The sequence below is a fragment of the Thalassophryne amazonica genome, chromosome 3 (assembly GCF_902500255.1).
Source record: "Thalassophryne amazonica chromosome 3, fThaAma1.1, whole genome shotgun sequence".
NCBI lineage: Eukaryota > Metazoa > Chordata > Actinopteri > Batrachoidiformes > Batrachoididae > Thalassophryne > Thalassophryne amazonica.
Window position 1 is genome coordinate 16872447 of NC_047105.1, and position 72089 is coordinate 16944535.

At 41.5% G+C, this 72089-nt stretch overlaps 1 protein-coding gene across 2 annotated transcripts; it reads right to left on the reverse strand.

Moving 5' to 3' along the window:
- Positions 1-2942: 2942 nt before the first annotated feature.
- draxin (dorsal inhibitory axon guidance protein) lies at positions 2943-56584 on the reverse strand. Of its 2 annotated transcripts, none has more exons than XM_034165884.1 (7): positions 56505-56584; positions 13969-14465; positions 13127-13344; positions 10887-10992; positions 8593-8679; positions 8085-8174; positions 2943-3419 (listed from the first exon to the last, which is right to left on the reverse strand). In XM_034165884.1, exons 2-7 carry the CDS (start codon positions 14438-14440, stop codon positions 3307-3309), a joined length of 1086 nt encoding a protein of 361 aa, XP_034021775.1. In that variant the 5' UTR covers positions 14441-14465; positions 56505-56584; the 3' UTR covers positions 2943-3306. The 2 variants fall into 2 exon arrangements, with proteins under 2 accessions (XP_034021775.1, XP_034021776.1); XM_034165885.1 differs by having other exon boundaries at positions 13969-14462; positions 56505-56578.
- Between the last annotated feature and the right edge of the window lie 15505 nt (positions 56585-72089).

Below are 72089 nucleotides of genomic sequence, written 5' to 3' on the forward strand. Positions count from 1 at the left end.
AACTGGTTTATTATGTCACAGCAGGTTTATTATTCAAAGCAGGATCTTTAAAAGCAGAAAAGTTCTGATTTGTATTTTTAACAGCATCGCAAAAGAAAATAAAGAAGAAAAAAAAAATAGTCTTGCATTATATCTTTCCAGAAATCCAGATCATATTATGACTGAATATTTTTACTGCAATTTTGTGTTCAGTCACTCTACTTTGTGTACATCTGATCTTGTCAGATCTTCGACACTAAGCAGAGTTTGTCCTGGTTAGTACTTGGATGGAAGGCGAGAAGCTGTGTGTGTGTGTGGTTAAAATTGGATTTGTGTCAGGATGAGCATACAGAGTAAAACCTCAGATGAATCTGTGCTGGATCAGCTGTGGCAACCCTAAACAAAATGAGAACAGCTGAAAGGGGAGGGGGGGGGGGGAGAGAAAAATAAATAAATTGCTGCAATTTTATTATAACAGTGCAGATCAGCTTGTGTCTTATGGCATTTAATTAAAGGAGTGGTTAATTTGGCCTTTCACCCAAAGTCTTTTTATTTTACCCTCATCAAAATAATAGCAACAATGATTCTCAGTAATTAATAGTCTCCAAAACTATTTTCTAAGACTCCTTGTATTTTATTTTTCCACAACTATGATGTGTGGATGCTGTTAAAAGTACACAACTAAGCTTCACATTGTGTGTGTATCTGTACACACGCAATATATATATATATATATATATATATATATATATATATATATATATATATATATATATATATATATATATATATATATATATATATATATATATATATATATATATATATATATATATATATATATATATATATATATATAGTGTGTGTGAGTGAGACTCCGCTTTTCATCTGATGCTTAGCAACAGCAACCATAGCACCAACACCCACCCACCCCCTCCCCACACACAGCTATCTATCTAGATAGATTTTTTTTTTTGTACATCTATTTAAGCCTCAGCTGTTGTGTATGGCTGTTTGAAACCCTCAGCTTATCAGATGTTTATCAGTACAAAGGGAATGTTACAGAACATCAGTGGGAGCTTTGGCATTTTGTGACTTGTTGGGAATCATTATAACTGAGCAACTGCTTTAAGTCTGTGTCACACCATGACGGATGAAGGAACTGTATGAGGAGCTGATGTCAATTTTGCCTTTCTGTTTGTGTTTGTTTTTGTCCTACAGAAGTCATTTTCCCATCTACAAAATGAGTTCCTTGTCAGCTGATTCTGCTGAGTCTGTCAAAAAGTTTTGCACCTGCTCAAAATTTTGAGTGGACATCAGGTGGTGAACTTTGCCACTGCCTGTAGATATACAACCCCAATTCCAATGAAGTTGGGACTTTGTGTAAAATGTAAATAAAAACAAAATACAATTATTTGCAAATCCTTCAACCTATATTCAATTGAATACACCACAAAGACAAAATATTTAATGTTCTAACTGGTAAACTTGATTGTTTTTGTGCAAATATTTGCTCATTTTGAAATGGATGCTTGCAACATGTTTCAAAAAACCTGGGACAGTGGTATGTTTACCACTGTGTTACATCACCTTTCCTTCAAACAACACTCAATAAGTGTTTGGGAAGTGAGGACACTAATTGTGAGCATCATGACTGGTTATAAAAGGCGCATCCCCAAAAGGCTCAGCCATTCACAAACAAAGATGGGGTGAGGATCACCACTTTGGCAACAACGGCATGAAAAAAAAATAGTCCAACAGTTTAAGAACAATGTTTCTCAATGTTCAGTTGCAAGGAATTTAGGGATTCCATCATCTACAGTCAATAATATAATCAGAAGATTCAGAGAATCTCGAGAACTTTCTACGCAAGCGGCAAGAACGAAAACCAACAATGAATGCCTGTGACCTTCGTACCCTGTGCTGGCACTGCATTGAAAACCAACATCATTGTGTAAAGGATCTCCCCACGTGGGCTCAGGAACACTTCAGAAAACCATTGTCAGTCCACTGCCTTTTCTGGACCGGAGCTCATTTGAAATGGACAGACACAAATTGGAAGAGTGTGCTGTAGTCTGATGAGTCCACATTTCAAATGGTTTTTGGAAATCATGGACATCGTGTCCTCCAGACAAAAGAAGAAAATGACCATCCAGATTGTTACCAGCACAAAGTTCAAAAGCCAGCATCTGTGATGGTATGGGGATGTGTTAGTGCCCATGGCATGGGCAACTTACACATCTGTGATGGCACCATCAATGCTGAAAGGTACATCCAGGTTTTGGAGCAATATATGCTGCCATCCAAGCAACGTCTTTTTCAGGGACGTCCCTGCTTATTTCAGCAAGACAATGCCAATCCACATTCTGCATGTGTTACAACAGCGTGGCTTCATAGTAAAAGAGTGCAGGTACTAGACTGGTCTGCCTGCAGTCCAGACCTGTTGCCCATTGAAAATGTGTGGCGCATTATGAAGCGCAAAATTCGACAACGCAGACCCTGGACTGTTGAACAACTGAAGTCGTACATCAAGCAAGAATGGGAAAGAATTCCACCTACAAAGCTTCAACAATTAGTGTCCTCAGTTCCCAAATGCTTATTGTGTGTTGTTAGAAGGAAAGGTGATGTAACACAGTGGTTAACATACCACTGTCCCAACTTTTTTGAAATGTGTTGTCTTTGTGGTGTATTCAATTGAATATAGGTTGAAGAGGATTTTCAAATCATTGTATTTTGTTTTTATTTACATTTCACACAACGTTCCAACTTCATTGGAATTGGGGCTGTACCATTTTGTCCTCTACTCATTCTTTACTTTTACTATACTCAATAATTTATATCCTACGGATGTCTGATGCTTCAGAATGGGCTCCTGATTGGCCAAAGCTACAGCACAGGGTGTGAATTCTGCATGAATCCAGCCCTCAGAGTGCCCAGCAAATCTTCTTGGTGTCACCGAGTTGTTGATTATCCACATTTGCATTCAGACCTCTGAGAATCCCACTGAAATCCAGCTTTTCCCAGTGCGCATAACTGTCTTGAAACCAGGAAAATTGATCTGCTGAATGCAGCTCTGTGCTGCAAGTGGAAATGTGACATCATCTCTCCATCAGATCCCTAAATCTACAGGAGACAGATTACCTGATTTTGCCAGCGGGCAAAATATTTAAATATGTAAATCAGTTTGCTCTATCCGCCATGGTGTGACACGATCTTTACATTGTGAGATCATGAAAACTGAAACTAGCCATCGTCTTTAAGCACTCAGCCCATTACATGTGTATTTTGGCTTTCTCAGGGAGTTGCCTTTCCTCTTCCTCCTCCTCCTCAGATAGTGATGAACCCTCCGTGGTCACTGGTGACTGACTCGGGGACCACACACCGACCCCTCCTCCTGGTCACACGCCGCTTCCGGTGGAATTTGGCATAACAACGAAAGCCTGAAAGAACAATAACAGAGTCATGGGAGTAGATTCGACATGACTGAGATGTGCTGTGACAGACACAACAAGAGTAAACACACCAGCGCCAATAACTTCTTAATCATTAGCTGTGGCATTTTAAGAATAGGAATAACTTCATTAATCCTGAAGGAAATGGTTTTGTTTTTTATAACAAAATAAATAAATCAAAACAAGCATCTGTTGATGATGAAGGCATCTTCATTATTTGATGGTATTTCATGCAAGTTTGTGATTCTGTATGGTCTTGACATTTGATCAGTTTTGTTCTAAATGGAATCCTTTTATCCTCGACACCTCTAACATCAAGCTTTATCCTTTTTGGGTCAGACAAGCTTGAATTAAAGGGCTATGGCCTTGAGTTTAACCTTTATGGGTTACTCAAGGTCAAAAGCCTTGCAAACAAAAGAAGTTGGTTTATGACTTTACATTAATGTTTAATAGTAAGCATAGCCTTTGTTATATTATATGAATTCTTTGAAATAGCCACTCTAAATGCATTTAACCTTTCAAGGTTACTCAAGGGTCATGTGACAAACAGAGAAGTGAGGTGACTTGACTGACTTTAATGTCTAATAATAACCATAGGTGTAACTTTTATGGATTTTTTTTTAAATAGCCATTCAAAATGCCCTCGACCTTTCAAGGTTACTCAAGGTCAAGGGTCATGTGACCAATAGAAAGACAACATGGCATAAATGTCTAATAGTAACCACAGGTAAAATAGTGCAGCAGATAACTGAAACAATCATGCAAATGGTAATAAAAGCATCAAATTCAGCAGAAATATTCCTTAGACACGATTGGCCACTTGACTTTTCAATCGGTGGTCAGGTAGGGGTCAATTGAAGAATTACACAGAGGTCAAAATTAAAAGATGCTCCAATCATATTAAAAATATTCCACATTATTTGCCTGATCATAAAGATTTCAAAAAGGTATAATTTGGACTATCTGGGACTGAATTCTATGGAGTTATGGGATAAAAACAGAGAAAGGTGACAAAGGTCAGTTTCATTTTGTACAGGGGTCAAAAGTTAAAGTTGCTCCAATTTTGGTAGAAAGTGATGCAAATTATTGGTAGAGCTAATAGGATTAATAAATGGAATAGTTTTAGCCCAGCAGATTACCCTAAAAATCTTTCAGTAGGTGATGCAAGCATGAAATTTGGCATGAAACATCCTTAGGCACTATTTTATCAAAAAAGCATGTTAGCCACTCAAAATCTAGAAATGGCTGCCATTTTTTCAAGATGGCGGCCATACGGTATTCTTGAATTAGAAAAACTGATGGTGCAACTGAAAATCGCACATGAAACGTGTAAAAATGCATACAAATGGACACCAAAACAGGGTCAAAACAACAAAAAGGTAATATTAATTACAGTATGTACAATTATATCCTAATCACCTTTCAAAGCAATTCAATTATCACAATTACATGAGCATAGTGCGGTGCAGGGCAGTGTCAGCCGCAAGCATTTGCACCTGCCATGACACTCAGTTTTACATCCACATTTTGTCAATTGTTGGCAGCTTTCAGCAACTGGTGGCAATTTTGTCCAAATAATCATCCACATTTCACCATTTTTCTTCCAGCCCCAATCGCCAGGACTTTCTCTTTCCATATTGCAGATCGCGGCTTGACCCCAGATACATCCTGTTTGATAAATCGCACGCTTTGTATGCTCAATCAGTGCTCCGCGGGTTGGAGGAATAGACTCATAGGACCTCTGCTTCCAAGCAAACAAATCGAGTCCTGCATCATCAATACTTGCAGTCGGACTTGATCTATCATACATCATAATCACAAACTTTTCCAATACATTCTGATCGTGTTCGCTTATCACTGGTGGATACTTGCTAAGCTTTGAGAATACATCTGTAACATCGGGACAAACATCCCATGTCTGCCATGCAGTTTTCTTTCCCTTACCTTGAAAGGTGGAGACAACATCACATCCCGTGAAGGCATGGAAGAACAACAAACCGTTCGATTTATCACCGCCAATTTTCTCATGGATATCGTTGACTGGAATCCATCTTAAACTCTTTCCTTGACCAAACTCTATCCAAAGTGATTGTAGTCCTATGTTGATAAGATCAGGCAAGACATTCACGCCGATAACCAAAACATCTGTGTCATTAGCTTTAATCATGATGAATTTTCTTCCTTCTGCTGCAGCATGTCTGGCATGTACAAAAAGTCGCATATGTGCTTCCTCGTGATTACATTTTGAGAGACCTTCAAGATTTACTGGCCTGTTGCAAACACTGTCTTCTCTTGTAACATAAACAACATTTGTTGTGCAAAGTTCACTCACTTTCGTAGCTAGAAAGTTGAACAGTTCTGTTTTGTTCGTATTGTCTCATGAAATTCTGCCAATTTTTTGGAATGTTACCTTTTTCTGATACCCTTCGCCTTCCTCCAAACCCTCGTTTTGTCCTCGTCTCAGCCTTTAAACTGCTTGATTTGTAGACATCAAACACCAGCTCGATTCTAGAACATTTTGAGCAGTAGGATTGAACTTTTGGAACAAACCCCAGAGTAGCATACTTTTCAAAGGTCTTGGAAATCTTTGAATGGGTGGAATTGACTAAAGCTGACCCATCGATAATTATTACTTCAGCACCAGGTTGTTTCTCTGCAAGTGTGACTTTGTCCTCAAGAATCTGTGCCAGTTGAGATTTTTGACTTGGATGCAGTCTGCCATTGTCACTAAGAGATGCCAGTGAAGATTGATTTTCATGCTTGAAAAAAATTGTTTAAATCACACTCTCGTGACTGGCATGAAATAAACAATTTAGAAAACAAGTGACAGTCATCTTTAATATTCTGTTTCAGATCTTTTGAGGATGCTTCTGGCTTTTGACGAAAGAAACCAATATTGTTCCTCTTTATTGGATGATAAAACTTACAGTCTTGTCCCTCTTCAAGACCTTTTAGAAACTCGTCAAAACTTGCTTATCTAAATACATCGTCATAACATGCCGAAGTTCAGATTTTGGAGCCTCTTTTTCACACAAGAAACATACTGTCTTCAAGAGAGCTCCGTCTACTTTTTGTAGGTACACTATGGGCATCATCGGAAATATTTGTAGCAGCAGATCGTTTGCGTGCCCTTTCAAGCTTCCTATTGCTAAATGAAAGTCTACAGCTTTGGTGATATTTAGCATTGTTTTTCCTTAGTGTTCCTTCTATGCCACTACCTTGATCTAACCAATTGGGGTCTAGTTTGATTGGCATCTGATGAATCGCATTAAAAAGAGGAATATTTCTTGCAAGCATAACGTACCCATCATTAGCTCTGTCCGTTTGATAACGGGTTGGTGGAGATTTAAGATCTTCATCTTTATCAATCTGACAAAGGCAACATTTACTCCAGTCTGTCTCCAAGTTTGATGACAATGGTCTCACATTTGCCATTTTTAAAAACTAAAGGTCATAGATGTATCAATGTATATATATTGACTCTTTATAATCTTGAAACTGACAATATTTAAGGCCGAGGGTTTATCCTTTTACCACCTTAAAATTATCTTAAGCACATTGAAATATGGGATACAACTAGGTTCATGGTAAATTTACCCCTACACCTAGCCCGATCATTCATCCAACATTATTTAAGTCCTGTGCGATCTGTACACCATCCGGGTAACAACTGCTCTAAATATACTCTTATCTGCTGCACCAAAATGCAGTCAGTGAATGAATAGACATTATCAATCCATTCATAAAAATGTATACGATAGATTGATAAGAGTCCATCGCCTCAAGGTTATTAACATAACTCAAAAACAGCAGAAAATGTAACTATCTTGTAAACCACCAAATTAAGAGGGCATATAATGAGGAAAAAAACTCCTACACATCTTCTGAACTTTGATGCCCCAGATCAACTGAAAAAGCAAGCTAATCGAGCCTGTGTTATATCTCATTGATGTGTCTGCCACCTGCTGGATGATTCGTGGATGATGGATGGATGGACGCACAGAAAAGCATCAGGCACCAAATAAAGTCATTTCTGATTATTCAACAGCAGTTACAGTGTAAGACACAAATGCAACAGTCACAACTCCACACACCTCACAGAAAGAACTTTGTATGTTTTCTTTCTCTCTATGACTCACCACACGTGAATTAGAAGTTAGGGTTACCCACTTACACCCATGATCCTTGATTGGTGTGAGTGGGTCTAGAAAATGAATGAAACAGGCTTGTTTGTCAGCTTATCACACATTTCCAGTTTAATTTGAGGTCAAAGACTCTTTTCATAAGAAATGGCCAATAATGCCCTTCAAGGTTTTCCTTGGCATATATCCCAGCACTCGACAATGTTTTATGAAACTTTTCGTAAACACAGATTAGAAATCCCGATGTCACCACCTGAACCGATTCAGACCAAAACCAGCTGACATGAAGTAAAACATCCAACCAGGCAGAGGTGAAATTGAAAGATTTTTTTAAGTCTTAAAAAAAAAAAAAAAAAAAAAAAAAAAAAAAAAAAAAAAAAAGCACATCTGAGTTTTTGCAGATGATCCTTTGCTTTATCATTATGAACATCTGAACATCTATGACCACTGATTGTGACCACACTTGGGACATCTGTTAATCATTACATGACATGATTTTCTCCTCACTCACCTTCCTCACACATGCAGTCATCATAGCACTTGTTGTTGAGTCCTCGGTTGTGAACTTTACACTCGTGTTGTCTCAGGTCACAGCAAGAACCTTCAGCAGAGGAATTACGCACTGTTAAGCAGCAGAACGGTCCACTCGCACTCTTCAAAATCAAACCCAAACAAAATCAAATTTGTTCTGTCATGGTTTCGTAGTCAACTCCAGATTCAAGAGTCCCAAATCAAAAGCTCAGATTGATAAAACAAATACTTTTTCCTTCGACAAATAAAGAAACAAACACAGATGGGGAAGTAATGACCAAAAGACAAAGAAAGAAAGAAAGAAAGAAAGATGTAGCCAGAAATGGGGTGATATGAAACACAAACAGAAAGTGACATACAAAGGCAGACAAAAACATATCTTACACGCAGTACTACACAGCACACAAAACTGTTATACAGTACAGATGCTGATCAACAGATACCCTCATACTCTGACTGAAGCACTTGAGAAGCTGATCTTTACTAACCTGGAAGGCAGTCCAGGTGATGGTCACATGGCTCAATCGCATCTGCAGTTACATTTCCACTGCTGAGGTTTTTACTCCGCCTCTTGTCTGCAGGAAGACACATAATTAAACACAAGAGATTTAACCTCAGCTTTGTAAGGGTGGGTTAGTCCTGAAAACCCAGCATGTATTTGTACAGCTGTTGGGTTTGTAAATGAATGTTATCAAATCCTAAAGCGTAGATATAAAGATGAAGCAGTAACACAAACATTCAGTGACTTGGTGTGAATTAGAAGATCACTATTGTAGTTTCCTTCAGTAAATCAGAAGGCACTCGGAGGTTAGTTTTGAGGCATCCATCTGCAGAAACTTCCAAGGGGCATTAGTCTGAGATGAGGTACCACTCTCAGGGAATTTTAGACTCCTATCCACTGGCACTACCTTCTTGCAGACACACCAACCAGATTAAGAAAACGGAGATGCACCACTAGATTAGATTTTATTAATCCCTTGGGAAGACTCCCTCAAGGAAACTGAGGTCCTAGCAGCATTGTATAGCAGCACACAGTATCAAAAGTAGAAGTAAAAGACAATGTAAATGTAAAATGTAAATATAAATACTGCTAGCTACTACTGTTCCTCTCCTTCCTGTCCCCTGTCTTCCTGTTACTCCTCCTCCCTTCGGGTGAGGAGTTAAGTGTGATGCCCTGAGGGAAAAAGGAGTTTTTCAGTCTATTGGTCCTTCACTTGGGAAGGAGCAGTCTCTGGCTGAAGAGGTTCTTCTGGTTGCTGATGACGGTGTGCAGAGGGTGACTGGTATTGTCCATAATGTCCAACGATATGATAAAAACAATAAGATAAAATCAAAGAAATGACTGAAATCAGCATCTTAACAAGTGTCAAAGTCCAAAGTGAATGTCCAGCAGTTTGTCTAGTGTTCTCTTCTCTGCCACAGTCACCAGAAAGTCCAACTTCATGCCATTACAACAAAACCTGAAGTGGAAAATTATTGGGAAGTGACTATTAGGGGTATTGTTCTATGGGGTCGAGCACACAAAGTGACAATAAGGAAATGTGTCCTTGTTGACCCATCTTCCACAAGTATGGAGGTCGGGGACATGAAAAATGTAAGCAGGTGACAGATTGTGGCAGGGGCATTATGGTGTTGATCTTTGCCTTTAGACCTATGAGTGTAGAACATCACATCTCTGTTGAGTCAGAAGGTGGTGCAAGAGGTTGAGCAGGTAGAGGTGAAAGTGTCTGGCTTCATAATCAAATCCTTTGCCACTGATCCAAGGTCCTTCTTCAATTTTACTAAAGTAGATGTAGCAGAGTTCTACCTACAATTGTGGTTGAACAATTACATACACCTATTTTGGGCATGAATGTCATTGTAATTTTGGGCTTTGAATGATGTCTTTGAACCCAGGAACCACCATGGCTCAGGCTTACCATGAACTACAAACTGCTGGAAAGCCAGCATCACCTTCCATGGTGAAGCAAGTTTTACGTCGCTATGGACTGACAGGGTGCAGATGAGGAAAGAAGCCTCTGCTCCAAAATAGATACCTTCAAGTTAGTCTGAAATTTGCAGCTGCCCGCATGGACAAGGTTTTATGGTCAGACGAGGCAAAGACTGACCTATTTGGCCACAGTGACAAGAGGTACATTTGGAGGAGTAAAGGTGAGGCTTTCAAACCAAAGACCACTGAATCAACTGTCAAGCATGATGGTGGTGGCATCATGCTCTGGGGCTTTTCTGCTGCCAGTGGTATTGGTGCACTCCAGAAAGTAGATAGAATAATGAAGGAGGACTACCTCCAAATTCTTCAATGTCACCTCCCAAACACACATCAAAACAGGTTGGGGGCTGGATCAAGCAAGCCAACATTAAGCTTCTGGAATGGCCTTCCCAAAGGCCCTGTCTCCAACCCTATTGAAGATTTGTGGGCTATGCTGAAAATCCAAGTCTGTGCCGGGAAACCATCAATTTAAATGAACTCTACCAATTCTGCCAAGAAGAGTGGTCAAACATCCTACCAGAAGTTGTTGATAGCTACAAAAAGGGATATTTAACCAAATATTAGTGGGGCTGCACATATAATTTTGACACTGTGTGGATTAGAGAAGATCCAAAATGGATTCAAACTTGTGAACCCAAGTCTCGTTTTTTTGATGGTTATTAGTAATGTACTCTGTACACACATTCCACTGTGGCAAATGAACAGTTCAAAGACATCATTAAAAGCTCAAAATTACCATGACATTCATTCCCATGATGAGTATATGTTCCGACTGTAACTGTAAATACTAACTTTTCTTCCTAGAGGTTGGCCAGGAGTCCACTGGTTTCATGTCTTCATAATCTGTCCAATCAAAAAGTGCCATATCCAAAGTTGGCATCACCTCTCCTTGTCCTCTCTGAAAAAGAAAAAAAGACTTGACAGGAAACATTACACACTGACTGATATGCACGCACACATAGCACTGCTTACATCAGTAGGTACAGTGATAAAAATGGAACAAAGGGGAAAATAATTACATGTATGAGGTGCCAGTTAAACTTGGCATCTCTGCATTATAAAAGACTAAAATCCATTCTTTGGTTATCAAAGTAGGTGCCATTTTTTTCAGATTTGCAAATCAATTAATTGACTAATTTCCATAGAGGAAGACGGTGGATTCACAAAGTGTTCTGTCGCTTTGTGACAAAAAGTCTTCACAGAAACAATAACAGAGCCTGAAATTCAATCGACTGGTGACGGGGGGAATCACTAACTTTGACACAAATATATCACAGTTGTGTTGCAAATGTACTGATGTAAGCAAGTGTAAAGTTTATCACAGTTACAGATTGTTTAACAATGATTTTGACACCACGCACCATCTACTATGTCATTGTTCATGAGTCATTTTTATTTTTAAATGTTACTTTACTTTTTGCAGTAATCCTATACTAGGGGAGCTACGACCACTACCTTTGCACTCCCCCCCCAGGACTAAACCAAACCAACTGTTTTAGGTTCCTTCGATGACCCCAAAACACAATCAGGATGTTCCCAAAAATAAAAACTGGCCTCAAGCCAGTTATCCAAGATGGCCACCAAAATAGTTTTTTTTTTTTTCTTTCACTAAAACACCTTTACACAACATATAAACAATGTAAATGTCACAGAGATTCAATGGGAAGACCATTGCAGGTCACAGCAAACTCATTTGTGCCTAAACTAAATTCATTCATGGGTTTAAGATTCAAAATGGCATCCAAAATGGCCACCAATCGACCCGTATTATTAAAATACATAGTAGGAACAAACAATAGACTTAATAATGCCAGAAATCATTGGTATTTTAGTGAAAAAACCCTATTTTGGCAGCCATCTTGGATAACTGGCTTGAGCCCAGTTTTTATTTTTGGGAACATCCTGATTGTGTTTTGGGGTCATCTAAGGAACCCAAAAAAGTTGGTTTGGTTTAGTCCTGGGGGGGGAGGGGGGTGCAAAGGTAGTGGTCATAGCTCCCCTAGTACTACACCCACGACCCGATCCCAGATAAGCGGTTGAAGATGAGTGATGGAGTGAGTAATCATACACTGTTACTCTTTTTAAAGAGTTTGCCACCGTATTTGTTCATCCCACAATTATAAATGAATGTATCTATTTATTATCTATATTCAATTTTATCTAAATAACATTCCCACCAAGTCTGAAGGAAATTCTTCCAGGTGTTTTTGAGGTATCTTGTCCACAGGCAAACAGACAGACAGATACACACATCAGTGAAAACTATCCAACTATTGCCGCTTCACTGACATGCAGGGTAATAAAAATATAGCTTTTCTTGGAAATAGATCCGTATTTGTTTGTTTCACCCTTTGGAAGTAGGCCTATGAGGAAATATCAATTAGATTAATTGCAGTGAGCTACCAAATAGCGCTTGGCGAATCATTTTGCCATCAGCGGAAGATCGAAGATTAATTAAAAACCCTCGCAGAGCACCCAGCCCCTGCTCCAGAGGATCAAATAAGGCAAACACATTTTTCCTTCAATAATATTTGACTGCTGACAGAGTAAAGAGAGTCTTCTGGGATTACATCCTCTAAACTGAATACCAAGCAGACTGATGGTCCAAGTCCACAAACGTCAAGCAATTAGAGCAGAAGAAGAATCCCGCAGAGCCACTATCATTTACTCTAAAGTCGCTTCGAATCTAAATGTTACGTAAATATCACTCTTACTTGGAAAATTTATCTTCTTTTTAAAGTGAGGGAAGATTATTTTCTTTGGTTTATTGATGGAACACAATCCTTAGGTCATAGAAAAAGATATGGTTTAGGGGAGTCGGACACACCCACGGATATCCTCATAAACGGGGATGATTAAAAAAGAAGAAAAAAATCCATATACACTTAATATTAGCATCACTTTCAAGCAGATTTAAGATTTTCTGAGGCATGAAAGCACTAATGGGACACATTTTCACTCTGCTCACTGGAGCCACACTGAGGCACAACAGACACGGCCCTTGATAAGCGCCCGGGTTTTGTGAGGGTTACCTGGGGTTTAGTGGAAGCTGCCGGCAGTGTTGGGGGATGATCATTTATCACCGTGGTAACCACAGAAGAGCCGGAGCCAAAGACTGCAATGATGGGGGATGAGAGGTCACTGGGCGGGGTCACACTACGAGAGAGGGAGTCGGCGAAAGAGGAGGGAAGGTCTTCGAACGGATCCCTGTCCTTCAGTGTATAGCTGAGCTCTGGCTCTGGATGGAACCCTGAAAAGTGAAGACGGCGAAAGAGAATTCTGTCAATCTTACAAACTTGCTGAAATGATTGTCGTCTCCTTATAAGCCACAAAATGACAACAAAAACCTTAAAGGTGGGTATCCATGACACTAGATCCCCCTGAACCTGATACTAAAACATATTAGTACAAAGGGTGGGAAAAAGATATTTCAAAGTTTGTCATAAAATCTACTCATAACTAGCCTGGACATCATCTCTGTACATTGTCCACCTTGCTGTCCAGCAGGGTCAAGGGTACTGTCATAACAGTACCCTTGACCCATTGAAGCTTCTTCGTCTTTCGGCTGTTCCTGTTAGGGGTCGCCACAGGAGATCAATCGTTTCCATCTCACCCTGTACTCTGTATCTTCCTCTCTCACACATTTCGTGCTGCTGAATCACGACATGCCGTGAGACTGGGATGGAAAATGTCTGTATCAGCAGCACCTGGCTGTCCGGCTGCTACCCATGACAACACCCCCCCCCAACACCTATTTGGGATGATAGATAAAAACTGATCTTTAGTTTGAGATTTTTTAATTATTTATTTGTTTGTTTCAATTATTTTTGTTTTCTCAAAGCTCGGTGCACATCTGTACCCTCTGAAATCTCACCTTTTCCGTGCCGCCTCTTGTTACGCCTGCTCCCTTGACGCCGGTGCTCAAATTGATGCCCATTCCCATGTCCATGCCCTCTCCCTTTGCGTGTCCCAAGAAGGTGGTTATCCCGGACCTGGGATGGGTTCCTCAAATGAACTTTATCCCGGTCCTGGAAAGGACCCATTTCTAGTCTTACGGGGCTCAGGCCCTCCAGGCCTGTGCCATCATTCTCAGGCCAGGCCAGGGAATGCAAGGGTTGGTGGGAAGGCAGCCCAGCTCTGTCTTTGGCCACCCGAGACCCCTGCCTTTTGTGTACACCACGGTCCCGGTTGTAGTCGTGACCAGGAAAATCTTGATGGTACTGCAGGGCGTTGCTGCCACCTGCTGAGGTCTGTCTTCTCTTGCTGTGGGAGGTCCCGGTGTCAGACCTGTGTGACAGTGCCAGGGTGGCAAACAGGGACACCAGGAGCAGACTCCAGAGAGCCATTGTCTGGCGGGCACAGTGCAACCTGCTGGGAAGAGACAATTCATACTTTAACTATTTTATAGTGGTACATCTCCAAGAAATTCCCCAAGAGAGAAAAAACAAAAAAGAAACAGGTAGAGTGGCTGAAATAACATCCAGACACAAAAGCATCTGATGACACCGAAGAGTAAAGAAACATGGAAATGTTTTGCAAAGACATAAAATTGTTGCTCCATACTCAAGGAGAGCAAAATTACATCGTAAAATTCATTCTACAGTTTGATTTTAGAAGATCTTCAGATTTCAGGACCTGCAGGCAACATCTGACAGCTGCATCATCTGCAGGGTGTCCCAAAAATCATTTGTCTCTAATAGGGCAGCGCAGCCTTGTTTGAACCCCTGCGTGACATTGCAGGATTTGACCACATCTGGGGACAACCATCGCCAACATAGCAGAGAATCCCGGGTGGAGTGTGGGAGTTTCAGCACAAACAATTCGCCCTGGCTTGGTAAACTGAAAAGTATACTCACTGCCACCTAGCGGACCTGCCTGTTTAAGACGTGCTGGTTTAAGATGGTTTCTGCTGAAACCCTGATCCTCTGAATGGTTTGTGCTGACACTCCCACACTCCACCCGGGGATTAGTCTCTCCCTACAAACAGCATCAGTTCCAACGGGAAAATGGCGGACTGTTTCGTTTTCGGCTGCAATCACCAAAGCAGTCGCGAAAACTGCAGTTTTTTTTTTCAGTTCCCAGTGGAGAAGGGAAGATGAGGTAAATGGGAGATGTCGTGTAGGTAAGTGGTAGCCTACACAAATAATCAGGGTAGCTGTGCACAATCGCCTCGACACGTCATAAACAAACCGCAACACATGTCCACTTTCCCACTGCATCATCACTTTTTATTTGCACTTTCACATTGTTTGCGTGTAATTTGCCCAAAAACTCCGTGCCGCGTTTGTGTCCCTGGAAGTAGAGAAAAGATGTCATATGCGTCGTATTTGACCTCTTTAGCGCCCTCCCTCTAACGAGACCGTGCTGCCCAATACATGCAACAGCTAATCTGAATTCTGTTTTTCTTTATTTTTCCCCAGACATCAAGATATATGTGAGGAATTTCTTCTGATGTAGTTTGAGACGTTCCAATGAGGATGCTGCTTACAATCGAGCAAAAAGAGAAACTGGTAGAATTCTACTTTGAGACCAAATCGACCGTGCAAACCCAAAGACAATATCAATGTCATTTTGCAGTTAGAAAAGCTCCAGACAGAAAGAGGATACGGAGGACTGCAAAGAAGTTTCAAACTGACAGAACTGTTTACAATGTCAACAAAGGGAGATCTGACCGAACCAGAGGAGCCGCGGTGCACGTATTGAGCACATTCTGTGAGAGCCAAAACGCTTACAAACTGAGGTGAAATCAGAAATGAATTCCCTGAGATATGCTTTAAGATGACATATGACATATCAGTATCCAAAGATGTATAGATTTTCTATGGCTTTATTTTTGTGGCACTTTCTTGGCGGGACACCCTGTATATCTAAAAATGATTAAGTACCAACAGGCTGAAAATGATCCGAAGCCTATTCTGGAGCTATTTTGTATTCACATCACAGTTATAGTTCAATTGTGCTGAAATCAAGCTACCTAAAAGGGGCAGCAGAAAGGAAATAAAGTTGATCCATGGCCTCTAAGGTTGGAGAGCACATATTGTCAAATGTTTTATTCATTTTCCTTTAGAGAGTCCAAATCAATTAAGGACCAAATTTTTTAACAAAATAAATAAATGTAAATTATATATACAGTATACACACATACATAAATAATAATATTTTTCGGGGAGGTGATGGTCTAGTGGTTAAGCACTGGACTTGAGACCAGAGGATCCTTGGCTCAAATCCCAGCCGGACCAGAAGAATCACTAAGGGCCCTTGGGCAAGGTCCTTAATCCCTGAGTTGCTCCCGGTGTGTATGCATGGCAGCACCCTGATATGAGTGTGTTTGTGTGAATGGGTGAATGTGAGGCGTAATTGTAAAGCGCTTTGAGCGCCTGATGCAGATGGAAAAGTGCTATATAAATGCAGTACATTTATTTCCACATCACATACGTGCTACCACATGGTTATGTTTTATATACCATAATAAACACTTCATATAAACTTGAGGTTCTGTCAATCCATGGTAGACTGACAAACAGATGGTAAATGGACTGCATTTATATAGCGCTTTCCATCTGCATCAGACACTCAAAGTGCTTTAGAATAATGTCTCACATACACCTAGATGTCAGGCTGCTGACATGCAAGGCGCTGTTCTGTTCAGTGCTCATATAAATAAAGTACATCCTGGTGAACCAAGCAGTATTGCTACCACTTTGTCGAACTATTGGATGGATTTAAAGAGTGACCAAAGAGTCAGCTCAGGTCTGGGAGCAAACCTGGTGCCTTGCATTGTCACATCCACTGGATCCTGGATGGCAACCACCCAGGCAAGCAAGTGGTTCAACTCCACCTCACACAGGCGGAACTTGGTCATCCCCTTGGCCTTTTCCAGTTGCTAGGGTCCCTATCACTGAGGCACCTACGAACTGGATCATGCTTAGAGAAATACAACACATGGCCAAAATGTTGGAGCTTACTTTCCATCTGCCAACTCATCCAACTCACTCCAGAAATCTCTCTTCATCTCACAACCTACCTGTGGGGCATATGCACCTCTTCAATTTCCAACTTCACACTCATCACCCTGTCAGACCCTCACTTAAACGCTAACAAACAATATATTTTTCCTTCAGAATGACCCCAACAACATTTCTACCCTCAAGAACCCAAATACCAAAGCATCCAGGTCTCACAGCCACACAATAACCAAAGGGTCAGGGGATTAACTCCCTGTTATTTCTGCGTGTGGGTATGAGCTTGAATCTGCATATGGGTCTGTAGCTCTCAGCATGTAATGATCTACATAGAAGGAAACCACATGAGAGTGGAACCTGGTGTGGCGTAACGTGTCACATCATGAGACTACATTAACCATGCAGCAATGTGCAACTACGAGGTCTGTGAGAAAAGTATTGGACCTTTTTATTTTTTCAAAAACTATATGGATTTGAATCACGTGCGATTATATCAGACAAGCTTGAACCCTCGTGGGCATGCGTGAGTTTTTTCACGCCTGTCGGTTACGTCATTCGCCTGTGGGCAAACTTTGAGTGAGGAGTGGTCCACCCCTCCCGTCAGAATTCCTTTGTCTAACAACTTGCTGAGAGACTGGCGCTTTGCTCTATCAAAATTTTCTCAGAACCTGTGAGGCAGATCGAAGTGGACACCATTCGAGAAATTCAGCTGGTTTTTGGCGAAAATTTTAACGGCTGATGAGAGATTATGGAGTGTTACTGTCGCTTTAAGGACTTCCCACGGAGCGGGATGTCGTGCCGCACTCCGAGGCGCCGTCGACCCGCCTGTTTCAAGCTGAAAACCTCCAAATTTAAGCCTCTGTTGACCCAGGACATCGTGAGAGAACAGAGAACTTTCAGAAGAGGTCGGGATCAGCAGTTTATCCAGACAGTGAACTGTTTAAAGGAGATTTTGTAATGAAAGACGTGCGGACGGATTGGCGCGTCAGCAGGCAGCCGGCACGGCGCCACAGGAAAAACACCTCCGTTGGAAGCCTTAAGGACAAGTTGGAACATGTCCAGCTATTAAACAATTTCTCAGATACTCACTCTACTGAAAGCCATCAAAAGCTGCCTGGTTTTTACAAATGGTTATCAACACCGCTGCCTGCGGCAACTTAATAGACACCAACTTATGATGTTGGCAAGTTTCACATCCTGCCACTCTGGTTCTGTCAAGGAAGCAACTTTCTGACTTCTGCACCCATTTTTGTTTATCCAAAAGCTCTGAACTGATCTGTGAACAGAATGGAACGACATCAGAAGTCAGCGCAGCACAAACCAAACTCAATGGAGCATTTGTCAGTTTGCTTTCAATTGCACATCCAGGCAGCGGTCACCATCTGTGACCCGGCTGTCCTCAAACTGTTGGAATAAGTCATCACCCTCATCCAAACTGAGAAAACACCTCAACCCTGGAGAGCCGGTCCTGCTGTATCTGGACGAGTCGAGCATCTTTTTGCACATTCCGTTGAGGCACACGCACAATTATACTGTACATAACATCCGCAGCCCTCCAACTGCACGTTTCATTACTAATGTCAACACATGAATTGAAGCGTGAATGAACTGAAATATGAGGTTCACTATTTTTGCATTAAAGGCTGAAAAATTCACCCAAACGTGAATAAAATGACAGCATAGAAGGTGCAAAAGTGAAACATTCATTTGTTTAAAACTCAAGTTAATCAACTGAGAACATCACAATCATTTCTCCCTGCAAAAAAAAAAAAAAATCCAGTTAGAATGATATTTACTCGTACATTGTGATTGCATTGTGATTTCAAAGACAAATAGATAGTTAACACCAAACCCAGTCTCCAGTGTTGAAACATGAAGCCAACGTGGAGGTGCCAAATCTTGTAGTTATTTGAATGGCTGTTTGAGACTGTCTCCAAAAGTAAGTCACTCCCCATATGTCCAACATTAGAGCAGAAATAAACACATTTACAGCCTAGTACAAAATAAATTAATAAAAAAAAGGTTTGGGGCTCTATGACTAGTTTCCCACATCATGACATTAAAAAAAAAAAAAAAAACACACACACTCAGCAGTTTCAGCTATTTTAAGCCATAACGTTTTGAATAATTACAGACAACACTAGCAGTGGAGGCTAGCTGCTGTGGACTTGACCTAGTCAAATTGTCTGTTTGTCCTTTTGTTCATTCTATTACAAATATCTGAGATAATATAGCGTACTGTTTGGTTAATTGTACAAACGGAGCCTCAAAGAAGTCTGCGCTCCGGTATTTCCACTGAATGAAATTTGGGTATTATTTAATTTATAGGTTAGTACGAATTAGCAAGTAGCTTGGTGTGTTTCAAGCAACACATCTGGGACAGGTGCGCTGCTCGGCTACGCACTGCATGTCAGTATGTTCCGTTTGTTTGTGTCTTGTTTTCCAGGTTTTGTGTTTTTACTCGCTTTACAACAACATACAGTTGTTGACTGTTTGGATGAGAGGATAAACTCATCAAGAATGCCTTTGATTGTGTGGATTATTGGCCTGCGTGGCCCTGGCTGTCATTGCTACTGCTGCTAACAATAGCACACCTGAGTGACATCAACATGGGAAAGTGTGAAGAGCCGACACAAACAATCCGCTTGTACAGTCGAGAGATTTTGCTGGAGTTATGAGAGCTGACTACGCAGAGCTTCTTCACCGACACTACTGGATCATATCCCTCTGGAGTTGATCAGAACCAAACGGAGAACAAAGCACGGAAGGCGAGGGGGGGATTAAGAACCAGCTACGGCGGAGAGCTAACCGCGCCCCTCAATCATCCTCTCAAACTTGCAGGCAGCACATTGTGAAGGACCAGCTATGTGATCCAAATGTGGAAATACTGGGAATGACATTAAGACCTTTTTACTAACCCAGAGAGTTTGGATGCATTTTACTCTTTGTGGTATATGCCCCTCCCAGCGGTAAAGCTGCTAAAGCAGCCACCATCATTGTTGATTGTGTCCATGAGTTATAGTCTATGATCCAATCATGAATTTTGACCTAATTGGTAACACTTAAGGGGACGAAATGACACTTGGAATCCAACCTCAGTGTACCATGGCCTACACAAAAATGTATGATAGCCATCCCAGGGTGGTAGCTGTAGCCAGGTAGGGGTCAATGAAGAATTACACAGAGGTCAAACTTTAAAAATGCTCCAATCATGTTGAAAACTAGATCACATTTGTCTTATCATAACAATTCCAAAAAGGTGTAGTTTGGACTATCTATGATGGAATGTTCCGGAGTTATGGGGTAAAAACAGCAAAAATGGTGACAAAGGTCAATTTCAAGTTGCAAAGGGGTCAAAAGTTAAAGTTGCTGCAATTTCAGCAAAAAATGATGCAAATTATTGGTTGAAATAAAATGATCAATAAATTGAATAGTTTTGACTGTGTTGAATGCTTTGTCTCCAAAGTAAAGGTCAAACAAGGTCAACATCCATTGAATTCTATGACATGTGACATGTTACCCTGTAACATGATAACTAAGCATGACAGATGGTGCAAACTATTCCTTTTTAGAACCCTATTAACCCAAACAACAACTTGCATAATGTTCATGTTATGAGTAGTGAATTATGTCATTCTTCCATCTGGACGCTGATACAGTGTTCCACGGTTTAATAAGGTCAGACTGAAACATTCTTTTGTGCATCAGTCGATACTTCAACTAAATATGGAGCTTAATCCATAACAACATTATCAAGGCTGCAATGCGAGTAAATTTTTGTTGTATGGATTGTTTGTGAAATATCTGTGTCTTATTTGGGTTGTAATGGAGCTACTGAATATGTAAGACAAATTTCAGATCTCTGATCTGACAAAGTATTATCTTAAGAAATATACAGTTTTAATATGTATATGCTTTTTTTTTATGAATTACTGGGGGTGTGTCCCTTTTCCATGGGATGCGGGTGTCAAAATTCTATCAGAAAATTGAAACCATCCATGCATTTGTAATATACCCATATCCCACCACCGCCCTATCCATAACAATACGCATTAACCAAACACCTGAACCAAAGTCAGCCTGTTAGCTTTGGCTTGTTAGGTAACTTCTAGATGGGGGTACATACGAGTTGAATTAATCCCACTGGTCTTGCCCACACTCCACATCTTTGCCAATTTATGGGTTGATAAACTGAGTTAAGTACAGCCTCCAGAGTCACGCCTTTTGGGCTTCAAACCCACCCTTTAGAAAACCTGTGTGACACCACCAAGGCTTTATCCAGCCATATGTATGATTCACACCACCACAAACTACAGGAGGAAAAACCTTGTGCATGATAAGAGAGCATGGGGCTGCTTCTACATATACTGTGTTTTTTGTACTGCAGTTTAACAGGATGAGACAATCCATCGTCACAGGGTGCACGGTGCTAATATGGCAATGTGGTGGGCGACTCTAGACTCATGGTGGTGCAGGACGTACAGAAAATCAATGAGTTAGACATATTGAGCTGAAGGTGTGTGTGTGAGATACAGTCTATAGTCTTCCATCACCCTGACAACACACACCCTAGGGTTTGCCTTACAGTGGACGATCTAAAAACAGGACAGAGGCAGCAGGTTGTGCACGGGGTGGAGAGGATGCTGGTGATGTCAGGATATATTTGTGGTGTAGTAGAAGCAGTGTGCTGTGGGGATTCACAGTCAGATTAATTTGGCTGTTGGGAGTCCACCAGCTGTGCAGTTTGCAGACTCGAGTGTGAAGCCGGTTGCTGAGGGCAGCGCTAAATGTCCACCGAGTCTTCAGAGTGTCAGGAGGAGGTCAACCAACTGGGTTACAAATGAAAAATGTGTAGCCAGGATTTGACACACGAGGAGCCGTTCCTGACAACCAAAAATTATTTAAGCCAGTACATTACAAAAATTTAACACCAGGGTTGGGTATCATCATCCTATTCAGGGTGAAGGCCTGTATTTTACACATGGTGTAAAGCAGTGCATTGTGCGCAACACGTTGTTGCTAGTTTCTCACAGAAGCAGCCTTTTTCATGCTCAGCGCCCAAATTATGCAGATAATGATACATTCAATGCTTAATTTGAGGGGGAGCAAGCCGAAGTGCGCTCTGGAACCTCTGACGTTGGCTCCACCAGCTATTTATCCCTTTATCTACGGCGATGGTGCCCACGCCATATTTTCCATATGCATATTTTTTTTTACCATAACTCCGCCATAGTTTGTCCAATCCGAATGATTCAAAGGGCATTGTAAAGCTAACACCAAGGGCTTTCCAATGATATATGGTGTATTACGGTAAACGTAAGCCTGTGATGTCATAACGCAGAGGAAAAACATGGACGTTTCACACTAGCGTGCCGCTGATTCTCATTACCGTAAATTCTCATGTAAGCCCTCAATCTGAAAAATTTCAACACTGACAGCAAGCCAAGAACCCGTGCTCTCCAACAGTATGCTATATGTTGCATATATTACGGTAAAGTGTGTTCTATGACTTTTGAAATGAGGAAAAAGTATGAAAAAGAGCGCAAAAGTGGCAGAAAAGTACAGAGACAGACAGCAAACATAAATGTAGTAATTTTTGAGGAAAAGGCAGGGTGTTAGTGTCATTTGTGAAGGTGTGTGTGCGTGTTTGTGTGGGTGTGCAGTTTATTTTAAGTGTGACGCACAGCATTGTTCCCAAGCCCAACCCCCCCGCCCTTCTTTTTTTTTCCTGCACCAGAGCCACGCATCCTCTGCGCTCCGGGACCTCCCACTTTACAAATGAAGCACTGGATACATTCCATTGCAAGTCGCCAATTCCAAGTCTGCATTTTTAATTTGCGATCTAAACGCGTTCCAGTGTGTCTGTTCAGGAAAACACCGACACCCACAGCAGACTTCTGTTTGTGTGGCTTCACACATCAAGCTCCTTTCTGCAATATGTTCTTCAGTCATCTTGGGGGAGGGATTGTCACAAGCTTGTGACCCACCGCTGAGTCAGATCAATTTATTGCTGAAATCCCGCCATATAACACTACATACAAGCAAAACTTGATGACAAGGGAAAGCTGCGTATGGCTTGACATTATCAACAGTAACAAGAAATTTGCTTTGTGTGCAGGCGCAGACTGCAATGGTACCAAACGTATGGAAATAAATTTGCACTCTAAATGGAACCAAACTACACTCTAAATGCAATGCAACACACATGGGATGAATAATCCATGTCATGTGACATACAAAGCATAAGGATCCACTCAGCCCTGATATAACATGCTACAGGTTGCACTAAGGTAGGTCAAGTAATGTTACAAAAGTGTTGCAACTAAAAAAAAAAAAAAAACATTTAATTGTGGTGAATTGCCATTATTTGTTGTATTACCGTTATTTGTTGATTTTCAAGTCAACAGATTTGTAGACAACAATACAGGTAAAGGTGATTAATGGTGTATGTCAACAGAATCATATTCTATATTATAATAAAGTGGCCTCTGTGTGCGTATGAGGTCTATCAGAAAAGTATCCTACCTTTTTATTTTTTTAAAAACTATATGGATTTGAATGACGTGCGATTACACCAATGATGCTTGAACCCTCGTGCGCATGCGTGAGTTTTTTCACGCGCATCGGTGACGTCATTTCCCTGTGGGCAGGCCTTGAGTGAGATGTGGTCCCGCCCTCTCGGCTGAATTCCTTTGTTTCACACGCTGCTCGAGACGGCGCGCGTTGCTTTATCAAAATTTTTTCTGGACCTGTGAGGTATATCCGAGTGGACACTATTCGAGAAATTAAGCTGGTTTTCGGTGAAAAGTTTAACGGCTGATGAGAGATTATGAGGTGTTTCTGTCGCTGTAAGGACTTCCCACAGAGCAGGACGTCCTGCAGCGCTTCCAGGCGCCGTTGTCGGCCTGTTTCGACCTGAAAACATCCTAATTTAAGGCTTAATTCACCCAGGACGTCGTGAGAGAACAGAGAAGATTCAGAAGAGGCCGGCATGAGGACTTTATGCGGACATTCCACTTTTTATGGACATTTTGTAATGAAAGACGTGCGCACAAATTCGCCGAGTCGTTCCCGTGACGACTCGGCGAATCTGTGTGCACCGCGACAGGAAAAACACCTCTGTGTTGAAAACCATTTGTAAAATTCAGGCGGCTTTTGATGGCTTTCAACAAGTGAGTAACTGAGAAATTGTTTAACAGCTTGGGCATGTTCCAACTTGCCCGTTAAGGTTTCCAACAGATGTGTTTTTCCTGTCACGACCCCCTGCGGTCGGGTCCGGCCCGACATGCGACTCTGCCCGCACGTTCTTTCATTACAAAATGTCCTTTAACAATGGAATGTCCGAATAAACTCCTCATGCCGACTTCTTCTGAAAGTTCTCTGTTCTCTGACAACTTACTGGGTCAACAGAGCCTGAAATGTGGACGTTTTCAACTTGAAACGGCGAGACGCTGCCGCCTCGAAGCGCAGATCACTGTCAGGCGCCGTGGGCTGTCCTTACGGCGACACTACCAGATCAAAATCTCTCATCAGCCGTTAAAATTTTTACCGAAAACCAGCTGAATTTATCAAATGGTGTCCACTCAGTTGTGCCTTACAGTTTTGAAAAAACTTTGATCAAACAAAGCAGCAGTCTGAGCCATTCCTAAACAATTAAAAAAAATAAATAAATAAATAAAAATCGATGAGAGGGTGGGTGACTCCTCACTCAAAGACTGCCCACAGGCGAATGACGTAACCGACAGGTGTGAAAAAACTCTCGCATGCCCACGAGGGTTCAAGCATGTCTGATGTAATCACACGTGATTCAAATCCATATGGTTTTTGAAAAAAAAAATAAGGTCGGATACTTTTCTAATAGACCTCGTATATGGCTTCAATCACGGAGAACCAGGGAGAGCTGGCATTTGCCGTTTGGTATGCTTATGGATTTTGGGTCAAGGATGAATGCTGCGAAAATGGAAAGTTGATAGGACAAATATTTTTTGAGAAATTACAGATTTTAGATAACCAGTAAACAATGGACATTGTGCTGCAATGCACCGTGGGAGTTTGGAGTTTTAAATGTTGTTATTGTGGTTCATGTTAGCTTAACAGTGTTACTGATTTACTGTGTTTTTGTAGTTCAGTTTGTTTTGTTTCATTAAGTGTTATGTTGCTGTTACCACGAGTGACTTAAGCGTCATGCTCCCAGTACAATAAGTGAAAAGTGTAGTGCTTTTAATGTCTTCTGCCACAGTCTCTGTCAAACAAAAAGCACCTGCTTACAGCAGAATGCAGAAAACACAAGAAGCTTTTGTGTGTGTGTATATGCAATTTTGATCATGGATAAACTGGAGAGAGCTGACATTTGCCATTCGGTACATTTATGTATTTTGGGTCAATGATGAATGGTGCCAAAACTGAATGTTGATAGGATTAATATTTTTAGAGACGCTACATATATTAGCTACATATATTAGCTAACAACACTGAACAATGGACATTGATGTTTACATTCTGGACTCACATGACAATTCAGCAGGGGGCAGAAAATCATCTATATATTAAAAGCGTGATTGCATGCATTCCATGTGGGATTTTATTTAGTAAGTTCAATGTAAGTACATAATATAATAGTAAACACATTGTGATGTTACGACTGGAGAGAACAGGCAGCTCCAGACAGAGGTTTACAGAAAACCAACTCACACTGACCAATATCTGCTCTTTGGCTCAAACCACCCCCTTGAACACAAGCTCAGGGTGATCAGGACGCTTCAACACAGAGCCCTACAGGTGCCCACAACTGCAGAGGGAAGGGCTAAAGAACAACAACTTGTCCGGAAAGCCCTCACAGTATGTGGGTACCCACGATGGTCCCTGGACAAAGTGCAGAAGTCCCAGAGAACAAAGAGACCAGATAGACAGGAGACGGAGACAAGAAGAAGAGGAGTGTCTCTCCCTTATTTAGCAGGAGTAGGGGGAAAAAACTAGAGGATCTTCAGACAGCACAAAATCCCACTTTACTTTAAACCGGTTAACATCTTGAGACAGAAATTAGTTCACCCTAAGGACAGGATCCCTAGTTACAAACAGAGCAATGTAGTGTATTCTATCAGATGTCAGGAAAACTGTAACAAACACTACATAGGTGAGACTAAGCAACCTTTACACAAAAGGCTATACCAGCATCGCAGAGAAGGCGCAAGTGGACCTCAGTCTGCGGTTCATCTCCACCTTAAAGACACTAACCACACGTTTGAGGACAAGGTAGTCAAAATATTAGCCAGAGAGAAGAAATGGTTTGAGAGAGGGGTCAAGGAAGCATTCTTTGTGAAACGTTTGAAACCCAGCCTTAACCGGGGAGGGGGTCTGAGACACACTTTATCCCCAGTTTCAGTCTTTTGTTCATGGTAATGAGTCATTCACATCATCAGCAGAGTCGTCAAGGGAGCCATCAGAAGAGGGTCCCTCCCATCATTAGGAGGGACAGCTGCCCTGTCATTAGGAGGGTGCTAACTAGAGCACAATAGGTGCTAATTAGAGCTATTGTTTAGTCACTGGCCTATAGCAGTCTGCCTCTCGGTAGGAGGGGTCTGGTTAGGTTTAAAACTCCAGCTTTTGTGACTTCTTCATTATTCTTCTCTACAAGAGTCAAGACAGAAGTCAGACCACCAGAGCAAGAATTTTAGCCGAGGAAGTGTCTGCGATTTGAAGCGAAACATCCTCGTGTCAAGCAACCCAGTCCAGTCGAAGATTCAAGCTTTTTCTACTATGGAAACCACCTGGACAACTGAGAGCCTACACAGAAACACGTTAAAAATACACATGACACAAGAATGTGAAAACACCTATTTTCATTCTGGTCGACTTCAAAATCAAATGGCAGCACAGAAGTAAAAATAAAATAATACTAGTGTGTATATGATAACAAGAACCTAAACAATTTATAAAAAATACATTAAGACAGTAAATTAACATTACAAAAATACATAATTAACAGGAAATAAAAGGGTTGAGTTATTTTTCTAAAACCTGTTGAGGTCTAAGGTTCTAAAAACATTCACAGACCATTCTAACTCAAACTTTGCATAGCTTGTTACCACCCTTGAAAAATGTCAGCTACCTATTTGATAAACACTACCCAAACCAGAGCCTGTGGATCCCCACGGGGCAACATGCTAATATGTTTTATTTTTGTATATTGAACAAAACTGGATCTGGTTTGTTAGCTATTTTAAAGTATTACATTTATTTGTGAACTTCAAAATCAGTTTGGAGTTGTAATATGCACCATCAAATAATATAAAGAGGTTAGGATCAGTGGATCCTTCCTGTCTTTCTGTATTCCTAGGCTTTGTAAACTGCAGTGACCAAGTTCGTCCCATTCAGATTGTTAACACAATAACAATAAAGGACATCATTTTATGGTCTCAAAATTAAAAGACATATAATGAAGATACGCATTAAAGCCTGGGTAAGTTTGCACCAGAAACAACAGAAAAATTTGTTTTGGTTTTGTAATAAACCAAGTAATTGTCTGCTGCCTGGACATGTCACAGGGAATAATCTTATCACTTTTGTATGACAGAAATTAGGATCAGGTGCTGCTTTTATATTATAAACATGTGAGACTGAAGATATGTGAAGATTGAATTGAGTTTATAAGTTTCGTTCATGTCCAAAGCCTATTTGTCTCCATTAAATACCAATACAAATACATATGTTTTGAAAAACACTAAACAGGTTTTTTTTTTTTTAATATTGGGGGGGGGGGGGGGGGTACCATGATGGTGATTACAGAAATAGCAATTTCTTTTAAAAAAAAATGCAATAAAGTAGAAAACACATTTGAACCCGTATCATTGCACACAGAGGGGGGTTACAGTTACACTGTTTCTTGGATCACAATACTTTTATTTCAGGGGATATTTACAGTGCAGAAGTAATAACCGAATGCAAAACGATACAAATACAGTATGTTTTTAAACACTGGACATGGCACATCTTGAAGAGCTTCATATAAAGATGTTCCAAAGGGTTTCACTGTGGCACCAGTCTCGACCTGATTCTGAGAGATGATCCCGAAGATGTAGCATTGAATTTATGGATGTCTGTGCTTATCAATGCACAGCATAAACCAAGATGGCGCCACGTGAAGGTGCCCTGGTATTCTGGTGCTCCCTGTTTTGTCTGTTTTTGTGCATGAATCGTGTGTCATCGTGTCCCTACACCCGCGAGGAGCTTCTAAACATCAAATCATCAACACCCACGGACATTACGCCAGTTTTTTTAGTGTCTGCAGCTGAACTGGTTCACTTTTTGGCCAAAAAAGTGAGACGACGGCGGAGAGGAAAACGAGCTGGAGCTCTCATGCGCCTCAGACGAAGGGGCACGCGCAAGCCCCTACCTGGGATATTTCTCTCCAACGTCTACTCACTCCACAACAAGATGGATGAGCTGGCACTGCTGATGAAGAAGAATAGAGCTTTCTCCTCATCTTGTGTACTGTGCTTCACGGAGACGTGGTTAAATGCACAGACACCGGACTGCGCGCTCCAACTAGAGGGATTCCAACTCCTCCGCGCAGACAGAGACCGAGCACTCTCTGGTGGAAAAACAAGAGGTGGAGGACTCTGCTTCTATATCAACAACGCCTGGTGCTCCGATGTGACTAATCTCCCAACACTGCTGTCCCTCTCTGGAATATCTCTTCATAAACTGCAGACCGTTCTACTCTCCACGTGAGTTTAACTCTTTCATACTTTGCTCTGTGTATATTCCACTGAACGCAGACGTGCACGAGGCTGAGCGCGCGCTCGCGGATCAGATTATGAGCGTGGAGAGAGACTTTCCGGACTCTCGTTATAATTCTCGGTGATTTTAACAAAGGGAATCTCAGTCAGGAATTACCAAAATACAAACAGTTTGTTAAATGCCCGACCAGAGAAGGGAGCACGTTAGATCATTGTTACACGACAGTGAGTGGCGCCTACCACGCTGTGGCCCGTGCAGCTTTGGGACTCTCAGATCACGTGATGGTCAACTTGATCCCCACGTACAGACAGAGACTTAAACTCTCTAAACCTGTTGTGAGGACGTCTAAAGTGTGGAGCAATGAAGCTGTAGAGGAGCTACGCGCGTGCTTGGCCACCACAGATTGGGATATGTTTGAGGCTTCAACAGACAGTCTAGATGACTACACGGACACTGTGACATCATATATTCATTTCTGTGAAGACAGCATCATCCCACAGCGTACTAGGGTGAGATATAACAATGACAAGCCCTGGTTCACACCTAAACTCCAGCAGCTCCGTCAGCAGAAAGAGGTGGCTTTCAGAGAAGGAGACAGAGACAGCTATAGAGGTGCAAAGTACAGATTTAGCAAGGAGGTGGCAAAGGCTAAATCCATGTACAGTTCACGTCTGCAGCAAAGGTTCTCTGCCAACGACTCGGCCTCTGTGTGGAGGGGGTTGAAAGAGATCACCAACTACAAGCCCAAAGCACCTCGTTCTACTGACGACCTCAAGCTGGCCAACGACCTGAACGTCTTCTATTCACGCTTTGAAGACAAGGACTCACACCTCCCCACCCCCCACACAAATGGATATTCAAACACTCTGGACCTCCCCCCTCTCACTGCTGCCCTCCCCACTCCCCCTGTTGCCCTCTCGGTCCAAGAGGAGGACGTGAGGAGACATTACAAAAGGCTGAATCCACGTAAGGCCCCGGGCCCAGACTGTGTCTCTCCTGCCACCCTGAGACACTGTGCTGATGAGCTGGCCCCAGTCTTCACGGGGATCTTCAACACCTCCCTGGAGTCATGCCATGTTCCAGTCTGTTTCAAGTCCTAAATCATAGTTCCAGTCCCCAAGAAACCACACGTCACTGGACTTAATGACTACAGGCCTGTGGCTCTCACGTCTGTAGTCATGAAGACCTTCGAACACCTGGTTTTATCCCACCTGAAGTCCATCACCGACCCCCTCCTGGACCCCCTGCAGTTTGCCTACAGAGCCAACAGGTCTGTAGATGACGCCATAAACCTGGCCCTGCACTCCATCCTGCAGCACCTGGACTCCCCAGGAACCTACGCTAGGATCCTGTTTGTGGACTTCAGCTCTGCATTCAACACCATCCTTCCAGCTTTGCTCCAGGACACGCTTTCTCTGCTCCACGTGCCCAACTCCACCTGCAGGTGGATCACAGACTTCCTGACGGACCGGAGTCAGCGTGTGAGGCTGGGAAAAAATGTCTCAAACACTCGGGCTCTCAGCACAGGATCTCCACAGGGCTGTGTCCTTTCCCCTCTGCTCTTCTCCCTCTACACTAACTGCTGCACCTCCAGCCACGACTCTGTAAAGCTCATCAAGTTTGCGGACGACACCACCGTCATCGGACTCATTTCGGATAGGGATGAGTCTGCCTACAGGAGGGAGGTGGACCGGCTGGTGACCTGGTGCAGCAGCAACAACTTGGAGCTCAACGCCCAGAAAACAGTGGAGATGATCGTGGACTTCAGGAAAGCCACAGCCCCCCCGCCTTCCCTCGCCAACAGCCCCATCACCACTGTGGTCTGTCACTGCTTCCTCAGCACCACCATCACCCAGGACCTCAAGTGGGAGTCAACCATCAGCTCCTTCATCAAGAAGGCCCAGCAGAGGATGTACTTCCTGCGGCAGCTGAAGAAGGCCAGGCTGCCTGTTCAGCTGATGGTGCAGTTCTACACGGCCATCATCGAGTCCATCCTGTGCTCCTCCATCACGGTGTGATGGGGGGACCACAGCCAGGGACAGACACAGACTGCAGCGCACTGTGGCCTCTGCTGAGAAGGTGATCGGCTGTAGCCTTCCATCTGTCCATGACCTGCGCGTCTCCAGGACTCTGGGCCGAGCAGGTCGGATGACCCTTCTCACCCTGCACATGGTCTATTCAAACCACTCCCCTCGGGCAGGAGGCTATGGTCCATCCGGACCAGAACCTCCCGCCATAAGAACAGTTTCTTACCCTCTGCCGTTAGACTCATGAACACCTCATAACTCAGTCACCTTAAGCTTAACTCTGTCACTTTATCATGGGTCACTTTAGACAATGTACTTTGGTTTTTAATTGCACTCCTCCCACTGCACTGTTTTTTCTGTTTCTCTGTTGCACACGGCCTTTCATATTTCTTTTATATTTTATCTTATTTTGACACATATGTTATATTTTATCCTAGCATTTTATCTCTTCTTAATGTTGCACCATTGTACCGAAGCAAATTCCTAGTCTGTGAATCCTGTTCACTGGCAATGGCAATAAACTTCTTCTGATTCTGATATGATGTTTACCAATCCTGGGACCCAAAGTACTCCACATTTCCCTGTACTAACTGCACACAATGAGTCAAATCAGGTGTTCCATTATTCAGCCAGGTGAACATATCTGGTCTGAGGAGATCGGGGACAAATGGAAAACTTGCAGTACTTTGGGTAGTGACGACCAGGATTGGGAAACACTGGTGTAAACTATAGGTCAGGTCAGGGAGTGTGTAATGATCCTGTGCGTCACTGCATCCAACACATCATGGAGTCACCCTGGGTCTTGAATGACAACCACTCAGACAGACAAATGGCCCATCCCCACTCATCAAAAGTAACTGTCTTTCTGTAGAACTCAGGTAAAAATGAGTGTACTGCGATCCTTTACAATCAGGGACCAGTGTGCTAGACTGACTAAAACCTGACCAGTGTCAGTTAGCCAATGATATCAGCCAAGATGAGCCTCACACACAATTTTCACCGATATAAAAATTTATTTTACCAAATAAACAGTGCAGAAAAAAAAAAAAACACAACAACAACAATCTATTGAAAACTGTATCATTATAGAGCAGGGGTGGCCAAGTTCGGTCCTCGAGAGCCACCTTCCTGACACTCTTAGTTGTCTCCCTGCTCCAACACACCTGAATCCAATGAAAGACTCATTAAAAGGCTGCTAACGAGTCTTTCATTGGATTCAGGTGTGTTGGAGCAGGGAGACAACTAAGAGTGTCAGGAAGGTGGCTCTCGAGGACCGAACTTGGCCACCCCTGCTATAGAGTATGTCCAGCAGAGGGTGTTCCACTGCCATTGTTTACAATGCTGTCAAGCATGGCTGGGACCCCATCACCCCTTGCTCACAATAACTACAAAAAACAGAGGAAAAGTGACAACTGCCATTCATTTTCAAACAGAGTGGACATTTTCCAGTGAGAAGAGACAAGTGGTTGCTACACCGTCAAATAAGCGGGACCAAAATAAATGAGTTTATTTTATGCAAATGGTCAGGCAGTTCATGCAGGTGAGCACCTGGACCGACTTTTCTCTTCGCAAGGACGGACATCTTCCACTACCATTTCACAAGAAACTGCTCATTCTAAGAGGTTAAAGCAGGGAAAGTAAAGATCAGGTTGTCATTACTTGTATTTTTAAAAAGGCAGCATGTGCAAGAAGCTTTTCTAACCACAGTGCACGATGTAAGACAGCCAGCAGGGAGATATGAATCAGAAGCCAGTGTTATAAGTATGAAGTGATTGCAAGAAATTGCACAGGGGGGCACAATCGAGGGCTTTGGTGATTAAGCTGTGATGAGATCAGAGACCTCTCTCCAGTCTGTGATCAATCTGTCGGTTCCCTGCAGTCAGGCTGAGATACACTTGGTGCAAAAATATCCCTAACAGTGAGCGGACCTGGATGTGTAGCTGAGATAAAAATGCAGTGAGGCAGGCATTAGTATTAAAATGTTTTCTGCCTCACCTGCTGTGACATTGAACCTCCAGGAGCCATCTGCTCCTGTTGTTTTATCTCTCATAGCAACCAGCACGGCCATAAGGATCCAGCAAACAAAGGCGGCAGAAACAAGCCGCTGAAGCAGAGGTGGCACTTCTTCACCCCAACCAGCCACATACAGAGATTAAAGGTACTTAAACCCAATGGAGCACTAGGGGTGAGGGGGATAAAACAATTCTCTTCTGCTGCTAATTATTTTGGAGACATTGTCAGATCAAGATTGTGCAAGTCAGGTCAATATCTACCACAAACATCAATTTAAAAAAAAACTTTGATGAGAGAGACAGGAGAGAGAGAGAAAAAAAAAAACACCTTTGAAGGTTTGAATGTCTCCGTCTCAAACTCTTCCTGGGGGATCCCGAGGCGTTCCCAAGCCAGCTGAGAAATATAATACCTCCATTGTGTAACAGATCCTCACAGAGAATTCAAATACATTTTTGATAATCTGCCTAAAATGGTAATAATGAGCATTTTATGCACATACACATCACAACCTGTGGATGTGGATGTAGTGGAGAAGTAAAAGAAAAAAGTACTGCCATAAGCTGTATTTAGAAAAATTAACAGATGACAAAAGTAGATGAACAGGAGACACACACACAGTGCACCCATATGTTCACTACCGGTGTTGTCATCCGCACCTGGAGAGATCCTTTAGGTCCAGAAGCATAGGCCGCACGATGCTGCCTCCACCACACCTAGGAACCGCCCTGGAATAGCAGCCACCAATGCAGACAACCGGTGCCACGAAGGTAGCCACATCTTTTGTACCAAGGTGGCATGTAGGTGTGTCCTCGGCCTTTTCCAGTTGCTGGGGAACTAAAAAAAATGAGGCACCCATGTGCTGGATCAAGCCCAAAGAAGCACAACATATGGCCAAAATGTCAGACAATGTTCCGTCATGATATTTCCAAGAGTTTCCCTCATACCAACAGTACCCAAGGATCCTCTTAAAAGACCTTGTACCAAAGAGAACCAGTTGTTGCCTTCAGTCACTGGGCAGCACCAAATCTTACAACCACACAGTTAATCAGGAAGCACCAGGACCTGAAAGACTCTGATCTTTGTTCCTCTACAAACATATTAGTATCTCCAAACACCTCCTTCAAACTCAACCTGGAGACCTGTGATGACGACATCGCATTTTGGTTAAAATGGGCATACTTTCTTGTCTTAAATAAAAACTGCATCTGCATGTGGTCCTGGGTATTGGGTATGATCGGTCTCCACTTTGTAGGTTTGGGGGTTAGAACTGGGGAGGGTCCAAATTTTGGTGACTGATCTGAAATTGATGCAACTGCTGAACAACTGGTCTTGTCTCTGGGTTATCCATTCAGGAAAGTCTCCACAGAATCTGACTTTTATTAATGCAGGGAGATCATTCCACAGAACAGGGGCACAATAAGACAAAGCTCTGTGACCCGCAGACTTTTTATTCACCCTAGGGACATAAAGTAGTCCTGCACCCTGAGAATGCAAAGCCCAGGGCGGTATGTATGGTTTAACTAGATCAGCTAAGTAGGGAGGTGCCAGTCCATGAACAATTTTATAGGCTAGTAGCAGAACCTTAAAATCTGATCTCATAGGGATGGGAAGCCAGTGAAGAGATGCCAAAATGGGCGCAATGAGGTCAAACTTTCTGCTTCGTGTCAAACGTCTGGTAGCAGATTTTGAACCAATTAAGAGATAAGACTTTATTGATCTCACAGTGGAGAAATTCACGTTACGTCAGCTCTTAAAAAATACACAAGATGGGTGCGAGTAGAGGAAAATGTGCATCAAACAGCCTGTGCAAGAATAAGCAATAATAGTAATACAATAAAATAAGAAAATGAGGTAGAAATAGAATATATATATAGACACACACACACACATATACGTATACACATGATTGGAATGGAATTGAAAAAAATAGGTGCATGTTATTTACAATATGTGAAGTGGAATTTAGATGTGATAAGGTGACATTAGTGCAGGGATTTGTAAACGAGTTGTTATTGCACATGATTTGTGGACATATTATTGCATGTGGTTATTTCACAGTGTTGTTATACAGCCTGACAGCAGCAGGGAGGACCGACCTGCAGTATCATTCCTTCTTGCACTGAGGGTGCCTCAGTCTGTCACTGAAGGAGCTGCTCAGCTCCACTACAGTCCGGTGCAGAGGGTGAGAGGAGTTGTCCATGATGTATTTGAACTTGGCTAACACCCTCCTCTCAGCCACCTCCTCCGTAGAGTCCAGAGGACAGCCCAGGACAGAGCTGGACTTCCTGACCAGCTTATTCAGTCTCTTTCTCTCCTGCTGTGTGCTGTCCGGGACACAACAGACGACAGCATAGAGGACAGCAGAGGCTACAACAGAGTCATAGAAGGTCTTAAGGTCTCAGTGTTGTGAGTCCAGTCCAGTTTGTTGTTGAGGTGAACACCCACGTATTTAAAACTGTCCACGGTCTCTATGTCCTCCCCCTGGATGTTCACCAGTGGGTGAGGTGGTGGCTTCCTCCTGAAGTCGATCACCATCTCCTTCGTCTTACTGGTGTTGAGACACAAGTGGTTGCGCTCACACCAGTCCACAAAGTCTGTGATGACCGACCGGTACTCCAGCTCGTTCCCCTTAGACACACAACCCACAATGGCAGAGTCATCAGAGAACTTCTGGAGATGGAAGCTGTCCGTGTTGTAGATGAAGTCCGAGGTGTAAAGGGTGAAGAGGAAAGTCGAGAGGATGGTGCCCTGGGGGGCCCAGGTGCTGCAACTTACCACCTCAGACTGACAGCCGCGCAGTTGCACATACTGGGGGCGGTCAATGAGGTAGTCGATGGTCCAGGCGGCAAGATGTCCATCCACACCTGAAAAAATATGGAACGCTTCACGAATTTGCGTGTTAAAGACCTCTAATGCTGGACTGTGGTAAACCAGAAAATAGAACATTGTAATAATCCAATCTGGAAGAGACAAATTATGAATCAGGGTCTCAGCATCAGCCACAGACAGGATGAGACGAATCTTCGCTATATTTTGCAGATGGAAGAAAGCAGTCCTCGTAATATGGAGGTCAAAGGACAATGTAGGAACAAAAATTACCCTAAAGTTCCTCAGTTTGTCAATATGATGTATGACACATGAGCCTAGGCTGGTGAAATTGATGCCAATGTCTCACTGGACCAAGAACCATCATTTCAGTCTTATCAAAGTTTAAAAATAGGAAGTTGCTAGACATCCAGCTTCTCACTGATGCAAGGCAATCTTCTAAGGATTTTATGTGGATGAGATTACCAGCAGTTATCAGCATGGACAACTGAGTATCATCAGCATAGCAGTGAGAGGCAATCCCAAAACGCCACAGTATATGCCCAAGGGGTGCTATATAAAGGGAGGAAAGCAGGAGGCCTAAGACAGATCCCTGTGAAACCCCAAATTTCATGTCACTATGGTTAGAGGTAGTGTTACTGTACAAAATGCAACGAGAATGACTGGTCAAGTATGACGTCAACCACACAAGGGCACTTCCAATGAGCCTAATATGATTCTTCAGCCTATCGAGTAGAATATGATGATCCACGGTATCAAATGCAGCACTGAGATCTAACAGCACCAGAACCGTAGTGATGTCCGAATCCATTGCAAGCAGATGATCATTCACCACTTTACTGAGAGCCGTCTCCATGGAATGATATTTTCTAAAAGCAGACTGCAGTGGCTCAAAGAGATTATTCTCAGTAAGATAGTCTATGAGCTGCCGTGACACCACTTTTTCCAGAATTTTAGATAAAAATTATAGATTTGATATCGGCCAATAGTTTTTCAATACACTAGGGTCAAGATTAGGTTTCTGAAGTAATGGTTTAATCACTGCAGATTTGAAACATTTAGGAACAGATCCAGAAGTTAATGAAAGATTAACAATTTCCAGCACAGTCGGCCCAAGAGTGGGCCACAGGTCCTTAAACAGTTTCCATGCTTGTAGCACAAAATATTAACTTGCTGTCTAATATATCCTCCATTTTATACATACTGCAGATTTCAATTTTAACGGACAAAATTTGCTGGTCCACCTGAATCCATTATATGCGAGTTTTACTGTATATGCTGGATTTTGAGCAGTTTGCTGTCATATTTCTTCACCATCCCTGTACACTCAGAGAGAGAGAGAAAACAAAACAAGCTAAATATTAAATGGTTCATTTTCCCGCTCATCAGTTTGGATTTATTTTGTGTGGATTTGCACGTGTGTGCACTGGCATTTTTCCATCATTCACGGGTGGCATCAGCTAAATCTGCAGGAAAAATGACATCACTTGACAATTAACACCTTTCACTGGACTTCCTGTGGCTGGAAAACAACTGACAGCCATGAAAAATAAAACAGATTTAAACAAACAAACAAAAAAAAAACATCACAGGGACTGAAAAAAAGTCACATGACTGTTATCCTGTTCCGAAAACTTTTTTTTTCCTTCTTTTGACCAGACTTTCACACGGTGCTCTGTTAGTCAAACTATGGATTATACAGTTAATGGAAAAAGGACAAAACTGTTGTGAATCCACAATGAACTTATACAACCCCTGGCAAAAATTATGGAATCACCGGCCTCGGAGGATGTTCATTCAGTTGTTTAATTTTGTAGAAAAAAAAAGCAGCTCACAGACATGACACAAAACTAAAGTTATTTCAAATGGCAACTTTCTGGATTTAAGAAACACTATAAAAAAAAAAAATCAAGAAAAAAAGATTGTGGCAGTCAGTAACGGTTACTTTTTTAGACCAAGCAGAGGAAAAAAAATATGGAATCACTCAATTCTGAGGAAAAAATTATGGAATCACCCTGTAAATTTTCATCCCCAAAACTAACACCTGCATCAAATCAAATCTGCTCATTAGTCTGCATCTAAAAAGGAGTGATCACACCTTGGAGAGCTGTTGCACCAAGTGGACTGACATGAATCATGGCTCCAACACGAGAGATGTCAATTGAAACAAAGGAGAGGATTATCAAACTCTTAAAAGAGGGTAAATCATCATGCAATGTTGCAAAAGATGTTGGTTGTTCACAGTCAGCTGTGTCTAAACTCTGGACCAAATACAAACAACATGAGAAGGTTGTTAAAGGCAAACATACTGGTAAACCAAGGAAGACATCAAAGCGTCAAGACAGAAAACTTAAAGCAATATGTCTCAAAAATCGAAAAATGCACAACAAAACAAATGAGGAACGAATGGGAGGAAACTGGAGTCAACGTCTGTGACCGAACTGTAAGAAACCGCCTAAAGGAAATGGGATTTATATACAGAAAAGCTAAACGAAAACCATCATTAACACCTAAACACAAAAAAAACAAGGTTACAATGGGCTAAGGAAAAGCAATCGTGGACTGTGGATGACTGGATGAAAGTCATATTCAGTGATGAATCTCGAATCTGCATTGGGCAAGGTGATGATGCTGGAACTTTTGTTTGGTGCCGTTCCAATGACATTTATAAAGATGACTGCCTGAAGAGAACATGTAAATTTCCACAGTCATTGATGATATGGGGCTGCATGTCAGGTAAAGGCACTGGGGAGATGGCTGTCATTACATCATCAATAAATGCACAAGTTTACGTTGATATTTTGGACAATTGAAAGGATGTTTGGGGATGATGAAATCATTTTTCAAGATGATAATGCATCTTGCCATAGAGCAAAAACTGCGAAAACATTCCTTGCAAAAAGACACATAGGGTCAATGTCATGGCACAGGGTCAATATCAACGAGCAGATCTGATTTGATGCAGGTGTTCGTTTTGGGGATGAAAATTTACAGGGTGATTCCATAATTTTTTCCTCAGAATTGAGTGATTCCATATTTTTTTCCTCTGCTTGGTCTAAAAAAGTAACCGTTACTGACTGCCATAATATTTTTTTTTTGATTTCTTATAGTGTTTCTTAAAGCCAGAAAGTTGCCATTTGAAATGACTTTAGTTTTGTGTCATGTCTGTGATCTGCTTTTTTTCTACAAAATTAAACAACTGAATGAACATCTTCCGAGGCCGGTGATTCCATAATTTTTGCCAGGGGTTGTACATGTAAGGTGTTTTTGTGCAGGTGCTGTCAGCTGCATGGCAGTGGGGGGAATGCATACGCACACATAATGTGACAAAGTTTTATTCGGCACACAAAATTCAAATACAAAAAAAAAAGAACAATTCCACAAACAAACAGACAAAACTAGTGAGTCCGAAAGGGTGTGGGCTGAAGCAAAGCTTATTAGCGCCCACCCCTGCTAGTACAAGTCCAACAATTCTAATCAGTCATATTTACATAAATATAAATTCACTACTACATGTCGACACACAGACATACACATCAATATACTATTCACTTATAATTATATTTATATAGTACCAGATCACAAGAAAGTCGAATCAAGGCACTTTACACCAGTAAGGACTAACCTTACCAACCCCCAGAGCGAGCACTAGGCAACTGTGGTGAGGAAAAACTCCCTATAAGGAAGAAACCTCAAGCAGACCAGGCTCTTGGGGGTGACCCTTTGCTTGGGCTGTGCCATATATACCTATATACATACGTATATATTTTACAAACATAAATATATACATACATATACACAGTCACTTATATACATATACACCTACCCATATCTATATATCTACATACACATATACATACCCACACATTCAAATATACAATAAGTCCCACTTATAAATTGAACATTCCATATAAATCAAATTATATTTGCTTCTTTATGATACTTAGACATAATGTTCTTTTTGAGTAGTTTCTTAAATCTCACTAAGGTACTACTCATTCTAACCTCTGTTGAACATTTGTTCCATTTCCTCACCCCAACCACAGACACACACCCTTTACATTTGTTCTTACTGGTGGTTTCATAAAAATTGCACAACCTCTTAAACTATATCTGGATTCCCTCAATTGGAACAGACTCTGGACATGTCTCGGTAAGGCTTGGTTTTTCGCTCGAAATAAAGTTTGAATTGTAACGTAATCGACCAAATCAATGAATTTTAATAAATTTAAAGACACAAATAGAGAATGAGTTGGTTCACGATATTGTTTATTGCAGATGATTCGTATGGCTCGTTTTTGCAAAAGGAATATTGGATTGGTATTTGATTTGTAAGTGTTTCCCCATGACTCAACACAATGTCATATATGGTACCATCAGCGAATGATATAAAGTAAGTAACCCTTCTTGCGGCAGTAGGTCTTTGGCTTTATACAAAATGGCTATAGTTTTTGACAATTTTGATTTCACATAATTTATATGTGGTTTCCAGCTAAGTTTATTATCAATTATAACACCTAAAAATGTATTCTCTGTTACTAACTCAATTTCATTATTGTTTATAGTTACATTTTTACATTTGGGTGCCTGTTTATTTCCAAATATAATACATTTAGTTTTCCCAAGGTTGAGTGACAACTTATTAGCGTCAAACAAAACCTTAAATTTTTCCAGTTCTTTCTCCACTATGTCCAGAAGCTGTTCAAGATTTTCACTGCTACAGAACACAGTTGTATCATCCACAAAAAGGACACATCTCAGTGAACTCGACACCCAACTTATATCATTTATATAGATTATAAACAACAAAGGACCCAGCACTGAGCCCTGCGGCACCCCACATGTGACATCCCTGAGTTCAGAATTTGTATTATTGAATTGAACATACTGAAATCTGCCTTGTAAATAACTAGCTATCCATTCATATGCCAGACCTCTGATTCCATATTTCTGCAGTTTACTTAATAGTATTCCATGGTTAATTGTGTCAAACGCTTTCTGTAAATAAAAAAAACACCTATTGTGTATTGTTTATTGTCAATTGCAGTTGCTATACTTTCCACAAAGTCCATCAAAGCATGTGATGTAGTTCGAGACCTTCTGAATCCATATTGTTCTTCACAAATGATGTTATGCTTCAGTAAATAATCATTTAATCTTTTAGCAAATATTTTTTCCAAAATTTTGGAAAATTGTGGCAGGAGTGATATAGGTCTATAATTAGAAAATGTGTGTTTGTCACCAGTTTTAAACAGAGGAATTACTTTGGCTATTTTCATTTGAGAAGGAAATTTACCAGTACTTAGTGACATATTGCAAATATAATTGAACGGTTTTACTATACAATCAACTTTTTTTAATAAAGCCATATCCAAATTATTAAAATCAGTCGATTTCTTACTTTTTGAACCATGAACCAGATCAAGTATTTCCCTTTCATGAGTACCACCAATGAACATTGAAACAGATTTGTTAAACGTTGAATTATTTACCCAGAAGTTATTAGTTGATGAATCAATTTTACTGGCAAGATTTTTACCCACATTAACAAAGTATTCATTAAAGTGTTCAGCAATAGACTCGTTATCAATCGTGATGTAGTTACTCTGAAAAAATGAAAGATAATCTCTAGTTACTCTATTCTTTTTTACTATTTCATTTAATATGTTCCATGTGTTTTTGATATTTCTATTTTTGACAAGTAACTCATGTTTTTTTACTGAGTCTCATGATATTGATTAACTTATTCTTATATGTTTTATACTTACTTTCAGCTTACTTAGTTCGTTCGTTCCTTTATATAGTACGTTTTTCTTTTTACATGCCCTCTGAAGTCCCTTAGTTATCCATGGTTTGTTGCTATATTGATTTCTATATATTTTGTCAACAAATGGACAGTGTTTATTATACAAACTGGAAAAAATGGAAATGAAAGCATCATATGACCTGTCAACATCAACAAAAACATCTGACCAATTCTGACTTGATAAATCCTCCCTTAAATTATCAATTGTTTCAGGTGTTACTTTTCTACTCATAAATTTGATATTGCTTCGATACATACAACAACCCTCCAATGCAAAGACTGAGAAAACTGGCAAGTGATCACTGATATCACTGACCAGTAGTCCCCCACTAAGATTACCGGATATAACGTTAGTTAAAATATTGTCAATGAGAGTTGTTGTATCCATAGTTATTCTGCTAGGATGAATGATGGTTGCAAACAGTCCTAAACAGTACAAGGTGTTTATAAATGAGGTAATTTGTGGATGATTGTGAGGGTTTAAAAAAATCTATATTGAAATCTCCACAGACAAATAAATGCTTATTTCTGTTGATTTTGTTGTACATTCCTAAGATAATGTCTTCAAAGGTGTCAATATTTGTCCCAGGAGCTCTGTAAATGCAACTAACAACTATGTTTTTGGAGTTTATAGATGTCATTTCTATGGTAACACATTCCATGATGTTGTCCACTGTAAATGACATGTTGTTAATGAGTTTACAGTTATAATCTGACCTTACAAACAATGCAACGCCTCCGCCCCTTCTCGTCTGCCTATTAACCAGAAACAATTCATAACCATCAAGATATACCAGATCTTTATTATCCTCATTTAACCATGTTTCTGAAATTGCAATAACTGAAAAACATTTTTTGGATGTTTTCAAACAATCATTAATAGTGGACAGATTACGAGAAAGACTTCTGCTGTTGAAATGTATAATTGAAAAATCTTCATCATTGATTTTATAATTTTTGAATTGTTCTTCTGTAAAATATTTGCACTGTCTCACAATATTCTCACTGAAAAAGGTATCAGGATCATTTTCAGATTCGAAGGGGTGGTTAGCAGAGTTATTATAATTAAATGTATCTAAACAGAGCTCCTGGACAGAAATAAACGGATCATTATCCTTAGTCATTATGTCTCTCTTGTCTCCGGGTGTAGATGATGTGGATGAGTGGGTTGCTCCAGTCTGCATCATGGTGCTGTGATGTGTTTGAGTCCTCATACCTATTGTTCATATTTGTCCAGCTCCTCGATGTTCCTTATTGCCATGACTTTTGCTTGTTCAGGTGATCCGTTTAGTTTGATGAATATTTTACAGTTTGAAGTCCATGTGTGCTGGATTTTTCCCTGTTTCTTTAAGAAGCGTGCTTTCCTGGCGATGTCGGCATTCCGTTTGGTGAGATGTTCATTGATGAATACGTTTGTCCCTTTCAGTTTTCTTCCTTGTTTTAACAGTGCTGTTTTGTGTTTTCTGTTGATGAATCTCATGATGACGGTTCGTTTATCACCGTCATTTCTCCGGGGCAGACGGTGGCACGCTTCAATGTTATTTAAATCCATTTCTATACCTTTAGATAGGAGGAAATCAGCAACCTGTTTCTCCACAGAGCTGACCTCCTGTTCACTGGGCTCCCCTCCGCTCTCATCTGTTACCGCCCGTGCGTAGGACCGTGGTTTGATGTGAAGACCTGTGATGATGACGTCGTTGATTCTGGTGTACTGCTCCAATTCAGCCACTCTATTTTCCAGCTGCACCAGATGCCGGTCTTTCTCGGCGTTCTGGAGCCGTAATGCCTTCACCTCCTCCACCAGATCCATGATTGATTTCTGTTGCTGCTTCACAACAGAAATCTCCTCTGATAGAAAGTCCAGAGATTTAATATTGTCACCTTCCTCCGCTGTCAGAACCTTCTTAGGCCCCATGGTCGGCTTATGAGCAGCTTGTCGATCGCCGATGTTAACAGCCTGCGTTGTTTGTCACCGGGATGGATCTGCACTGCGCTGGTGCCGCGCGGCCTCGGTGTTTCCGCGCTGATGGATCCGCGGTGGCTGCACAAGGCCTCGGGGAAGCGGCACGCGTGACGCGCGGCTTTAATAACGCAGCGCGCGGCCTCAGTGAATTCACCACGTTGGGCCTCGGACGTTGTTGCTGTCCAGTCGCGGGGCTAAGTTGCCGGTTGAGGTGGTATTCCCACTGTTCGGGTTGGCAAACACCAGCGTGGCAGATGGCAACTACAAACACCACCTCTGAAAACTCAGGTACAAACTTTTTGCAGCTCGCTCTGATGACACGCAGCTCTCTAGTTACGACACGCAGCTCTCAGCTGGTGACTTCATGCAAAACACTACAGCTGCAGTTGTATCATCAGTCTGTAGCCACAGTAGACATAGTGTGTCGGATCAAAAAATGATAAGAACTGAAGCAAATAAACACTGGTGTGGGAAATCCAGGAGGCTTTTGTTAATCAAAACTGAATGTGCACTATACAGAAATGTGGAATTTGGGGTGGGATTTGTTTAATATTTAGCTCATTTTGTTTCCCATGGCAACAGGTTTTTAGTTAGTTAGTGCTAGTTAACGAAGTTTGCGGACATCAGTTGACAGGAACTCATTTTGTGCATTATAAAAGGAACTTTATTTCTTAAAAAAAAAATCATGGCACACAGCTCCAATCATTGTGTGCCTGTTAGCTGTGATATTGAAATGATATTGCTCTTTTTTTCGAGTTCACATCCAAACTCAGGTCACTCTGGTCATGTTACAGTGGGCGATGTGCTGTTGCTATGGCAAAAACACTGCAGCCTTTTCACGCCCATCGGGCGGTCATAGGGTGGTCTATGAGGTGTTTTGTGTGGCCTTTGTGGTATTTGTGCGTCTTCCGGGCTTGGCGACTCTCCTGTGGAAATCAGGTGCAGCTTCATACTTCATGGTGGCCATTGCGATTGTGGCGGTTTGTGTGAGATTACCAAGATGACCTTGTAAGGTCCTGGTGGCAGCTGAGCACCTCTTTGGTATCATGCGGCGTTTGATATGATTTCATGGGTTTTAGCTACAACAATTCTGTCTTGTGTTGTTACCCTGGACTTCAGCGAAGTGGCGATAGCGGGGTGTTGTCAGTGGCGTGTGACAATACCCCGCTAATATTTTTTAGCTCCCCCTTTTGTCATCTAAACAGCCCTACAGTGCATCCAGAAAGTCTTCATAGTGCTTCACTTTTTCACATTATGTTACAACCTTATTTCAAAATGGAGTGCAGGAATTGAGTTCATAGCATTGCGTCTGCAGGGTTGCCACAGTTACTTTGAAAAAGAAATCCAATTACTGATTACTCCTTGAAAAAGTAACTTAGTTACTTTACTGATTACTCAATTGTAAAAGTAACTAAGTTAGATTACTAGTTACTTTCCCCAGCTGCCGACAACAACCCTCTGCCACCTCAACATGACAATGATACTTGTTTTGCCAAAACTCACTTTATAGTCACCCTTTTTTGACTTCATCCATCCATCCATCCATCCATCTTCATCCACTTTATCCGGAGTTGGGTCGCGGGGGCAGCAGCTCAAGCAAAGCCGCCCAGACCTCCCGATCCACACACACCTCCCCCAGCTCCTCCGGGGGAACCCCAAGGCGTTCCCAAGCCAGCCAAGAGATGTAGTCCCTCCAGCATGTCCTGGGTCTTCCCCGGGGCCTCCTCCCAATGGGACGTGCAAGGAACACCTCTTCAGCGAGGCGTCCAGGGGGCATCCGGAAAAGATGCCCGAGCCACCTCAACTGACTCCTTTCAACGTGGAGGAGCAGCGGCTCGACTCCGAGCTCCTCTCGAGTGACCGAGCTCCTCACCCTATCTCTAAGGGAGCGCCCAGCCACCCTGCGGCGGAAACTCATCTCGGCCGCTTGTACTCGCGACTTCAATGAAAATAAATACTTGTTTAATAAAAAGTAAAAGACAGACCTCTTTCTTGACCTCATATTTAACTGTTGACAGCACTGTAACAGTAAAACCTGCAATTTCTAACCTACATTGTTTATAAATGTAACTATTAAATCTAACATTTATATTCTCTCTAAACATTTTACTTGTCAAATTATTATTATTATTATTATTATTATTATACTTAGTATTAGTAGTTGTAGTAAAAAAAGAGACTTCAAAACTGGACCTTTAATCTAGGGGTGTTGGGGGGGGCACATCCTTACACAAAGAATGGATAACATTTATTTATGCAGAAAACATGACCAGATTTACAGGTAAGAAAATTTTATTGCGTTTTCACATCATGTGGTCCTCAGAAAGAGAGTTTAGGTGCATTTGAATGGAAAATAGTGTTAGTTGTTGACGCACCGCAGAGGATCAGCTGTTTTTAGCGAGCAGATACGGAGCGGCTCAGCTCAGAATTCTAAATAAAGGAGACAAAGCATAAAATGTCTTTGTAAAGCTCAGTGCAGGTGTGCTGTTGTCACTGTGCTTTAAGAGGTGAGGACAAGTCGTAGCTGTTGTTGTGTGGGCCGCCAGAAGAGGAGGTACTGCTGGCCCACCACCAGAGGGCGCCCTGTCTGGAGTGCGGGCTCCAGGCACCAGAGGGCGCAGCCGCCTCACAGGAGCAGCCAGGGTGACAGCTGTCACGCATCACCTGCAACAGCTGTTACCAATCATCTGATTGACAGGAGTATATCAGCAGGACGACGTCTCCATCTCTTTGCCGAGATATCGTTTCTACCTAGAAGGTAACATATCTCAGCTGACGGATTGTATCCTTTTGGATTTTGTGCGTTCTGGAGATTACTTTTCCAACGAGAGGTGGAGGTAGCTTTCCTACCGTTCGGATTCCTGGGTGCAAACGCGCCCTCCTTTAATTGTTCTTTGTTCCTCGCCAGCAGTACCAGGTCCGACACGCGGAGGCAGTGGCCACCTGGGAGTTCAGGACTTGGCGGCTCCAGTATTCCCGGGGTCTGGTGGCGGAGGAAACCGTGTGGTTCCGGTTCTACTTTGGAGAGGCGTCTCCTATCTTCGAGCCTGCCCACACGACACCTTTGTGAATTGACTTTTGTCCATTATTGTAATCTGTTGTGCACATTCACAACAGTAAAGTGTTGTTATTTGACCTATTCCATTGTCCGTTCATTTGCGCCCCCTGTTGTGGGTCCGTGTACTTACACTTTCCCAACAGCTGTTGCAGAAAACTGCGGATGAAAAGCTCACAGCTGCTTAAAGTGGGCAGTGCAGTCAAACCCCGACCCCCTGCCCACGGACCAAGTTTAATGCTGCTATCGACCCACGATCCAAAAATAATAGTAACGCACAGTGACTTGGAGAAGTAACTTTAATTTGATTAGTCATTTGGAAAGATTAACACGTTAGATTACTCATTACTAAAAAAGTGGCTAGATTAGAGTAACGTGTTACCGGCATCTTTGCGCCTCTATTGGTCTGTGTTGGGGTTCATTAGGTTGCTCTGCAGCTCCACTTTCACCAGCAAAACACACATACAAAACAAACAACAAAATATATATATATATTTGAATACTACTCACCAATGTGCAAATCACTTTGATGACTTCTTGTTTTCACATTATTAACCCTCTGGGGCCGACACCGGAAGACCAAGCTTTACTAAATTATGAAGAACTTTTTAATGATATGAGATAGAAACTTACTTTTTTTTTTTTGCTGAAAAGTTAACTCCGCGGACTTTCAAGCCAGCCATCGGCCATCTTTGTACTCCTCATAGAAGCTGTGTGATGACGTGCGCAATGTGAGTGTCCAATCGGAATTGGTTCACCGTCACATGGGTTTCCAAAAAACAATCGTAGGGCAGATTTACCTCATGTGAAAAGCCAAAGATCATTTTCAGGAGTGATGTGTTACTAGTTGGCCCGTTTGAATAGCCCCCTGGGTGCTCCAATGAGTACATACTATTAGTACATACTCAGTGTGCCCTGCGCCATTACACACAGCGATCAGTGAAAGCAGAGAGCCTCTCATGACAATCTCACGTGCTCAAACAAAGAGTGTGTAACTATCAGGATTGCTCCACTAGTTTGCATGTGAATGTTACTGGATAAATCTGTTGCATTCTCTGCGTAAAGCACTGTTTACCATATCAATGGACAACAAAACACAGACCATTTTGTATATATTGTTCAAAATGTGCATTTGTGTTTATTGTTTGAACCTTTTTGTTGTACAGTCTTTCAGACAAGACCTCAAATTACCTTTATAAAGTGTCAAAACAGTTTATTATAGTTTGCTGTGTGTTTTGAATAAATGTGTGTGGAAAATTATTTTTCGCTTTATTTTTTCCTTGCCTATTTTTGATTGTAAACCTTTATTACACTTATAAAACACAACAAAAAACATATATTCTGAAAGCACCAGTTGTCCTTAAAAAAAAGAGACATAAAACTTGATTGTGGGATGCAGGTAGAGCTGTTAACAGCAATAATAAAACATTTATGCCAGGCGAGTGAACTGTCCAACAAATGCCCTCAGACCCCAGACGGTTAACAGTTTCCCTGCATCACCTCTAAGTGTTGCCAAAAGAACAGTAGCTGTAGAAATGTGTGTACCCCAGCCATGAAGTTGGCGTGGGGCACCGCACATTTCCACGGTGCTTTCACTTTTGATATATGTGGACATTAATGTCCAGTTTTAGTGCGTATGCAGCCTTTGAACATGAGGCCCCTGGTGTGTCCTGTGTTATAGTATGGCTGTGAGACCTAAGGTGACAACTGGATGTCTTTGGTACTACACTCTTCACAGGATCCTTGGGTACTACTCAAAAGACTTTGTATGAAATAAGCAGTTCGTGAGGGAGCCTAAGATAAGGAATATCACTTGCATTGTGAGGAAACATCAGCTTCTACATTTTGGTCATGTGGCATGTGTCTCTATGGATTATCCAGCATGGAGGTGCCTGAGTGTCGAGGACCCCAGTGGAAAGAGAAAGCCAAGGGGGCACCTACGTTTCACCTGGCTGCAGCAAATAGATGGTTATTTTAGAGATGTAGGGATGGACCGGCTGTCTGCTTGGGTGGTTGCCAATAATGACCCACGCGTGGTTCTGTTGTATTGTGAACGCAGAGAGGCTTGACACACAGTCAATAACACATGTATATTTATACTGTGGTGTGAAAAGTGTGTAGGGTATAATCACTGTTGATGCTTTTCATCTTACTTATTTTTCTTTAGCATGGCCAAAGCAGATGGTCACCCCACTGTGTCTGGTCTGCTTTGTGTTTCTTCTTTTATTTATAATAATGTGCCCATTCTGGGGATGGGACTAAACCTTGCTCCTGTGGCGTCTTATGTCCACTTCTGTTGTGTCATGACGTATAAAAACTGAATCACCTGGACTGTATTGTGATTAACTTTTTAAACCAAGATTACAAGTAGATGCTGATTTTCAGGAATCAAAATGATACTACAAGTAACATAGTATTTAACGACAACCGCAAACTGAAAGTCGATTTTCAGCTGCATTATTCCGTTGAAGCAGATACATTTTTAAAATCATCTGATAATAAAAAGAACAAAAGGGAATCTTTCACTTTGGCAACATAGTGGCTGATTTGCGACAAATACAATCATGGTTTTTGTGGTTTTCTACACAGTGAAGCCGACTCTTTGATGTACTTTTCGTATCTGTTCTCTGTCTGTGTGTGTGTGGGGGGGGATAACTAGTTTCCACCACCAACGTACCAGTTCACAAATTACAGCTCCAGTTAAAGCGTCTGCATAATAAACGCCTCTGCCAAGCTGCAGTTAGCACCATAAAACTTCATTTCCTCGAGGACCAATAGGACTGACTTCAGCAATATAAAAATGCTTTGTCTCAGAAAATCCTGCAGGAAGGATATCAGCAGGTTTCACACATCAGCTGTGAGGTTTTGCAGCTTTTAGGTCCATATTGGATGCTGAGGCCCAAGAAGAAGAAGAAGAAAAAAATACGAGACCCATAAGGACGGTCCATCTGTCAGCAAACGAGCCGGAGCTGAGACACAGACAAAATGATTCAGTGGTAATGTAGTCACAGGTACAACAGATGTCGGCCAAGATCAGAACATTGTCACTGATGCGTGCCAACATCACCAGCATCCTGTGGCGGGGCCCTTATCTTCCATTCGAGTGCACAGAGGCCTGCTTGCAACAAATACGAGGTCTATTAGATAATAAACCGACCCTTTTATTTTTTATTTTAACTATATGGATCTGAATGACGTGCGATTACATCAATCATGCTTGAACCCTCGTGCGCATGCATGAGTTTTTTCACGCGTGTCGGTGACGTCATTTCCCTGTGGGCAGGCCTTGAGTGAGATGTGGTCCCGCCCTCTTGGCTGAATTCCTTTGTTTCACACGCTGCTCGAGACGGCGCGCGTTGCTTTATCAAAATTATTTCTGGACCTGTGAGGAATATCCGAGTGGACACTATTCGAGAAATTAAGCTTGTTTTTGGTGAAAAGTTTAACGGCTGATGAGAGATTATGGGGTGTTTCTGTCGCTGTAAGGACTTCCCACGGAGCAGGACGTCCTGCAGCACTTCCAGGCGCCGTCGTTGACCTGTTTTGACCTGAAAACATCCTAATTTAAGGCTTAATTCACCCAGGACGTCGTGAGAGAACAGAGAAGATTCAGAAGAGACCGGCATGAGGACTTTATGTGGACATTCCACTGTTTAAGGACATTTTGTAATGAAAGACGTGCGCGCAAATTTGTCGAGTCGTTTCCGTGATGACTCGGCAAATCTGTGTGCGCCGCGACAGGAAAAACACCTCCGTGTTGAAAACCATTTGTAAAATTCAGGCGGCTTTTGATGGCTTTCAACAAGTGAGTAACTGAGAAATTGTTTAACAGCTTGGGCATGTTCCAACTTGCCCGTTAAGGTTTGCAACGTAGGTGTTTTTCCTGTCGCGACCCCCCGCGGTCGGGTCCGGCCCGACATGCGACTCTGCCGCACGTTCTTTCATTACAAAATGTCCGTTAATGTCCGAATAAACTCCTCATGCCGACTTCTTCTGAAAGTTCTCTGACGACTTCCTGGGTCAACAGAGCCTGAAATGTGGAAGTTTTCAACTTGAAACGGCGAGACGCTGCCGCCTCGAAGCGCAGATCGCAGTCAGGCCCCGTGGGCCGTACTTACGGCGACACTACCAGACCAAAATCTCTCATCAGCTGTTAAAATTTTTACCGAAAACCAGCTGAATTTATCAAATGGTGTCCACTCAGTTGTGCCTTACAGTTTTGAAAAAATTTGATCAAACAAAGCAGCAGTCTGAGCCATTCCTAAACAATGGAAAAAAAAAAAAAAAAAAAAAGACGAGAGGGTGGGCGACTCCTCACTCAAAGACTGCCCACAGGCGAATGACGTAACCAACAGGCGTGAAAAAAACTCTTGCATGCCCACGAGGGTTCAAGCAGGTCTGATGTAATCACACATGATTCAAATCCATATGGTTTTTGAAAAAAAAAAAATAATAATAAGGTCGGATACTTTTCTAATAGACCTCGTACACGCGCACAGCGGGGAAACCTCCTACAGACACCCACACAGAAGCTCATTCCAAAAACAGTGTGAGACACAAACGGCACCAGAAGTGCAGCAAGAGGTGTCCCGCAGAGAGGAGAGAGACAAAAGGGGAGGTGGCAGGAGGAGGAAGGAGGAGATCAGATGCAACACAGAGAGAAGAAAGTGATGGATGAAAGAGAGAGAGGCTTTATCATCTCATAATCAGAACAAAGTATTGGTGGAGCCTTTTATGCATAGCAAAAAAACAGCAACAAAAAAAAAAAAACAAAGATTTGTCTTCCAAAAACAAAAGTTGCATTTGCTAACCTGTGAAATCTGGACTTTCGGCACGGGAACCAGCTGACCGGTCAGCGGAGATGATGCAGTGATGCATGAAAACTTATTACATGAAACATTTTCAAAGGCTTTACTTGGACTTGACTGACTGCCAACGCTGAGAGAGTCTCACTCAAACAGATGCAGCCGCACTTGGCACCCAAGCTCAAGGCAACTTTCACACCCCAGCAGAAGATGAGCAGCACAGATTTTTGGCGAAAATAAGAAATAGGCTAATGTGACAACTGAAGGCACAGAATTAGAACTTTACAAATTATCCTTCGATTCACTCCAGGTGCTTTGACACTTACCTGGACTTTATACTAAGAACGGTTGTCGTGCACTGGAGCTGCAACATCGCGTCCATTTCCTTCAAACCTGATAAGATCTTTGCATAAAAATCGTCACTGATGACTTGTGCCCAGAGGTTCAGGTTTGGCAGCACGCACTGGTGCCATGCATTGCCACAACCACCACACCACAGACCTGCCTCGGGTCCTCGATGGCAATCACCCAGTTGGACAAGTTGGACTCTCAAAAGTAACTATTTACAGCCCCAATTCCAATGAAGTTGGGACGTTGTGTGAAATGTAAATGAAAACAGAATACAACAATTTGCAAATCCTCTTCAATCTATATCCAATTGAATACACCACAAAGACAAGATATTTAATGTTCCAATTGATAGACTTTTTTGTTTTTGTGCAAATATTTGCTCATTTTGAAATGGATGCCTGCAACATGTTTCAAAAAAGCTGGGACAGGGGCAACAAAAGACTGGGAAAGTTGATGAATGCTCAAAGAACACCTGTTTAAAACACCCCACAGGTGAACAGGTTAATTGGAAACAGGTGAGTGCCATGATTGGGTATAAAAGGAGCATCCCCAAAAGGCTCAGCAAAGACGGGGCAAGGGTCACCACTTTATGAGCAACTGCATGAAAAAAAAAAAATAGTCCAACAGTTTAAGAACAATGTTTCTTAATGTTCAATTGCAATGAATTTAGGGATTCCATCATCTACAGTCCATAATATAATCAGAAGATTCAGAGAATCTGGAGAACTTTCTACACATAAGCGGCAAGGCCGAAAACCAACATTGAATGCTCGTGACCTTCGATCCCTCAGGCAGCACTGCATTAAAACTTACTTCATTGTGTAAAGGATCTTACCACGTGGGCTCAGGAACACTTCAGAAAACCATTCAGTTAACACAGTTTGTCGCTACATCAACAAAGTGCAAGTTAAAACTATCATGCAAAGCAAAAGCCATACATCAACAACATCCAGAAACACTGCCGCCTTCTCCGGGCCCGAGCTCATTTGAAATGGACAGACGTAAAGTAGACACGTGTGCTGTGGTCTGCTGAGTCCACATTTCAAATTGTTTTTGGAAATCATGGACATCGTTTCCTCTGGACAAAAGAGGAAAATCCAGATTGTTACCAGCGCTTGATTTAAAAGCCAGCATCTGTGATGGTATGGGGGTGTGTTAGTGACCATGGCATGGGCAACTTACACATCTATGATGGCACCATCAATGCTGAAAGGTACATCCAGGTTTTGGAGCAACACATGCTGCCATCCAAGCAACGTTTTTTTCAGGGACGTCCTTGCTTATTTCAACAAGACAATGCCAAGCCACATTCTGCACGTGTTACAACAGCGTTGCTTCATAGTAAAAGAGTGCGGGTATTAGACTGGCCTGCCCACAGTCCAGACCTGTCACCCATTGAAAATGTTTGGCACATTATGAAGCGCAAACTATGACAACAGAGATCCCGAACTGTTGAACAACTGAAGTTTTTCATGGATCAGTGGTATATAGAGACTCGTGTAGTACTCGTCAATGTCCACCACAAGCATGTCACACAACGCCTCATAGTTACCGGTTTTGGTCGTGTTCAAAACACTTGACACTCATCTTCACTCATCTCCCAGTCTCCCCTTACATGCTACGCAAGCTCCGCGCCATCTGTGTGAGATGCTGTAAAACACCAGGTTGTTCAGAAATTCAAAATCCACAATAAAATTTTTGGGAAAAAAAAAAAAGAGTCATTGTGTTGATGAAGCAGTATGCAGGACGCAGCGGGTGGCCCTGATGCCATGTTAAAATCACTGAAGGCCTCAATAGCATGTCAATAAAAGATGTGTTTTTTTCAACGATTTGTTTTTTTATGCGTTTTTTTTTTTCTTTTCTTTTTTTTCCCCTCAATGACTCCAAGTTTGTGGTGAAAGTGTTGAATTTGTTGTGAGATAATATGACAGTGACAATCATGGCTCCGAGTCTTCAGTGTCTAAGATGGAGAGACGTCTGAGAAGTACTTCTGACAGAGGTATTTGCTGATACCAGTACTGTTGCAGGAGAACAAAAGGTCCATCCTGGTGCTTCCAGTGAAACACAAGTGACCTAACAACACAACTGTCTTTGGTATTGGGCTACTCCAGAGACTCCTTGGGTAGTGTTGGAATGACTCTGTGCCAAATGAATGGCTACAGATTAGGGAGACTCTGCTGAGGCATCCTACTTACTGGTGTGGAACTTCAGCTGTCAAAGTTCTGAGCATGTGGCGGGCTTTTCTGCAGATGGAGTGGTCTGGATGGACCACTTGCCTATCTGGATGGTTGTCAACCAGGAACCAGTGCGGTACCATTATGTGGTGAATGCGGCACTACTGCATGCTACCTGACCTGGTCTGACCATTTTGCACCAATAATAATGGACTTTTGCATCTGGACCTGAAAAAATATGCTGTGATTCACTCCAGGTTGATTGACATCTGGACTTGGTTTCAAAAGCGGTTGTACTTTGGATCCGGATCTTTGCATAAAGATCATTATTGATCATTTGTACCCCAAGGCTGGGCAGTGTTTCAGGTTCATGGATTTTCTCCTGGACTTTCAGACCCCGCCCTCTTTAATATTGTGTACCATTAAAGTGGTCAAAATATACACGTTTTCGGCACGCTAATATACTGTAAGTCAGCAGATCTCTGACTAAAAAAAGAAAAAGATTTGAAATCAGATATCAGATGTGAGTTTAGCAGAACAAGATGGAAAATGTGCAGCTCTGGTGGCACTTGAAAACCAGGTTTGGAAACACTGACGCTGACAAAATGATTCACTGTTCTGAAACAGCGCTGATCTGCATCCTCAGTTCAATTCCCATCAGGCTGGAAAATCAAGATCCTTAAACCTCAAGTTACTCCCAGTGTTCAGACAGGCACCTCGCATGCAAGCACAGTGTGAGGGTGAATATGAGGCATCACTGAAACAAAAACTGAACCTCTGCAGTCCATCTCCCAAAAGCACACACTTAATACACAAACGTTCCCTTGAGGAATCAGTGTGCAGGGTCATGATTGAGGGAAAGCACACCACATGATGCATTACCTCACAATGCAAGGACGAAAACCACTCAGTGAAGACATGAGCACTGCCCAAGGACTCGTAGTTTCATAGCTCAGTAGTTTATTCAGATTTCACAAGCACAGTTAATACATCACTGATTTGAAAAAATGAAAGAAAGAACTGCTTCAAATTACCTTGAACATACACTCATAGCTTCATTGTCTTACCTTTCTTATGTGTTATTATATATACCTTTTTCTTGAGCTGCTTGGGTGGGTAGGGAGAGTTCCCATGGGATAAAAAAAAGCTTTCAACCTACCATCCCTGGTTCTCAAGACCAGGCACCTAAGTGGCTCCACTCTACTCTTTTCTATTCTCCTATATTACTCTTCCTTTTTAGATATACTGTTATATACTGGCATAGTTCCACCTTAGAATTGGAATATAATATATAAGATATACCTTACTGAATTTTCATATATAAAGACACACAGAGCAAACAGCTTAGTCCATATGGAGCTGGCCTGCCAAGCCTTCAAATCCTGCTCATCTGTCTCTGTCCTTTGGCATGATATTTTGTGTGCCGAGCCTCAGCCCACCCAGCCGTAAACAGGCACCAGGGAAGTAACCTGTGTTGGACTGACATCCCACCCAGGGGGAGTCGTAGATACTCATTGGCTTCACACAATGGAATCTGTAGATAAGCACCAATCCAGTGGGTCTCAGGGCCGAGGACTTAATAATATATATATATATATATATATATAAACAAACAACTACGTCAACAAATGAGTCTCCACTTTGAAATACTAAATGAAAACAACGGCTTCCGAAAATGATTCACACTTTAAAAGCACTTGAAACACTGAATGATCCAACTGTTTCAGAAAATTATTATTTTTCAATCACTCAAACCACCATAGTGACATATGGTGGAGGGACAACTAAAATGGTACAACTACTTCAAGAAATTATGTTGCAAAGCACAGAATGAATCAACTGTTTCAGAAAAAAGATAGTTTTGAAATGCTATGATAGTGACATCTAGTGGACAATTAGACCAACCAACCCCCCCACCCCCCAAAGCGGGCGAAAAACGAATTTCTGTCTACGCCCTTGGCATGATTGCAGGTTTGAAAACTGACTGAATGATGAAAATTCGTGTGATTTCATTCCAAATCGCACGCTTTCAGATGAAATGACACATATGTCTTCAGGTTATCTGATCATCGTCACATGCTTTGTTTGTGCCTGAGGAGGAACCACAGAAGGGTTCCCTCCACAGTTCCTCTGATCATATATTCCACAAAGTCATTTATCACTCGCTCATTAGCAACGATCACACACGCACGCCACAGAATTTCACTCTAATTGCACGATCTCACACTGAGGATCCAACTTTAATCTGCGGGTGTGTGCGCGCGCGTGCGTGCAGCAACGAGCTGTCAGTTCGAGATAATCGCTGCAATCATTAAGAATTCTTCTCAGCAGTCATTAAAAAAGCTCCTTTGTGTTGATGCGTTTTTACGCGTGGCAGGAAGCGCTGCAGACTCCAAACTTAAACCGATTATCCGCTTAAATGTCAAAATCGAATTTGCTTTTTTGTTGCAATCAGTCATGTCTGTGCTGACCTATCGCTGGCAGTGATCTCTTTAGATTAATCAGGTTATTAATTAACTTTTTCCTGCGTGTGTTTTGTTATCGCTTTACGGGGCGTCACGGATGCGTTTTTACGCACAGATGAGCCCCATTTTTGGTCTGGTGGTGGGACTCTGTCAGTTATAGATGCCAGTTTAAAAGCACTCAGTCTCTGCAGGATTGATAGTAAAGCAGAAGAACAGAAGCCCACCTGCGTGTCGTTGACGGTCCGCGGACCAGCTCCGGCTCTCCGCCTGCAGACGCTGTGCGCTCCGCTCGCCGTGCGCCCCGGGATGTGCCGAGCATCCGGACTCGGTCTCGCTTCTTATCAAGAGGAGAGACTCTCGATGCGCGCTCCCGATTTGCGCGCCCACGCCGCTATTGGCTGAGGTGAAACAGGTGGGATTACAATTGTAGACATGAGCTCAGCATCAGCACTTTTTGAGAGGAGAGAGACTGAAGGAGAGATGAAAAAGTGAAAAAAAAGAAAGAAAAATCATGTTTCTCTAACAGATGTTCCTCTTCACTACCACCTCAGATATCTGCAACATCTGTGCCCAAAAACTCTCCAAAATCTACTCACTGCTTTGGGGGTTTGCTCCAAGTTTCAAGCAGCAGGATTTCTGTGAAAAAATAAACAAACACCTTAAAAACTAGACGAGCACTCAGAAAATACTGCAACCAAACCGAACACAGCAATGACCTGCAGCAGCACAGAGGGTTATTTATTTATTTATTATGCGCAAATTATTAAAAAGTGCATTTCAAGTGTTACTCAGCTTTGGAAAAAAGGCATGTACCTTATAATGCAGTGAATGAATGAAACGATATGAATCGGACCTCCTCCTCTACCTTGTGAACACAACAACTCCAACACAATAAAAGCTATTGTCTTGTAAGCCTCAAAATTAAAAAGGGTGTTTAATGAGGATAAACTGGTTAAAAATTTGGTGATACACCATATCAATCCAAAAAGAAACTTTGTTTTGCTTATGTACTATCTGCACCTGCTGAACACTGCCACCTGTTGGATGGTTGGTGGATGCTAAATGAATTATGGATATTAGAAATAGGTGCGGTTCACGTTACTTGCATTGTGAAATTACATTTTTTAAATTATTTTCTTAATTTTCGAAACCCAAGCCTGGTGTCCAACAAGGACTCCACTGGTTGTTGTTTATTCCCACATACTGTATATGTACAACACACAGTGCAACTTGAAATGGCAACTGTTCCTTAAAAATCATAATTGCTTTCAAAAGAACCCACATACAAAATTCATGGATATTTTACACACTAAACATATACCTTTTGCCATGGCTAAACAAAAGGTGATGGCATCATAAACCTTCATTCAAATTTGTTGCTAGCCAAATTACAGATAAGCAGTTTCAAATGTAATAGGTGCTCCACATTACTATCACAGCCAACATCTATTTTACATTTTAAAGAGTTAGTGGCTTAATGGCATGAAGTGACACTCCCTCTGTGCTCTGAGCTTTTCTGTTGAATAGTGCACAACATTTTTGCAGTTGAGTCCTGCTCCGTGACAGTGTTGCCCCTCCTCATGTTCATGAAAAGACAGCAGTTCTCATTATTCACTTCATAGATGTTGGGGTGTTTTTTTTTTCATTCATAGATGTTGCTGTCGTCCGCCGTCCTTCGTAGTTGTCGGCGTCCGTTTGTTGCAGTATCTCAAAAACTGTCTGATAGCTTATTTCTAATTTGGCAATGGCAGAATATGGGTCATTGACACAGTTTCCATCTAAAATTCATATTCATAGATTTGTTTGTTTGGAAATGACGGCAATTTTTATGCCAAAAATAGCCATTGTGAGCACTTCAAGGCAATTTTCTCAAGAACTGTCTGCTAACTTTTTTTTTATTCAAATTTGTCAAGGGCGTAATATGGGTTGTTTACATATTTCACATGAAAAAATTATAGTCATAGATTTGTTCATTTAGAAATGGCAGCCATTTTTATGCCAAAAACAGCCAATTTGGGTATTTGAACCAGATTTTCCTCAAATACTGTCCATTAACTTTTCTTTAAATTTAACAAGGACACAATATTGGTCATTGACATCATTCCCGTCCCTAAATGAGTTGGGTAGATTCGTTCATTTGGAAATGGTGGCCATTTTTGTGCTGAAAATGGCCATTTTGCCTTGGGCTTTAATTGAGCCAGTAACCCACGGGGCCCTTGGCACTGTAATTTTTCAAGATGTTCAGCAATGCATTAAAAAAAAAGTCACATTTAGATGCTGAATGAATAAATTCCCTCTGACCAAGAACATGGTTCAAGAACCCACATACTTCTGTTTTTTCCAACATAGGCAATTGTTACACGTCTTCACGTCTTTGTTTATATCCTGTTTCTTTATATTTGCCCAGAGACGATCTTGTGCTTTGGTTGGATTTATTTCAGAATTGTGTGGTCATAAAATGTTGTGCTTGGGGTCATGTGGTTCCAGAGAAGGTCAGTTTCCTGTATCTACTATATATTGCCATTTTGTTGAGATATAAGGGCAATAAAACAAAGTGACAGATAAAGAGCACAGAAATAAGGCTTTTCCTTTCAGGTTGTATCACCTCAGTGTCTGTAAAGTATTTTTGACTACAAAATTTGTGTTTTTACACAATAGTGTGAAATAGTGTAATATAAAACACTTGCCGTTGCAAGTTTGGTTGGGTGCTGACCGCTGGTTTGCTGCATTTATCCTCGGCTGAAACAGCACTTCTTCCAGACTATTTATTCTGGATTTTCCCCAAAGTCAGTCACCAGAAAAGCAGCACTAAATCCATACTATGACCCTTTTGTCCGAGCGGTTGCACAGCCCTGTATTTGGAGAATAGGTTTTTTTTTTGTGTGTTTCGTTTTTTTGTACAAGTCACTTTAGGGAATCAGTTGACATTTAGAGTTTTATTCTGTTATTTTTGCTGCGTTCCTCCAAATTACTCGGCAGCGTTATTGAAACAGATGAACAAGCCTCGCACTCATGAGGAACGCAAACAATGCTGACAAGTCACAAGACTCTGCTGAAGGAAGATAACAGAGTCAAAGATATCGGTACAAAAAGAGTATTGAAGGCTTAAACCTCATCGTACAGCGTCGAGCGAAAGAATGGATTTGTTAAGAACCTAAAATAGGATAATTGATTTGTATTTGTAGCTTTGTACTTTCCATTATAATTTTTTTTTAAATTTTATTTTGGAAAAAGCACATTGAACAAGGATACAATAGTTTTCTTTCATCTCTCTATTTCCATGTCATTTTTGTGCTTCACATTTCTTCATGATATGAACAGAGCTGTAAGGAACAGGATGACATTTGAATGGGACCCCTGCTGCAGCTCAAGTCTGACACCCAAAAACCTTCTCAGAAATCATGATGGAAATGAGGCAGAGTGAGAATCAGTAACTATTCTTTAGTTTTGAAGAGATGGTCCATGAGTCAGGAAATTGTTGAAAGAAAAAGACATTTTGCCACTTTTTAGTGTTGTTCCAACAAACTTCACATTTTAATTCCAAGATTCTAGATCCACTCTTGAACTTGGATCAGGTGTCAGCCACCCTGTTCCTGAAGATCACCTGCCCTAAAACCAGATTCATGAAGGCTGCTGTTTCTTAGCACTTGATTGGTTGAGCACACCTGAATTAATTAGCAGTGGGTGGAGCCAGGAGAGTTGGAACATATGCAGGTCAGCTGATCTCCTGGTCACATGAGCTACAAGTAACAGCAAGGCACAGAGGCAAAGCGATGACTTGCCATTCATCTTCAGTCAGAGTGGGTGTTTTGCAGTGGCAAGAGACAACAGTCGCTTTGCCGCCAGCCAGGCGGGGCCAAAATATGCAAATACTGAGCGACACGACACTGCGGCTGCCAATCCAAGCGTACAGGCAATATGATGTCTCAAAACAAAATAATCCAAGATGGCAGAAAACGCTCCGAAACAGCTGTATTTCTGTATCAATCTCACTCACTCGCCTTCAACCGCTTACTCCAATTAAGGATCACCAGCGCGGTGGAGACCTTCCCAGCAGTCATAGGGCATGAGGCGGGGTACACCCTGGACAGGACACCCAGTGTGTCACAGGGCCACAAATAGACAAACACATTCACACCTTACGGACAATTTAAAGTTTCCAACTCACCTAACCTGCATGTCTTTGGACAGTCCAGTCTCACGCCATTTTTTTTGTGCCCCGTCACAAAAATGGGGCACATTTCTTCATGTGTTTTATTTAATTTACTATTCATCATTCTCTCCTTTCTTCTATCCCTAACCATAACGTAAGTGTCTCCTTTCCCCTCTCCTTAATGCACCAGACCCCCATCCTCCTGTATTTCATGCCCCATCACGAAAGCGCCCCATTTTTGTGATGATATCATAACTCATAGATTAATTCGGAGGGAACCCGGAGGGAACCCGGAGGGAACCCATGCAAACTCCACACAGAAAGGCTACAGGTGGGGATCGATCCCATGACCTTCTTGCTGTGAGGCAACAGTGCTGCCCCTGTATAAATCTAGGTTTACCATATATTTTGTAAAAGCTCGCAAGAAATTAAACACTTCTAAATCTTAAAAAAAAAACAAAAAAAAAAAAAAAACCAACTCTTTCTGTAACCAGATAACACCTCTAAAGGAATTTACCAAATATCTTCTGCAGATGTTAGCATGCACATCCTGGGAACGCCCATCAAGTGGCAAAGCCAACTGCTTGTCGTTGTCATTTGTCGTTAATGTGACTGTAGGGTAAATCAGATTTGTTATGGAATTTCATTGGAATTTTGTGGAGATTAATAAAACTACATTTTTGGAACATGCATGAACATTCCAATCAACGCCATGGCGGCCACCTTGGATTTGTAATAATGGCGGCTTAAATGGCTGTTTTTTCCAACATCTCAACTTCTGGATAAACTAGGATCTCAAGTCCATTCGCTAAAAAATACATTTTAAGAGCCCATTCAGTGTTGCTAATTACAAACTTACATTTATGGGTGACCATTTCAGATTTAGAGATGTGACTTTGCCCACATTTCCTTGCCTCGAAAATGTGCATTTACCCACGGAAATAAACATCCTATGGTCATATCTAGAAACAGCCATAATGAAAAACTACACTTTTACACAAAATTACAACAAAAGCTAGTCGGTGACGTTTGTTGGACAGACCTCTCTTAGCAGACACAGGCACTCTGTTGAGTGGCAGTGCCACCCTACTATTGATGAAATTGTTATTTACAGTAAAAGTGTAACATTTCAATACCACATCATGGAATGCTAACGCTTAACAAACACCAGACATGCAGTGTTAAGTTTCAACAATACTGGGTGTTGGGAATATTGTTTTACATCATAGTTAACTCACCTCTAATATTTTAACACTGATTTGGGTTGATAGTATTTACACTTGGACAGTTTTACAGCAACTAATAATTATTAGTTGGTAAAAAAAATATTTACTGCAAAATTAATTGTGTACATCTCAAAGTCTTATATAGGCCCTGAGCCCCATTGGTTCTAGTGTTTATCGCAGTATACTGTAGCATGAAGAGGATGAGAGTCTACGACTACTTCTGGAAGGGACACCAGTCTGAAGCAGGGTACTATCCCAGCCAAGACTATAGCGCCAATTTACAGCTGGGCAGACTGAGAGCATGCTGTTTAAATGTCTTGTCCAAGGACATGGACAGGTGGTGGCATAGTGACTCAAACCCAGGTCTATATATTGGAAGCTCAACTCTGTACCCCACTGAACTACCTGCTCCGTGTTGTGCCTCATAGGTTTTCCTTTTATGTGTCATACTTATTACATCATTCTCGATTCTGATTGGCTTTCTGTTGCTTGGTCAGTTGGCATCGTCGTGTTCTCCGAGTGCTATTCTAGTTTGTTTTGTAAAACAACAGAATACATCTTCCTGGACTCATGGCATTGATTTTTTTTTATTATTATTATTATTATTACAATTTGTAAAGCACATTAAGGCATTCCTGAGATTTTGGCCAGTAGAAATGAACTTATGTGTACATTAAAATGAACAATTTCAGTTCCAAAATCTGGAGTCATCAGGGCAACTATGACAAGTTCTAATTACACAGAAGAGCAGATCTTTGACAGTACTCAAAGCTCATTAAGGGTTCAGCTCCAAAGTGTTGAATTTAAAGCTCAAATGGTTGTTTGCTGTAAACAGAGTAATTATTATTTAAAGTTACTGCACTGCGTTTTCCCAGGGCCTGTTGGATCAGTGTCAAAAGTCTACAATGAGCGCTCCGTCTTGCTACAGCAGCAAAAAGAAGTCCACCGAGACCATTTGCTTTGGCCATAAAATGTATAATCACATACACACACAAAAAAACTTTGATAAGGAAGTTGTGTTACTTTGCTTCTGGTATCAGTGTGTGGAAGAAGACTGCAGCAAACGAAGACTGGTAGTCAAACCATGATACATCAGTAATGTCTCACATGGGAATTTTTCCAGTCTCTAAAACTAGTGGACGCTCAGAGTGAATACCTCTGCCAAGGCCGCAATTTCCCCACTGCCAATATATGCATTTTTATTTACATTTATAATCAAGCCTTCTTTCCTAAGAACTTACACATTTCAACACGCTTTACCTTTTCTTGTTCCCCCCTTTTTAATATTATTATATTTAAGTAAATATGGGAGGAGTGGGATACAATTAGTTATACCTAACAGCTAACATTAGCTTATCTAGCCGGCCTTAGCAACGTTCATCGTAGCTTACAAAATAGTTGGTTCCTTTGTGTTTGATAACAATCTTCTCCTGTGATATCTTATCCTTCTTATCTCTTATTACTTATATCATATATACCATTTTCTTGAGCTGCTTGGGTGGGTAGGGAGAGCTCCCATGGGATAAAAAAGCTTTTTAAACCTACCATCCCTGGTTCTCAAGACCAGGCACCTAAGTGGCTCTACTTTACTCTTCCTTTTTCAATATTTAGATATACCTTTGCATACTGGTATAGTTCCACCTTAGAAATGGAATATATAAGATATACCTTACTGAATTTTCATATGCTCATAAAATTTTAAATCAAGATCCAGTCATAACTTTTGGAGTTCAACGTTACTTTATCTCAAACATTCTACTGGATCTCGGCTCGAGAATATGTTCCTGATTGACTGAAAAATTCCATAAATTGTTTCCCAGTCATCTCCTCATAAAATGTTCTTCAAGTTCATTATTAATAATTTTTAATTTTTTGGATGCTCAATTCAAAATATGTTCTTGATCAAATTTAAAACAAAATCCCACCATTTCCTAGGACACTGTCCATCCTTCCTCTCACAACTTTGTGAGTTAAATGTGCCAAATGTTCTTCTGGATCTTGGTTCCAAAATATATTCCGGGTCACCGCCAAGACTGAATAATTCCACAGAACATTACTGATCTGCTCACCAAATGTCAATGAAATCTGTTGATTCCTTGATCCAGCAAACAGAAAAACACTGGAGAAAACATTACCTCCTTGGTGGAGGTAATTAGAAAAGCAATCAGAGCTTAAAGACAAGTTAAATACAGAAATGTTAAATGAAAGGCATCAAAGGGCTGATACACAAACCCTGCACTCCTCACCAATCAATCACAAATAAGATGCCGATCAATATAAGCTTGACATAATCTTTGTAATTCAATTTAACTTATTTCATTTATATAGCACCAAATCACAACGCTGCCTCAAGGTGCTTCACACAAGTAAACTATAACCTTACCAACCCCTAGAGCAAGCACACAGGCCACCGTGGTAAGGAAAAACTCCCTCTGATTTGAGGAAGAAACCTCAAGCAGACCAGACTCAAAGGGTGTGACCCTCTGCTTGGGCCATGCTGCAGACAATTGGCAATACAAATATACAGGAAATTTTGTGAGTCTGTGCTGGTGCACAGGACGGGAGGCCTGCAGACGAAGACACTCACTCCCCTGGATGGAGCCACACCTCAAACAACTTTGTAAATCAATTAGTTGTGGAGATTGCAGCAGGAAAAGTGTTTTTCGCAAAATATTTTGTTGATATTGACCTTCTGCCCGATCCTCTTCTAAAGCTAATCATCTCAAGATACCTGTTCAAATAATATTCACAACTGTAAGTTGTGCTTGTTAATAGAAATTGCTGTCTTTTCCGTCCGTCTGGCAAAACCTTCCTTAAAAACTCAAGAACCATAAAAACTCCCAAAATTTATATTTTTATACATCAATGCTGGGAGGTCAAGCAGCCAGTCCGCTCTGTGTCAGATCTCGGAAGCTACGCATTGTGGGACCTGGTTAGTATTTGGATGGGATACCTCCAGGCCACCGTATTCTGCAGGTAGAGGAGAGCTGACTACCAGAGAGAATGGAAAACAGAGGTAAGAAGAAAAAAAAAAGATAATTTCTCTTCACACCATAAGGTAGCTCAGTCTCACTTTTTTTTTTTTCCGTCCTCCCATCACAGAATGATTCAAATTTTCATGACAGGGTTTTTTTTTTTTTTACTCATTACTAACCTTAACCCTACTCTTACCCCCAACCCTAACCTCACCCTAACCCTAATTCCTCTAACCATAACTACCCCGACCCCCTGCTGCACTTTTAATTACATATACCCATCTCAGAATGAATTAGAATGAATTTGCGCTCCCCTGATGAAAATTATGCACTTTTCATGACAACACATATGACAAACCAATAGATTTATGTATATTTCGTGCTACTGAATCACGACAATCCGTGAGACTGGGTTGTATAAGGACCTGCTGGTCATTTCACTGGAGTCTTGCACAGGCAGACTTATGGTTATAATTTTAAACAAACTAATTCCGGACAAGTTATTGAAATTAACATCACGTCTGTTGTTTTACAAAGTGAAAATATCAGCTATATGTTTTACTTTTAAAGTAATGCACTAATTTTGAAGGTTTTACTGTTTTGACACACATCACATTGCATTATGGGTACATTAGTTTCCTGTCAGTGGTTGGCTGGTCAGTACAGTTACTGAGACATGTGGTGGGTTTTACAAATAAATCTGTATTTGTAAATATCTCGGGTTTTTTTTTTCATTTGAAAAAAAAAAAAAAGGCAATTTGAAAACTGAAAATTCTGTTTGTTAAGCCCTTCATCACTTTTAGCGAATGTGTGGCTGCTCCCCCTGCCATGAACACGGTTCAGCCACACATACATTTTGGATTTATCGGTTTAACTTTATAACTTTTGAGTTAGCGGATTAATGGTTATCAAAACTAACTTTTTGGTTGATTGTGCCCACCACTGCAAATACCAATGTGGTTCTGGTTATATCTGCTGTAGTGACCCCAAATAACCGGAAGGACACAACAGAGGTTAAAGCTCAGTGTGCATAACAAAAGAAATCAAATCATACATTTATAAGGCCCCGTTTAAAAAAAATAAAAACAAACAAAAAAACAGTTTATCATCCTTGCTCAAAGGCCAAAATCCGCACGCAACTTTTTTTTTTTGGCAAATTTCATTGACGGCGGTACAGCTGACGCAAAAACCGGCACGTCCGCTCAGTGGCGAGTATGTTTTGGCTGAAGACAGCTGAAGTTTATCAAGCTGGGCCCGGAATTTGCTGCTTGACAGTGGAGGTAGCTTGGACAACGGTTGCAAGAGGAGTTTTTCCTCAGGGAGTTGTAGCTCTGTGCACATTCAATTCTGTGTGCCTTCTGGCAAACTGTAGCTGAAATTTCACTTCTTTTGAAGAAAATCCTTCTCGTATCAGAGAAAACAAACAAACAAACAAAAAAATCCACCCTCTCTCTTTTTTTTTTTTTTAATGTGGCGTAAAAGCCTTCTTATTTTTTACCAAATTTTGGCTTTCAAGTAGTAAGTGTAACAGAAGCCCTGAAATGCTCACATCGCCCGCAAGATGGCGACAAAAGCTGCTCAAATATGCAGCAAGATCTTGTTTGTTCATTCGAGAAGTTCACTTATGGTGAAAATAAGAAGAGCTGACAGACACAAACAAATAAATAATCAATGGACACTTGTGTCCCTTGCCATTCCTACCACCTTTGGTGAAAACCTATCCAGCTGTCTTTTTTTAGTTATCTTGTTCGCAGTCAAGACACACAAGACTGACTGACAAAAGCCTGCTTCACCACGATGCAGGGTAAATATTAGAAAATGTCCCGGGTCCACCCCTTTCTGCAGACCGACTCTTATGTTTCACAGCTTCCATTTCAGGTTTGGAAACAACCTCCTCCCCAGTACCATTAAAAAAATATATATATCACCTCCTTCGTCCAAACACAGAATATCTCTGTTTGCTGGATCCTAACCAGTTACGCACAGACTCTGTTCAGACTCAATCTGGTTTGTTGGCTGTGGATCATAATCTAAAAAGATGTCGGCAGAAACACACTTTTGTGGATATAAAAAGAACCCGTAAACAATTCTAACTGTGAGCAGTTTTTAGAAACAGCACATGAGCACGTCATGAAAAACAGCAGGGTGTCTTTTGGAGGAGGGTTCTGGCAGCAGCCGGACCTCCTGCCAGGACGCCTCATGCATTATCATCTCACAGCTTCCCAGCAGGCATCAACCACTTCCCAGGATGCCGAGCTTTTACACAGCCAGGGGCAGGTTCAGTTTTAATATAGGGCAACTCTCAGCTACTCATTTTTCTGAACACGGCTGCTGCACCCAGACTCGCAAACACCCCTGGTACATCCAGAAAGACACAAACATGTGCGCGCGCACGCACACACACACACACACACACACACAAATGAATAAAATATACAGTTTTCAGTGTTTAATTCAAACTGATTGTCTGAAGTAATATACAGGAAAAAAAAAATTGTGCTTAAGTGACAACTGAGCTTCATAAATACACATCTGTATATCATGTATGTACAAATAATGCGAGAAGACGACACATCATCTAACTGTCGCGTTGGGAAATATTTTAAACACCAAGATGAGACTTTTTCCAAGCTGGATCCTGTCTTGAGTTCTGGTCATGACTTGGCTTACTGCATGATGAAAATGACCAATCACACAGTGTTGCGTGAAGTGTTACTGCCTTCAGTGCAAGCTGGTTTAGTGATGGATAGTCTGCATTACATGGAGAGATTGCGCAGCCAGTTTGATGACACCTGTCCACACAGTGCTTTGATCAAAGGCAGATCAAAGTGAAAAAACCTCCACCTCAAATCTGCAGTGTTACTTTTGACACCAAACACTCTTGAGGATAAGAGGTGTTATAAAAATCCAAAACCGCAGTGCAACACTGCCACCGTGTGGTTTATTGGGATCCAATTTTTTTTCCTCAACATTTTATCATAAAGTGCTGCTTCTTGATCTGATCCATTCTTCTGATGCAACTTTAACAGCTACATAAGAGCTGCAACAAACTACTTTCATTATCGATGTGTCCTTTTGAATGACTATTAGCAAACAGTGAAAAATGCCGAGGTTCCCAGAGAAATGCTACAACTTCAGATGTCCCATTTTGTCCAACCACCATTGAATTTCTAGTGGAAAAAGAGGTCATCATAATGTTACATAAATGACACGTTTGAAATAGTCATCAGCAGTTACTTTGGTTCTTAGTTTAAGTAATTAACTGAGCTTCTCTTTCAGTACAGATATGATGTTCTGCAAAGGAAAACAGTTATTAAATTGTACATTTACCCCAAACAATTTCCTAGTCAGGTCCACATGTATTTGGAGTGACTTTTTTGGGGGGACTGGAGTTGAGGTAAAACAACCAAGATGTGCTTATAGTGTCGCGTTTCAGCTTTAATTCAAGGGGCTGAACCAAAATAATGCATTAAATATGTATTACAGCCTTTTTAATGTACAGTGCCTTTGTTTATAGAAGTAATCTTACCAATTAAAGGATTGTGTCAAATACAAACTCAGTGACTTTGAAAAGATCATGCATCATCCCCTGACTTGTATAAAGAAAAGTGGCTGCAAAAGTGATCATATGTATTAACAGCAATCCTTATAATTACTTTGTCCATTAATTATGGGCTCTGAAAACAGAGGAACTGTGTATAAAAACTGTTATTAAAAAACTGAATACAGCTGCAGCAGTTAATCTAGTGTTAAATTAATTTAAAGCTATTTTGTTTATTTATTCATTGCATTTCGTGATGTATTTTGTTTGAGTCTTTTTCATTGTAAAAATATTCTCTAATTTCAGCTTCTTAAACGTGAATATTGTCTGGGTTTATATATATATATATATATATATATATATATATATATATATATACACACACACACACACTCAAAAATATAAACGCAACACTTTTGGTTTTGCTCCCATTTTGTATGAGATGAACTCAAAGATCTAAAACTTTTTCCACATACAAAATATCACCATTTCCCTCAAATATTGTTCACAAACCAGTCTAAATCTGTGATAGTGAGCACTTCTCCTTTGCTGAGATAATCCATCCCACCTCACAGGTGTGCCATATCAAGATGCTGATTGGACACCATGATTAATGCACAGGTGTGCCTTAGACTGTCCACAATAAAAGGCCACTCTGAAAGGTGCAGTTTTGTTTTATTGGGGGGGATACCAGTCAGTATCTGGTGTGACCACCATTTGCCTCATGCAGTGCAACACATCTTCTTTGCATAGAGTTGATCAGGTTGTCAAATGTGGCCTGTGGAATGTTGGTCCACTCCTCTTCAATGGCTGTGCAAAGTTGCTGGATATTGGCAGGAACTGGTACACGCTGTCGTATACGCCGGTCCAGAGCATCCCAAACATGCTCAATGGGTGACATGTCCGGTGAGTATGCCGGCCATGCAAGAACTGGGACATTTTCAGCTTCCAAGAATTGTGTACAGATCCTTGCAACATGGGGCCGTGCATTATCCTGCTGTAACATGAGGTGATGTTCTTGGATGTATGGCACAACAATGGGCCTCAGGATCTCGTCACGGTATCTCTGTGCACTCAAAATGGCATCAATAAAATGCACCTGTGTTCTTCGTCCATAACAGACGCCTGCCCATACCATAACCCCACCGCCACCATGGGCCACTCGATCCACAACATTGACATCAGAAAACCGCTCACCCACACGACGCCACACACGCTGTCTGCCATCTGCCCTGGACAGTGTGAACCAGAATTCATCCGTGAAGAGAACACCTCTTCAACGTGCCAAACGCCAGCGAATGTGAGCATTTGCCCACTCAAGTCGGTTACGACGACGAACTGGAGTCAGGTCGAGACCCTGATGAGGACGACGAGCATGCAGATGAGCTTCCCTGAGACGGTTTCTGACAGTTTGTGCAGAAATTCTTTGGTTATGCAAACCGAATGTTTCAGCAGCTGTCCGAGTGGCTGGTCTCAAACGATCATGGAGGTGAACATGCTGGATGTGGAGGTCCTGGGCTGGTGTGGTTACACGTGATCTGCGGTTGTGAGGCTGGTTGGATGTACTGCCTAATTCCCTGAAACGCCTTTGGAGAGGGCTTATGGTAGAGAAATTAACATTCAATACACGAGCAACAGCTCTGGTTGACATTCCTGCTGTCAGCATGCCAATTGCACGCTCCCTCAAATCTTGCAACATCTGTGGCATTGTGCTGTGTGATAAAACTGCACCTTTCAGAGTGGCCTTTTATTGTGGACAGTCTAAGGCACACCTGTGCACTAATCATGGTGTCTAATCAGCATCTTGATATGGCACACGTGAGGTGGGATGGATTATCTCAGCAAAGGAGAAGTGCTCACTATCACAGATTTAGACTGGTTTGTGAACAATATTTGAGGGAAATGGCGATATTGTGTATGTGGAAAAAGTTTTAGATCTTTGAGTTCATCTCATACAAAATGGGAGCAAAACCAAAAGTGTTGCATTTATATTTTTTGTTGAGTGTGTATATATATATATATATATATATATATATATATATATATATATATATAAACATTTTCTAACATTATAGGGTTCAAACAGCTAATGGATTAATAAACAGATTAACTGATAATGAAAATAATTGTTCCTTACAGCCCTTTGAAATATAATGGAATTCATTTTTTGGTCATTTTGTGTCTCAGGAAAAGCAAAGCTCTGTGCAACATTTTCTTTTTGGCACTTTGCATGCTTTATGCTGGGATTTCTTAAAAAAAAAAAAAAAAAAGATACTTGGATGCAAGGTTGAAAGTTACTGGTAGAATTTGTGGTTGTGAGCAATATCAATAGACCAATAATATTAAATAACAGATTAATCGATTACAAAACAAACAAAAAAAAAAAAACTTAATTGTAGCCCTAATAATTAATGCAGTATTTGTGACACACCCCTTTAAAGCTCATGTCATAATGACATGTGCACATTTAATTTAAACTCTATGTAGTCCATTGGCCAAACAGGTTTTCATTCTGTATCACTTAAAGGAGACTAAACAGCACTTACAATCCAGCCTCAGTATACCACTGCCTACACAAACATATTGTGGCAATCCCAGGGTGGTAGCTATAGCGAGGTAAGGGCTAATTAAGACCTGCACAAGGGTCAAAATTTAAAAATGCTCCAATCATATTGAAAAGTATTCCACATTATTTGATCATACCAATTCCAAAATGACTGAAGGTTATGGGCTAAAAACAGCAAAAATTTCAGTTTGCACAGTGATCAAAAGTTAAAGTTTCTAGGTAAAAGGTAATGAAAATTATTGGTCGAGTGAACAGGGTTAGGTTCCACGCCCCTGCAACGTCCAAAGCCACGCCCCCACAAACGTGAACACGCATGTGACTGTGGGACTCAGCGGGGCAGAGGATCTTTGTCATGGCTAAAAATAACATACAGAGAAGCTAACGTTAGATTTTGGGCTAATGCGAGCTACCAAAGTAGCCACGTTGGTAAATCTTATATGAAAATAACAAATCCCCCCTAAGCAAAGGTAACTGCCTGTCCAACAAAAAGAGAGCAACCTCTATGTTACTTTTAGGCCCTTCAGATGCCTCAGTTTTTTCCACCAAGAAAATGCCACACTGATGTTGACTCTCGTCTGACCTCTTGCTTTATCCTGAGCCTTTATCATTGCAGCCTTTTCTGCCTCCGGCTTTCTATCGGGGTGAGCCGTGGTGGAAGTGGTAGTTTCGGCTGTATTCCCTCTGCCATTGTACCGAACACCCCTTTCACACCGGGCCTGCTTTGAGTTGCTTCATGCGGCATCATGAAGACGCAGGAATGTCTGCGTCAGGTGCAGGGGGGCAGAGAGGAGGTGAGGACGCAGAGGAAGATCTGCAACCAGACTGTGCACTCTGATTTCTCTTCTAGTTTATATTTGTTCTTGTGCAGGGCTGCGCTCTGATTTCTGTTATATCTTTCTTCCTTTGACCGCAAGCTGCGTGCGCACGTGAACGAACCGTCCGTGAGTAAATGTGGAGATGTCTACAGTTATACTTGATGTGGACATGTCCTGTCTCTGGCAATCAGTCTGTGAGAAGGACTTTTCTGGACTTTATTTAACACAATTATGAGAGAGTTTGAGGGGAGAGCAAGGAACTGCAGCAGCAGACAGTTTTTTTTAATTTCTTTTAATTGTTCACATGTGCGCGTGCGAATGAACTGTCCGTGAGTGGACTCGAGATGTCCAGATTTTTTACTGGATGTGGACATGTCCTGTCTCTGGCAATCAGTCTGTGAGCAGGACTTTTATGGACTTTATTTAAACAGTTGTGATTGAACTTAAGAGCGAGTAGCTGCAGCAGCAGCCAGGCTGAGCATTTTTTTTCCTGTGCTCTTTGAGCGTGTAGTTTTATTGCATTGTGTACACAG

Bases quoted from the DNA above. Each gene is read 5' to 3' on its own strand.
- draxin (XM_034165884.1), bottom strand. From the start codon at position 14,440: ATGGCTCTCTGGAGTCTGCTCCTGGTGTCCCTGTTTGCCACCCTGGCA. The intron at 10,993-13,126 runs GTAACCCTCACA...TTTCTTTTTCAG, and splicing joins CAGCTTCCACTAAACCCCAG to AGAGGACAAGGAGAGGTGAT. The intron at 3,420-8,084 runs GTGAGTGAGGAG...TTGTTCTTTCAG, and splicing joins TGACTGCATGTGTGAGGAAG to GCTTTCGTTGTTATGCCAAA.